This window comes from Centroberyx affinis, unplaced genomic scaffold (genome assembly GCF_046629955.1).
Source record: "Centroberyx affinis isolate AG114_WGS23_722 - 3 ecotype Tasmania unplaced genomic scaffold, CSIRO-AGI_Caff_v1 ptg002929l_1, whole genome shotgun sequence".
Taxonomy (NCBI): Eukaryota; Metazoa; Chordata; class Actinopteri; order Beryciformes; family Berycidae; genus Centroberyx; species Centroberyx affinis.
Genome location: NW_027281048.1, coordinates 146,458 through 215,650, shown reverse-complemented (window position 1 = coordinate 215,650; position 69,193 = coordinate 146,458). Strand labels below are relative to the sequence as shown.

The 69,193-nt window shown below is 42.3% G+C and overlaps 7 protein-coding genes and 1 pseudogene across 11 annotated transcripts; 6 read left to right on the top strand and 2 right to left on the bottom strand.

Moving 5' to 3' along the window:
• Nucleotides 1–12,954: 12,954 nt before the first annotated feature.
• Nucleotides 12,955–19,106, top strand: LOC139658556 (TRIO and F-actin-binding protein-like). Its single transcript, XM_071536681.1, has 11 exons — nt 12,955–13,062; nt 13,310–13,378; nt 13,598–13,687; nt 13,835–13,929; nt 14,350–14,995; nt 15,226–15,460; nt 17,074–17,185; nt 17,357–17,516; nt 17,841–17,954; nt 18,629–18,715; nt 18,889–19,106. Exons 1-11 carry the CDS (start codon nt 13,036–13,038, stop codon nt 19,033–19,035), a joined length of 1,782 nt encoding a protein of 593 aa, XP_071392782.1. The 5' UTR covers nt 12,955–13,035; the 3' UTR covers nt 19,036–19,106.
• A 196-nt stretch (nt 19,107–19,302) lies between these two features.
• smdt1b (single-pass membrane protein with aspartate-rich tail 1b) lies at nt 19,303–21,191 on the bottom strand. The gene is made up of 3 exons (XM_071536684.1): nt 21,000–21,191; nt 19,767–19,925; nt 19,303–19,557 (listed from the first exon to the last, which is right to left on the bottom strand). The coding sequence occupies exons 1-2, from the start codon at nt 21,159–21,161 to the stop codon at nt 19,788–19,790; spliced, it is 300 nt and encodes a 99-aa protein (XP_071392785.1). The 5' UTR covers nt 21,162–21,191; the 3' UTR covers nt 19,303–19,557; nt 19,767–19,787.
• Nucleotides 21,192–21,533: 342 nt separating this feature from the next.
• On the top strand, nt 21,534–27,527 carry LOC139658557 (putative RNA-binding protein Luc7-like 1). Of its 2 annotated transcripts, none has more exons than XM_071536683.1 (10): nt 21,534–22,132; nt 22,659–22,753; nt 23,379–23,477; nt 23,698–23,808; nt 24,013–24,156; nt 24,587–24,763; nt 25,032–25,222; nt 25,324–25,353; nt 26,083–26,238; nt 27,293–27,527. In XM_071536683.1, the coding sequence occupies exons 1-10, from the start codon at nt 22,072–22,074 to the stop codon at nt 27,525–27,527; spliced, it is 1,299 nt and encodes a 432-aa protein (XP_071392784.1). In that variant the 5' UTR covers nt 21,534–22,071. The 2 variants fall into 2 exon arrangements, with proteins under 2 accessions (XP_071392784.1, XP_071392783.1); XM_071536682.1 differs by having other exon boundaries at nt 21,539–22,132; nt 27,278–27,527.
• Nucleotides 27,528–29,024: 1,497 nt separating this feature from the next.
• On the top strand, nt 29,025–33,603 carry pane1 (proliferation associated nuclear element). The gene is made up of 6 exons (XM_071536704.1): nt 29,025–29,176; nt 29,655–29,731; nt 30,207–30,305; nt 30,926–31,005; nt 31,281–31,372; nt 32,532–33,603. Exons 1-6 carry the CDS (start codon nt 29,120–29,122, stop codon nt 32,679–32,681), a joined length of 555 nt encoding a protein of 184 aa, XP_071392805.1. The 5' UTR covers nt 29,025–29,119; the 3' UTR covers nt 32,682–33,603.
• A 1,801-nt stretch (nt 33,604–35,404) lies between these two features.
• Nucleotides 35,405–38,018, bottom strand: mb (myoglobin). Its single transcript, XM_071536689.1, has 4 exons — nt 37,909–38,018; nt 36,232–36,317; nt 35,845–36,064; nt 35,405–35,545 (listed from the first exon to the last, which is right to left on the bottom strand). The coding sequence occupies exons 2-4, from the start codon at nt 36,312–36,314 to the stop codon at nt 35,405–35,407; spliced, it is 444 nt and encodes a 147-aa protein (XP_071392790.1). The 5' UTR covers nt 36,315–36,317; nt 37,909–38,018.
• Nucleotides 38,019–39,307: 1,289 nt separating this feature from the next.
• Nucleotides 39,308–44,062, top strand: LOC139658573 (serine hydrolase-like protein). 2 transcript variants are annotated; one of them, XM_071536701.1, is made up of 13 exons: nt 39,308–39,326; nt 39,436–39,526; nt 40,156–40,299; nt 40,424–40,537; nt 40,771–40,812; nt 40,908–40,927; nt 41,055–41,129; nt 41,662–41,771; nt 41,878–41,957; nt 42,076–42,110; nt 42,203–42,279; nt 42,393–42,480; nt 43,009–44,062. In XM_071536701.1, exons 2-13 carry the CDS (start codon nt 39,466–39,468, stop codon nt 43,150–43,152), a joined length of 990 nt encoding a protein of 329 aa, XP_071392802.1. In that variant the 5' UTR covers nt 39,308–39,326; nt 39,436–39,465; the 3' UTR covers nt 43,153–44,062. The 2 variants fall into 2 exon arrangements, with proteins under 2 accessions (XP_071392802.1, XP_071392803.1); XM_071536702.1 differs by having other exon boundaries at nt 39,311–39,526; nt 40,424–40,559.
• A 1,334-nt stretch (nt 44,063–45,396) lies between these two features.
• Nucleotides 45,397–49,522, top strand: LOC139658575 (serine hydrolase-like protein; annotated as a pseudogene).
• Nucleotides 49,523–55,560: 6,038 nt separating this feature from the next.
• Nucleotides 55,561–65,068, top strand: septin3 (septin 3). Of its 3 annotated transcripts, XM_071536695.1 has the most exons (11): nt 55,561–55,693; nt 57,305–57,670; nt 57,919–58,047; nt 59,814–59,895; nt 60,091–60,228; nt 60,932–61,049; nt 61,367–61,462; nt 61,789–61,885; nt 62,048–62,099; nt 62,240–62,322; nt 62,573–65,068. In XM_071536695.1, the coding sequence occupies exons 2-11, from the start codon at nt 57,307–57,309 to the stop codon at nt 62,653–62,655; spliced, it is 1,242 nt and encodes a 413-aa protein (XP_071392796.1). In that variant the 5' UTR covers nt 55,561–55,693; nt 57,305–57,306; the 3' UTR covers nt 62,656–65,068. The 3 variants fall into 3 exon arrangements, with proteins under 3 accessions (XP_071392796.1, XP_071392797.1, XP_071392798.1); XM_071536696.1 differs by lacking the exon at nt 55,561–55,693 and having other exon boundaries at nt 57,307–57,383; nt 57,513–57,670; nt 62,240–65,068; XM_071536697.1 differs by lacking the exon at nt 55,561–55,693 and having other exon boundaries at nt 57,307–57,427; nt 57,560–57,670; nt 62,240–65,068.
• The last annotated feature ends 4,125 nt before the right edge of the window (nt 65,069–69,193 follow it).

Genomic DNA, 69,193 nt, shown 5'->3' with positions numbered 1-69,193 from the left:
CAACGTCCTTCATCTAACAAGTCTGAATGGAATGAAAGTTGTTACTGTTTTGTTGTACAGTAACTTTCCTTGGATGATTCAACTCCAGAAAGTTTTATAATCAGTTAGTTAAATAATTAAATAATTGAATGTGGGTTGCCCATAGATATAGTGCACCAATAATAAAACATAACATAGCAATAAATTCTAATTCTAGCAGCATGAGCAGCATTTCAGCAGATCCCCCTTGCAACAACACTGTGAATGCAAACGACTGTGTCTCATAGTAGAGCCTCTGATTGGTGAATACCAAGTCATGAAGTGTGACATGAAATTCGATGAGGTGAAGGAAAGGCCGTCCTCACTGCCAACACGGCCATCTGTGTGTAGAAATAGCACTAATCTAGGTGGCAGTCAGATATTAATGCTTCATAGGAGCATATCTTGCTGAGGGCAGTTCTGTATTTCTGTCTCCATCATGATCATCCATCACTTCTCTTTATCACCCCCCACATGCACATACAAATGCATCACAAAGCACACAGGGCCACGTACACACACACACACACACACACACACGGGACACACATGACTTTTCCCAGTGCAAAACTGATTTAAGAGAGGTCATTGACAAAAATCAACACCAAAAGCCCTAACCACCATTATAACAGCTCTTCCCATCAAAGCTTTTTTTTCCCATTTTGATAAGCAGATGATGGGAGCTATTTTCTGTAGTGCCGAGTGTCTCTGTGGCCCTGCTTGATGACTCTCCCTCGTACGCCATGAGAGCCAATTTACTTGGAAGCAGGCAGCCGCCTCATTTCTCACTTTGAAAGCAGATCCAGGTCAACATGTTTTTAGAAAAGCAGGCCGAGGGGGGTGGGAGGGAGCGAGAGGCCAATCACTCCCGGCGGATGAATAAATGTACTCCAAATAAGTACTGTATACAGTGGGGTTTCTAACACTGGAACCACCAACATGTCCTTTTTACCTTTGTTTTTGAAAAAATATAACTTCAATTGACTCCTAATCCATGACTTTTATTCTGCATTTCTTAAGATACAAAAAAAACCCTGAGACAAAAAAGAACACACCTGCAAGAATTCATACTTACTTTTGCCAATTTTTTTGTCCAGTTCAGTGTTGCAGCTGTTGCTTTAATTTCTTTCAAGTAAGGCTTATATAACAAAAAAATTATTCAAAACAAAAGTGTCCAGGTTGAACATAAGTGTTAATCTTAGAGATACTGTAAGAGCAATATCTGTACTGCTCCTTTTGGCCATTGAATTTTCCAGTTCCCAGATTTATCAAGTTGACGAATAGTTTTTAAGTTATAAATTAGGGGTCTGCCAAAACAAATATTGGAGATTGTTTAGATTTTTGTATGAAATCATTTAAAAAAAATGTGAGGGATGAAACTGCTCTGTCAGCAGTTTTAGGAGGTACAATATTGATTGCTCTGGTGTTAGTGGTGATGTAACGGCATTGCATGTAAACTGCCATCTCAGCTTTGAAGTTGTCAGTCAACATGAATGGACAGAGGAAACATTAGAACCAGTAGATGAAGAGTATGTAAATAACATTGATATAGGATACTGATAATATCTTTTTTTTAATCTTTGAAACTATGTCGACTGATATAGCAGCAATGATGGTTTCTAATGGTCAATGATGCAAAAGCGACCTGAACTGCTTTTCTCCTATTTGTGAAGCAGGACTTGACATGATAAACAGCTGCCTTTCATAAAACATAGAGCATGGATGGATAAATTATGAGCGCTTGTTCATCTGACAGTGAGAAAGAGGGTGAAGGTTGTTGAGTTCAGGAGGCAGCTCTGGGTATCTAAGAGTAGGAGTGCTGGTCAGGATCAATACTTGCCTTGGGTTAGGGTTAGGATTAGGGTTAGGAGTGCTGGATCAATCTTTGTCCTCCATGTTGTGATGAGAGAGATGGGGATTGAATCAGCAATCTGTGAGCAGTCCTCCTATGTTGAGACACCTTGTTATAGAGACCTGTTTCTTTGTTTTGTTAACAAGTGTTTTCAAATTATTTCTGCTCCAGTAGACCGTACAGAGAGACAGTGCAGAGAGAGAAAGAATTGGTGATACAGGTTGAAACTCCGACCTGTACCCACAATGCCGCAAGGCGAGCACACAGCATGTGCTGCACAGTTTGTCTTAGCTACCTTTTTTAGGCAACTAAAAAAGTAAAAAAAAAAATAAAAAGCATAAACTTCAAAAGGCAGGTACACAGGTGAGTCATAGTAAGCTGAATGCCAGTTAGCAGCATGTGTCATCTTTGCTGACGATCAAAACAGCATGAAGCAACTAACAGAGTACCAAAGTAGTCAGAGCTTGTTGGCCTTAAAAACTGCAGAATTATTTAACATGGAAAGGGAAGCAGTCTTGAATAATCATGACAACATATGCCAAACACGGACAAACTGCATCAGCAAAGAGGAACCACTCAACTCACACCGTAGCCAACAGGGATAAACAGACATTTCACACGATAGTTGCTGAACACAACAAAACTATGGCATTGAATATTACAACAGAATTTAATCAACGCCACAGTTTCAACAAAAACTGTACATCATAAGCTTCACAAAGCTGGTATTTTTGGCAGGGCTTCTATTTGGAAACCGAACGTATCCAAGACTGACACACAAAGATGCATAACCTGGTGTAAGCAGCACAAAACCTGGAGCTCTGAGCCAAGGAAACAAGTGAAAACTAGCTTAGTGCTAGTTAAATGCTTGTCGGCGGTGAACGTGAAACGTGAAAATATATATTGAAAAATAAAATAAAATCACCAACAATAGCTTGCTACCGCAACTCAACAAAAGTTAACATACACTTACCAAGGCTTACTACAGTAGACCTAACGTTACATCCTCAATGAGCCCAGAAAGAAGAAGTCCAACTAACAATGTGCAAAACCTATGTCAAACAATCTACTGCTGTAAAATTCCATGACGTATCAGGAAACCACCACAGCAGGAGCAGTAACTTACAGACCATCAGCTGGTTTATAAATGTTACTACCACAGGCATTCAGACATGGCAGTTCAACAAGGACCTAATGAAAACACAACAGCCTCTTAGCCACATCAGCAAACACGAGAAGTAATATGGCTGATGAGTCATGTTTCCCCCTTTTTCCTACATCCAGATGGGTTTATATTTCGACAAAATCAAATAAAATGTTCTCAAATGTTCTCAACCCACAATGGTTGCTAGCAACTGTTAAACATGTTGTTGGATCTGTGATGCTAAGGGCAGCCATCTTGTGGGAGTTAGATCAGATTGCTCTGCATTGTCGTATAACTGCCAAGGACTATGAGGTCATTTTACAGGACCAGGAGCACTCTGTGGTGTAAACAGTGTTTTCTCATCATGCTCCTATATTCCTATATATCCTATATTTATACAAATTGCACACAGAGTTGCTTCATGAACACCAGGATGCAGTCAAACATCTTCCATGGCCTCCGAAATTACCAGATCTAAACATCACTGAACCTTTATGGAAAGTTTTGGGGCTCAGATTTCCACCTCCTTCATCCCTGAAAGAACTAGAATCTTTCCTTCTTCAAGAATAATCCAGTATCCCACAGCACACAGTTCAAGACTTCTACGACAGTATTTCACGGATTGATGCTGTTCTGAAGGCAATTAGTCGGCCTTGCTCCTGATTAGGTACTTATTAGGTGTGTCTGTTACTTTGTCCAACCCCTGCAACCCCTGCAAGTGATATTGCAGCTCTAATACAATTAAAATGAGGATTCTCGTGACGTAAGAGGACATTACCACCTATTTTACTTGTATTGCAACATTGGGTGCAATGCACTGAGACAAGGGGGGAGGGCAGGGGGTGAAACCTGCAGGAGGACTGTCTGTCTCTGAAATGTCACCAACGCTTCAGTAAACCAAACTAATGAGGCATGATGTCCCCTTGAGTCTGATAAGGAGGAGCACTGGCCACGGGCGAAGCACTCTTCTCTTGATTCTCAGAGTTGAACCATTTTTGTAAGTTGATAGGCAAAACATCCAGCAGAGATGGACTCTTCAGTAGTCGTGCAGTTCAGTAGTTCAGTGGTAGTTTTGGTGATACTCCTGATGAGGTGAGTGGGCTGTAGCAACATACAGACTATACCCAATGTGTCCAGAGAAAGAGGGTACTTTGCCTTGTTAAATGCTCTTGTGTCCAACTTACCTTTCATCTCTCCACTGTTTTCTGTGTGCTAATGAAAAAGAGATGAATAGATGAAGTAGCAAAAAAAAGTAGAGCATTGATGATATTGTTATTGAAAACAAACCATGAATAACAAAAAAACTTGTATCACCCTTATGAACTTGGACTAAGTTTAGCACACTCATTAAAATGTGTTTACCTCCCTGCTAGTCTAAAGTTGTCCGGGTTGAACTTTTCCAACTGCATTTCCATGGATACTGGATCTCCTCTCTCATTATGGCAACTGTTGCCAGAGCAACTGAGTGTAGCTATGCAACTGTGACACAAAAGTAAAGGTAGAAATAACTCTTCTTAATTCTCATTTCACTTGCCAAAAATGTATAATTGTATCATCTGAAGGAGTTTTATTTGACCATGTTATGAAATGAAATGGCTGGAAAGAGATGATAGAATAACAGAGATAGATCTACAAAAGATAAGCTTTCAAAACTGCAATTACTGAGGCTACAATTAATCATCACAAACTTTGCCTTAAGTTTACATTCAGGCAGGTTCACTTGGGAAACTGGGCCTCAGCTCTCAATTCTCACCTATTTTCTTAAACGAGCTACAGAGTAAAGAACATCTATAAATACTCACCATCTCTGTGAATCTCTGATGAGCAGACTAGGATCTACAAGCAGACAGTGTGCAGGTTTTTTTTCTTAACTCTGTGTTTGTGTGAGTGTGTGCACAGGTGTGTGTGTGTGTGTGCGTGTGCATGTGCTTCAGAAGGGAGAGAGAGACTGAGAATGAGAGACAATAGAGAATATAGAATATGAGCGTGTATATGTCCTTACTCGTGATTATTGGTCCTCAGTGTGCAAGTATGCATGCCTCTATGTAGGTTTGTGCATACACACACACACACGACTGGTTCTGTCAAGATAAAAGGCCCCCTCTGGTGGCTTGTTCAAACACTAAGTTTCAACTTAACACTTTGTCATCCAATGGGAATTGTTTGACTAATGAAGCAAACAGCCTTCAGATACATACTTACTCTTAGGAGTTATACAGAAAATAAAGTTGTGCTGTTGTTTTTTGTTCTGCCACAAATAACTGACAGTGCCCAATGGGAGCCAACTTGGCAATGTTTTTTAACCACACCTGCCTACAAACTGTACAGCTTCAAATTCCTCTGAGGGTAAAAAACATGAGATACATAAATTACCTCACCTCCTTTCAGGTTTCACAGATGTGGTAAAAGTTAATTTGTTATTAATTTATAGCTTATATTATGTTCTATTATTCTTCATTTTATTAGCATTCTATAATTCCTATGAGCGTTTCTTTTGACTTTGTAATTCCCACACCAAGACACTATAACTCTATTATATTGTTCTAAAGGTGATCTCTCCTCCATGTGGCTGCATTGTCAGAGCAGCCATCTGTATAACAAGCCCACCACCATAGGACATCTGTCGAGAGGAGTAAGTAGCCTGTTTCACTCTCTAAAGACAATGATATTTGATAGGACACAGTCTCCGTATTGGGCCCAAGTGAGAACCAATGAATGTTTCTTTTCTGACAAAAGACCCCAGCCTCCAAGGCCCTCATGCTCACACCAGGCCAGTTTCATCCTCACCTGAAGAAGCTGAGCTTTGAATGAAGGATCTTCTCTTGGAGCTAATATATAAAACATTATTTCAACGGTTTCTCCTCAAAAATGAAGAATTTGGAATAAGTTAATAAGGTAGATATTTTATTTTTCTTATTTAGAACAAGATTTTTCAATGCATGTGTACCATGACAGGTTAATTATGCTGTAGGAGGTTTCCCTCCTGAGTTACCGTGTAATGGTTACACTATACAATGTCACCATTTTTCTGTTCAGACATGTAAAGGTATCCCATCAATAGTGGTGTGTGTTTCACTCAACAAGCTATCTGGGTAATTGTGCTTCAGCTTAAGGAATGCTCACTAACTGTCCTGAGGAGATATTACATGGTTAGAGGCATGGAGACATGGGTCATTGAGTTCTATTTATAGGAAAAACAGCACAAAATTATATTTTTTAAATATATGCCTCTGATACCAAATGCCGAGCTACTGTTCTGCTTAAATACACAATTCTAAAATGAATGTCCAAACAGTCAACTTTTAATGTAATTTGTTATAGCCTGGCTAACCATGACTAACAAGAACCCAACACATTTTGTGATAGTGGGTTATTGAACTGTGTGTTGTTACCAAGAATCTCCTTAGGACTAAGACCATAATTGTTCCATTGAAAATCAATCAGACAATCTTAGTGCTAAGATGCCCCAGAGACATGCAGCCATGGACTGTACCACTGGGCGATAGCAGGGGAGATCCAGCAGGAGCGTCATGGCCCTCTCTGGTGAGGACTATTACTGCCACCAGTTCCAGCCCAACACCTTTGACCCCGCCCGCTGCAGCTGCTGCCTGCGGCCGGGTCACATGCACCTCAGCTGCACCACTGCTGCGCAACAGGTGGGTTCACATGGATAGTTACTTACATTTCAGTGGTTTAGTGAAACAATCTGTCCCAGTATACTTCAACATTCTTAAAATAAAATGCTTACCTGATGCTGCCACTTAAGCAATAGCAAAGTTTACATAATCATGTGATCGTGACCAGTGATCGCAATTCATTGCTCCCATTCTTTAGAAGCTTTTGAATATAGATGCAAGATCACCAAGTCAAATGCGGAGGTGGGAGGGGGATGATAAAACTACAAGGTGGCGTTTGATTCTGTATCATTAATTAATGAAAGCTCATTACAATCCTAGGGGAATGAGTTGTAATCTAATATGCTCATATGACACATGCACACACGTACCCTCCCACAGCCCCGGCCCACTTCGGCTAAATTATCTCTATGGAGCATCCTGAGTTAAGTTCTTTTAATTCATGTTACGAAAATAAAGCTTTTATTTTGATATAAACACAAAGTGATGGCACTGTGTATTCTTTAAGCCTGCATGCACCCAAGAGATCAAAAGCTAAAATAACAAGTAAAACTTTGTCTATTGTCTGTTAATGAGGGTAAGAGCTGAAGGAGGGATCAAGATAAGGGTGAGAAAGAAGAGGGTGGGCGGTTCTGGTAATGCAAAAGCACTAGAGCAATGAAATAATGATGAGCATGGCCAGAGACTAGGTTGAGTTACGTTCTGTGCAGTCTAAATGTATTGGCTGAGCTGGACGAATGGAGAGAGGGAAAGAGAGAAGGAGGAAAGTTATTGAGAGACTTGACAGCAGATTTGGCTGAAGGAAGTTGAAGGACAGCAAGCAGCTACAGTAAGTAAAATATGTCTTAATGCTTAGACTTCTGATATTAGTTGACTAGGCTTATGTCAGCGTATGCAATATAGAAGTATATTTGTGTTGCATTGTGTTGTTTGTCCTTTAAACTTAACGGGTTGACAGGCAAAAGCAATCAAGTAATTGATGTGCTAAGCTTTTGTCAGTTATAATTGTAATAATTTTCATTTTTAAGATGTTGTCAGTCATAATCTAATGTATTAATGATTTTGTTACTGCATAATATGAAAATATTATCAAACATGCAGCTGCATCCAAATGTGCTCTTTTGAAAACAGGACGAAAGGTCATGATACAGATCCACTTTCTAAAAATAATCTAATTAAATTATGCCACAAATACCAAAGCATGTTTCTATGAACAGCTAAACTTGGCAGTTCTGACTCTCCGAACTTTCCGTTAGATCTAATTTCAATCATTCTTCATTTGAAATGCTCCGACATTCCCTGAGGTCCTGAAGTCACTGACCAGTTTGACCTTCACTGAATTATTCAGAACTGGTTGAAATGCGTGACGTGTTTGTGTGTTCCACAAATCAGGCTGCCGCTGATGATGATCGAGCCTTGTCTGACGTGACCACAAGTGCCGCCAGTGATGACATCAGCAGTGGCTGGACGTACGAGTGGAGCCCGGTCCACGGTCTGAGTCCTGACTGGGAACTCAATATCTGTGACACTGACACACAATCCAGGTGACTGTATCCTGTGGCCTGCTTTTGGAAACCACTTTTTACCAAGAATAGGCCGACTGAGCACAGCTCCTTTTCAACAATCCCCTGCTACAGCACACACTCACACAGATACACACTTTCACCGCTGTGAGCCTGGAGGGTTTGTCTCTTCATGTTACTGTATGAGCTCAACCTTACTGTAGCTGTCAAGGACTTAACTTTGTTTGGTTATACATCATGACTCACTTTTACAATGCAAAAGATAGAGAAAATGCATTAGTGACCTAAAAAGTGGAACTATTGGGACATTGAGCGTATGTAGGTCCATATTGCTGGTCTCATTGCTTTAATACGGTTTGAATACGGTTTTTGAATAATACTCACCTTTTAACTTGAAGTCATTCTTATGGTGTAGTAAGTCACCAGCATTAAAGCTGCACTACGTAACTTCACATCTGAATTTTGTGCAGTTCAATACCCAGAAATGATGTGACATCACATCAGAAAACTGCCCAAAGCACGCTCATGTTTATACCAAAGGAAAGAAAAGGGACAAGAGAAGCAAAAGAATGTTTTTTTCTGGACAGAGTGCGGCTCAGTGCTGTTTAGGAGACACTGTGTAATTCTGAAGTTTTGATTCATCACTTCATGTGGAGAAGTCCACACCAGAATTGTATTTGGGCAAGAGGGTGAATCTACAGTGTCTCAATTAGGGGTGATGGGATGCTCTTCTCTGTTGCAGCCCCACTTTGTGATTTAGGCTGAAGACAGCTGTAAAATCTTGCCAAGTGCAGCTTTAGAATACTAATTTCCCAAAACATACACTTTAGAAGTGTTAACATCTCATCCTAATAACTACTGGCTCTTTATCATCACATCATCTCTCTAACTCCATATAACCTTCTTGGGCCGACTGCTCACTGGTCACCAAGCCCAGTGGCTGTCCAGCAAATGTATCTTCCTTAAAGCCCCAGTCACACACAGTGTTCATACAGTGTGGCCTTGCCAACTACTGTGATGACCTTGTATTACCCTCCTCCAGCTCTCCAAATCAGTCAAACTATCCAGAGAGCAGCGGGTCCCTCAGCCCAGAGAGGCACTGTGTGGCCCAGAGAGATATGACTCGGTTGGACCCTTCTCCCCACAGAGCCAGCGAAAGCTCCTGGATGGATGAGAGGAGGGGCAGAGACCAGTCCCGACGGACATCAGGTCAGACACACGAATACAAACCTCATGTCAAAACTACTGTGTTTCCTTAAATGTGCAGAAAAACATCTTGACCCTGACGTTGGAGAACATTATGCCTCTTAAGATCTCTTGTGTACAAGCAAGAGAAATCCTGTCCATGATGTTTTTGGTTCATGCACCCATACAGGGTACAACACTGACCATAGCTTTGTATTATTTTCAGAGACCAGAGGAGACAGGGAACAAGAGAGTGGCTACTTCTCTCCAGACAGAAGGGGCGATGGTGGGCGGCAGGCGGAAGAGAACAAACGTCCTTTTCGTTACTATGAGAGGGGCCACCCCCTCCCCAGTACCCACAGTCCTGAGCCCAAAGCCTGTGTACCCTACCGGAATGTCAACCTCGGTATACCCTCCCAGAGGAGGAGCACAGAGACATTTCTGCAGGAAACGTGGAGAAGTGAATCCCCACAGAGGTACACGTACCACTCCAACTTCAGACGGAGAACCGAGTCCCAGGAGAACTCTCCGACCCGTCACCAGTCCCAGAGCCCGGACCGCTACAAGTTGACCGAATCTCCTGTGGGGTCCCAGCGAAGGAGCTCCCACTCCAGGAGTCAAACACGGTCTCACGCCTCATCTCACGGTCCCTCTCAGGTTCCATCTCATACTCCGTCCCGTCATACATCAGGCAGGTCCAGTCCATCTCGCAGGAGGGCCTCCATTACCTCTCGGCCTGCCTCGCCCTCCAGGTCCAGCCCCTCCCACAAGCGTACAGACTCCCGCCATTTACAGAATGGTGAATTTGAGGACGCACATAGGGGACGCAGCCGACAGTCGAGGCGTCCATCGCAAGCTTCAAACAGCCACAGTTTGGACTCTGAGAAACTGTACAGGAACCTGGAATCAATTTCCCGCCGCGGCTCCTCAGCCATTCAGCCAAACTCCTACGAGGGATCTCAAGCATCTCCTCGAACCAGAACGGCTGTCAACAGTTCTGCCACCACTCGCACTCGTAACAGCCATGAAGGCTCCCCATCCAGGAGTGGCCGCAGTAGCACACACAGCCGCACTACGCAAAGAGAACCCCATTCTAGAGATAGCAGACCTGATACAACACAGACATATTCAAAGACACCCAGTGAGATGCAGGATCAGAGTGTCTCCAACCCTCCTCAAGGCACCTGGCAGGGGTCGTCCCACTCCTTGCTCAGCCTCGCCCCCTCCTGTGGCTCTTCCCCATCAAGGCGGGGCGTGGACTCCCAGCTCCTTGCCCATTCGCTGAACTCCCATGCTGCAACCATGGAGACTGATAAGGGCAATGAGGGAAATGGTACAGTCAGTGGTGATAGAAGCAGGAGCAACATGAGGCGGGGCTTGGACTCCTTGCTGACCTCTGAACCCAAGAAGGCTCCAGCAGAGGTGGAAGAGGTACATCGGTTTTTACCTATGAGTTTGTTTATATGTTTTGTATTTTTATTGATGAGCTTATGTCAGAGACAACTCTCTGTCCCAGATAGAGTATTATGTAAAATGTTTGTAACAATAAAGTTTTCTGAATCTGTATCTGAGGTGGGGATGACCATAGATGACTACATCATCCTGGCTAATATCCCAAAGATCCAGATGGAGTCTGAGGAGGAGTCTTCAGGCCTGAGGAGGCGGAACCAGAGTCCCAGCCCACGCAGGGACCAGAGGCTCAGGACTCCCAGGTTGGTGGTACTGTGTGGTATTGCGTGGTATAGTGCATGTTCCACCACCCTGCATCTATTCTGCATTACTACTGTATCATCTTTCAAGCACTTCCTCTTGGACCTGTAACTAACTAACTAATAATTGTTTTTACTTATTTTCTGCTATTCTACAGCGGCCAGTAGAAAAAAAAAAGTTTTTTACGGTTTGGTAATTAAAAATATAATTAAATCAATAGATGTTAAAACAAAACTTCTATTTCTTTATTATTTTATAAAATGTATGTTAAAGTTGCAGGAAATTAGTTTTGAGAACATTTTTCAGGGGGAGGAATGTCAGACCCTCTGGCATTTAGTTCTCCCCAATGTAAAATACGTGATTATGGCCTATACCTGATGATTCACTGTTGCAAAACTAATTGCCTTAATACACGGGGGGGGGACTAAATGTGATCTTGAGACATGAAGCTTATGCAGAGGTATGTGAAAGTTCAGTGAGAAGAAAAGGATAGTGCTATCAGTGTGGGGTTTTTTTGCGTGCGTCAGTCTTTAAGCTTACATTTTCCTTTATGCAGTTTCTCTGTACCATTGTAATTTCTTTTTCAAGGGATCAAGATGAAGTAGATGTCTACAGTTCAAGGCTAGAGTCGGACGAGAGAGGGAGAGGCAGGGAGAGAGGGAGAGATAGACGAGAGAAATGTCGGGACTCAGAGGATGGAAGATCGTCTCGAAGACAGTCAGCAACATCTGTTCATACACAGGTACAGTGGGATAACTGCTAAGAAACATTCGCCATAAATGTTAATTGAAATACAACACTTTTTATAATAACAAAGAACCATAAATGACTGTACATCCCATCAAAGAGTTCAGATGGTCAAAGTGAAAAGCACAGATCTTCAAAGGCGAAGGAGCGAGCTCTTCCTGAACAGACTCAAACACAGGTGAGAACCATCCCATGACTCTTGGCGTCTGTATAAATCACAGCCAGGGAGAAACTGGGTCATTCATACATTCATTCTAAAGTAGCTCCTTGATATTTATTTCAGCTCTTTTACCTCAGGCGCCCCTGTATAGAAGCACCTTGCAGAAAAAGCCATTAGTTAGCACTGCAAGTTTTAGGGCAGCATGTTCATTTTGATTTATCTTCTTTATTAATAGATTCTAGGGTGGTTGGAGCTGATGTACCCTGCAGTCTCAGCATTGCAATGTCATGTCTAGAACTGCTGAGCCAACATGCAGAGAACGATGGATGACCACAAAATGAAACTACTCAAATTAATGTAATTTCAGGAAGTGTAGTGCGACGAATCACATGCAACGGTGGTACGCAAAAGCCTGCAGCAGTTTGAAAACCGTCAGAAAACATTTCCATCGAAAAACAACGGGACCTGCAGGTGTGCTCTGACATGTGACTTCCTACTTGCATTTGGGACAAACCATAACATGCATTTTCTTCTCTCTCTCTCATGGCATACATATTGGACCCAATGTCATACATGGTAAGTATTTTCTGTTATATTGTGCTGACAAGTTCTAACTGGCTGTCACACAACCCTGAGAAACAGGAAACTGTCACAACACCAACATGTTACACGCAAAATCAGAGTTTCTGTTGTCTAATTCAACTGCCGTTTAAGTGTCACGACACCAGTCCACATTTTAGTGTTAAACTCAGCAGTATGTATCTCTCTCGCTCTCTCTCTCTCACCCTCTCTCCCATGTTTTCAAGTGATTCTGATAATAATGTTTCATCAGTTCCTCTGTCGCTTCCCGTTTCACTTTCAACCATACTTTTTAGAATGAGGAGCATGTTCTGTACATTTTTTTTTTTACAGAAAAAAAATGCCAGCAGTTATTGTCTGGTTTTGACAGTTTCCGTTTCCTCTAAGTCTCACACTTAGCTGTGAGACAGAAACCACTACTGAATGCAGAATGCTGAAACATCTTGTTCTCTCCTTGCAGATGTTGTTACTTCAAGGGGTGGATGTCCAGACTGGATGATAATGGCAAGGTAAGACGTTTTTCTCATTTTCTGCTCTAACTCCTGTTATAACCATAATCACATACATACTACTGACACTAAACAGCACCAAGGTAGAGACTCTACTTTTAAACTATTCATAAATAAATCCACATATAGTAATTATTGTGATTCTTTATCAGTAGATGTATTTTACCTCTACACCACAAATTCTCTTAATGTTGCCCACGAAATTAAACGATTCAGCCTGGCCTAATTTTTCCTGTGTTTTGCTCAGTGGAGGAAACACTGGTTTGTTTTGGGTGATGCTTCACTGAGGTTCTACAGAGACTCAGAAGCTGAGGAGGTAAGGCCAGATATGCTTTTCATGATTTCTAAGAATATTACCCAGTTTTTAACCTGCAGTACTTCATTCAGTAAAACACAATATAATACACAGTAAAATATTAGAATACAGTAGAGAATACAGTAGAGACAGAAGAAAAGCAGTGCTGCTGCTGCTCCAGTGATACAGATTGTATCTGTGCCTGTGTAATTAACTGTATCTCTTCCTGTTGTGTTGCAGTCAGATAATCTGGACGGAGAGATCGATCTGACATCCTGTGTGAATGTGTCAGACTGTGATGTAGAGAAGAACTATGGGTTCCAAATACATGTATGTATTTACACACACACACACACACGAGGGCAGACAGAAATCCCCCTCCATGCACCTATACATACCATTTACATGCTTTGGCTGTTTGCTTCCTTCCTGATTAACAGTATGTGTGTCTTCCTGCTCTCTTTTGATCTCCTCCAGACAAAGAGAGCAGTGTTCACTCTCTCTGCCATGACCTCCAGAGTACGACGGAACTGGGTGAAGTTACTAAAGCAGGCGATCCAGGATAACACACCGTGAGTCTGTCTTTATCCTTGTGGCCTAGTGTGTGCTAGATATGCGTATATTTTGTCTTTTGACAACAATGCTTCCATGAAGCAAAGTCTGCATATGGGCTGAACTCAGAGCACATTGGGGGTAAACTGCTTGGTTGTTGTGTCTAAAGATATACCAGAGGGAATCTTGTGGGAAATCAAGCCAAAGAACTCTGTTCTCATGCTGTTTGTTCCTTTTTACGACTTATTGTTATATATACTAAAACTTTCAATCTAATTCAAAGAAGAGATGTGAATTCAGGAGAGAGACTTGAATTCCTGAACATGGTGAAGAAATGCAGACAATGTGATTCAGGAGTCTGTCTGTACTAACAATAATCTATTATCTTTCTTCTGATGTGTAACACTATCCTCTTGCCTTTCCCTTGATTCTGACCTCAGCCAATCAGATACCGGTAGCGAGAAAGAGGACCCCCTCTCCCGGAGACCGTCGCCATGCCAACCTCCCGCTCGGCTCACCTGCAAGGACTCCAGCTATGTAACTACGCCTACCAACTCCACCACATCTGCTGCTAACTCTCATCCACTTGACCGCCACCAAACTGGGTCTGTAGACGGGGATCTGGATGCAGACTTATCTCCAGCCAGTCAGAGAGAAGCGGGGGAGGGCTGGGACAGGGAGCAGGCCAAGCGATTGGAGGAGAGGAACAAGTGGTTCGAGGAGGGCATCCCCTTCAGCGAGATGGGCAGCAGGTGGGACTCCATGGAGCTGAAGAAGGGGAGCGTACCCGTGCCTGTAATTGAAACCATGGACTCAGAGGTCAACAGAAAGTGGGCAGAGTTCGAGCGGATGTCCTTTAGTGAGTTGAGCGTGCAATCTCTCATTGGAGCCCAGACTCACCAGTCGAGCCCCCCAGAGGCTTTACAGTCTCTGGTTGGTTCCCAGACTTATCAGTCAATCCCTGAAGAGGCCTTCCAACCTGTCATTGGTGCCCAAACTAATAAAGCAAGCTCCACAGTGGATGCTCCGACTGTGAATGGCGCCCAAACCATTCAGTCAAATACAGCTGAAGCCCTTCAAAGGGAGGTAAGAAAACCAAAACATTCACACAGAAAAGCACACACAGAAATCGTGTTATGTACAGAAGTAGAGTCATGTTCCCATCCTCCAAACTGGATATCAAATCTCTCCACCCCTTCCTCCCCCTTTCTTCCCTCTCCGTCTCTTCTGTCTCATTCCTCCTCCCCATTCCTGCCTTCTCCCTCTCATTCTCGTTTTGTCCTCCTCCCCTCTCGGTCCACTAATCCCTCTCCCAGGCCCTCTCTCTTAGACAGCAGGTGGAGAGCATTAAGAGGGAGCGTGTGGCCATGGGGATGGAGGTGGACAGCCCGTGCGGCCCCGGGGCCCCCTGTCGGGCCAGACTGGAAGCCATGGAAGCAGCTCATCGGAAAGAACTGCAGGAGCTGCAGGAGGAACACGGCATGCGGATCAGGGAGCTGGAGAGACAGAGGGACGGCATGCTGCAGGAAGAGAGCCAGGCCGCTGCTAAAGGTGAGGAAGACTGTGTGCTCAGTGGGCAGAGTATGACACAAACACATTAGGATTAGGTTAGGGGTTTGTTTCGTATAGCACCACCCAAATGTATGCTCTCAGTAAGGTGCATTTGATAGATATGTACACTAAATGGTATTATTATTATTCATATTAGTAGTAGTAGTAGTTTTAGTGTTAGTATTAGCATTATTATTAAGACATCTTGTATTGAGGGGGCTTCATCTCCTTATACATGGGTCATAATAGTGACGTGGCACTATGTACTGAGTGTAGCAATATGAATGTAAGCAAAAAGCATTGTACTTATATTAGTGGGCTATCACAAGTTATGCTTCTCTGTAAAACTGACTACACCATGAGACAAAGTTTGGTGGGAGTTCTGGTTCCAAATTCAGAAATATATAAGATGGGGTGAATAGAAATAAAAATGGAAATGTATAAAATAATATCCAATAAATATGCATTATTATATTGGAATCCATCACTGGGTGCACTCCTTTTGGATCAGCCAATCAGTGAGTTCATCACTGGGTACACTCCTTTTCATACAGCCAGGGCACAATTTGGCAAGATGCTATGACGAGTGGCAAAGGAGTTTGTCATATCATGCCTATCATATGGCAACAAACACAGGCCACGTGAGCCTTGATGACAGTCACGCCGCTCTCGCTCAGAGATTTCAGCGCAGCAGGCGCCAGCATGCTGAAGGTCTGGACCCACAGGCCAGCCGACAAGCCCAGTTTTTATGATTTGTATTTGTATACTTTATTATCCCCGGGGGGAAATTTGTCCTCTGCATTTGACCCATCCTATACACACACTAGGAGCAGTGGGCCCGGGGACCAACTCCAGTTCTTCTGCCAGTGCCTTGGTCAGGGGCACTGACAGGAGTATTAACCCTAACATACATGTCTTTGATGGTGGGAGGAAACCGGAGCACCCGGCAGAAAGGCAACAGTACTAACCACTGAGCCACCGTGCCGTCCGTGATGATGTCATTGTAAATTTCTGCATCTGATTGGCTGATCCACTGCAAAGCACAAGGCAGGATTCAGCCTGTTTGGGAAGCAAGTGAAACAACAGTCTCAAAAATCCCAAAACAAATACAAACCACACAGATTCACCAATTTCTATAATTTTTTTGGCTCTGAAAATATGTTTGTTTGTTTTTTAAGCTTGGTAACTTTGGTGAAAACCAGTTGGACTTTTCAATGATAAAATACATAGATTCACAAATATGCATGTTTGTGAAAATGATTTTACATTCATTTATATGATTGTTTACAAAACACAAGAACCAAAGTATTTGTTGTTTTTCTTCTTATGTTTTTCTTGGTTTGTGTATTTAAATACCATAATACATATTGAATATAATATTCATTTTTTAATTTCCATTTCTGAATTTTGAACCAGAAACCCCTCCATAATCAAACTACTCTCTTCTTCAGTTGGCATACTTGCACATTACACTGTCATATGCAATACAATCAAAATATTTGGTTCCTGCACCCATTAGCTGGTTGCAGAATGACTCTGCTATACATTCCCCACCTTCTAGCTGTCCGAACACCACACAGTTTCTCTGCTACTACCGTCTCTGTTCATTACAGCTATGGAGGCACTGCGAGCGGCTCACAGGGAGGAGCTGGAGAGAGAGGTGGAGAAGGCCAGGAGGCTGGCTGGAGGAGCTGCACATGTGGAGACTGTGCACAGAGGACAGACGTAAGTTTATTATAGGCATATTATTATCAACGACATGGTCAGACTGTTCTCCATCTCACAGGCTCTCGCTGCAGGCTTCAAATGTTCTACACAAGACCATGACCTCTTGCATGATGGGGCATAATAATTTACTCCATAATGTGTGTGTGTGTGTGTGTGTGTGTGTGTCAGGCCCCAGGCTGACGTCTTACACAGCGAGTTGGATGTGCTGTCAGAGCGCTACTCTCAGAAGTGCCTGGAGCTGAGCCGCACTGAGCAGAGCAGCAGAGGCAGAGAGACAGAGCTGGGCCGCAAGGAGAGAGAGATGGAGCAGCTCCGAAGAGAGAACCAGGTTGGAGGGAGGGAGAGAGAGAGAGAGAGAGAGAGAGAGAGAGAGAGAGAGAGAGAGAGAGAGAGAGAGAGAGAGAGAGAGAGAGAGAGAGAGAGAGAGAGAGAGAGAGAGAGAGAGAGAGAGAGAGAGAGAGAGAGAGAGAGAGAGAGGTTCCTGATTTCATTCTGTGATTCTCTAACAAACACATTACACATTACAAGAGTGGTTTACAGTTCAAGATAGTTCTCATCAAATTCCATGCCTTTTTTTTCTTATGAAGTTAATTTAATAAAAACAAAACAATCATTATAATAAAAATGTCTGTTCTCCTTTTGTTTCTTTCAGGAGCTAAAGGCCAAGCTGGCTGAGGAGATCAGCCGCATGCGTTATTTCATCACAGGGCAGATGTCAGAGGACGCATCCCATGGCAACACTGGGCGCAGTCCGTCAGAAGTAGAGGTATTGATAATCATATGTAAAATGGTTGACTGAATTAGATTCTACACTCTCTCAGTTCACATGAAAACAGGTGATGCTCTGTTTAGGCAGAGGAGCGTACAGGTACATTCACGATGTAACCTCAGCCTCTTGCTGCGCAACCAACCCAGTTTCAGTTAACACACCCTTGGCTGTGCCTGTGCTGTGACAAACTGATTAGCTTGGGCCACAGCTAGGAGGAAAAGGATTGGGCCACAGCTAGAAGGAAGAGGATTGGGCAATAGTGTCATGAGAGCCGGGAAGCAGGATCCGTATGTGCAGTGGAATTCTGAACCCACTTGTACTGAAACAGATTGACCAGATCATGCTCACTGCGTGTGTTGTATCCCCATTCCTGGCTCCCTGTTACAATATTGCCATCCTTTTTTTTTTTGCCTCCTAGTGTCCTCATTTGTGTTGTCCATCTGTGGTTGGTCACATTCTGGTGCAGGACATACTGCCATCTACTGCCTGGATTACATATTTCTCAACACATATAAATCACATTACTAGTGTGTAGCAGCAGAAAGGTCTAAATTCAACCACATTGCTGGACTTGATGAAATCCCAACAGACATAACTTTCCATCTGTATGTGAAAACTGAAACCTTTTAATCAACTAGTCATAGTAAGAGGTCATGTTTTGTGTGTTTCAGACGCTGTTAAGAGCAAAAGAAAACCAGGTGCAGTATCTTCATAAAGAAATCAGCTGCCTACAGAGCGAAGTACAATCTCTTACCAAGGTATCTTTGATGCTCTGACCCACTACATTATTGTAACCGCTCAAAATATTGTACACCAAAAAAAATCCATCCATTATCACACATTTTTATAGCTTTGCTTTACACCGGTCCGGTGATCCTTCCCTTCTTTGACTTTGACACACCAACCACCTTTGTCATGTCCCAACCTGTAGGAGAAGGAGGCGGCTTACGAGCGTTATAAGGAGGCGTATGTAGAGCTGAGTGAGATGAAGGGCCGCACCCAATTGGAGATGGGCTCCCTCAAAGAACACCTGAGACTGACCAATGCCGCACTGCAGGAGGGGGCGAGAGAAACCTGATTGGTGGGGAAAACTGTAAAAAAGTGACCTTATAAGAACAAAGCCAGGAAGCCAACAGAAAACCAGATACACAATGTAATAAGACGTCGGTACACTATAATAATACGATTTGGTGTTACGGCTCTGCCTGGCTGTGATGTGGAGCTGTCAGAGTAATATTTTATTGTGACTATTACTTCCGGAAACCACTATGCATCCACTGCCTCTGTTGAGATTAAACAAGAATACCAAAGAAAGAAAACTAACAAGTGTTTTTTCCATGTGTATCGACTTAATTTATTGAGTTGTAAGACAAAAAACATGCAAACAAGAGTGAAGGCATGACTGGTAGCCTTGATAGCCTCACATGAATATGATATGAAATCTCTTTTTAAAATATTTTAGAGCAAATGAGCTCAAAGGGAGAAGATAGGAGGAGGGAGGTGGATGGAGGCAGATACAGGGATGGATCTGGAAGTCACAGTGCTCTTTCCGTCTTCCTTGTACTGGCTGGCATGCTTTCAGTCATTATTGCAAAGCACCCTGTGGAAGGAAATAAAGCTTTTTTGAACTGTCATTTGTTATCAACTGTCATCAATGCAAACTGCCAAAAACTGCATCTTTTTGGTTGATTTACTTCTTAAGTGCAGCTGGCACACCCTTCACACTCAGATAACATAGTGAGTAAAAGGTCCGTTTAGATTATGTTTAAAGGTGAAATAAGGTGTGGCCGCTGTACACTTTGACTTTACCATTTGTTTACTGGCGTTAGCTCAGTCGTCATCATCGTCATCTTCTGGCACAAAGATGTCATGCTCCTCCAAGAGAGCAGCAAAGTTTTTGCTGATCAGAGTTCCCACATACAGGAAAGGCACCACCACTATGGTCATGCGGATAAGACCGAATGACGTCTGGAAAACATAAGTGACATCAACATTCAGCAATCAGGGTTGATTGAAGGGGGGAGACAACAAGGAACTGGTTAGTTACTTACCATGAATTTATCTCCAGTTCAGTTTAAAGGGTTCGAGATATTATTCTGCTCTAGGACAGCTCAGTTTAGATTTGTAAACATGGACAATCGCCTCCCAAAACAAGAAACAAGAGCCTAATCTCTTAAATCATGAACAAAGCCTGGAGCTGCTCAAAAATGACATTGAATGGGAGAATAACTTTGTGGACAGTAGCCTACACAACATACATTCCATGCTTTTTCAGGTTCAGATCTGTGAGCATCAATTATGAAGTGAAGCTCATTTCAATCACAGAGTCAGTCTAATAATGATCAAACTGCTCATACAAACAGGACTACATTTCTTTAAATGACATTGGAGATTAATGATTTGGCTCTTGTCTTCGGCTTTAAGGGGGATTTTCTGTTCTGTTCTATTAACTGTGCTAACTAGACTGAACTGCCCAACATCAGGTAAACTGGAGGCTAGACTGTCCTTTTAAAACAGGGGCACAATATTGTTAACTCGACACTCGACCCAAATAATATTGCAAAAGACTTATACTGTGTCTGTGGTACTAAATGGTCAGTTTATATCAACAGTAGTGGCCTTTATGGCACATTTGTATCTCCTATGGTATCAATATATTTCCTAAGAGATAGTTTTGCTGTGGCATTCCTTTTCCTTTAACGGCAGTCGTAACCGACCTTTCTTGCCTTAACACTGCACAGTATTGTGTATAGTGGCAAGTTCAAATTGTATTACTATTAAACAAACAAGGCTTCAGTGTTTATATTCCAATATATGCGACACTTCCATTATATACAGACTTTCCACAGAACAGACAAAATATGAGTACTTCCTGAAAGTACCTTTGCGTAAAATAAACACCGGTTCATTGGCTGACTTGAACGTTCGAACACGTTTCCTGCTTTTCTATTCGCCACAGCTGCTGTCAATTTTGACCCAAGTCCCGCCTACGTTGTCAATATCATTTTATGCTCGTCAGGTTTTCCAGGCAAAAATACTTACTTTATCCGGTTTCGGCAGGATTGCTCCCGATGTTGTTGACACTGCAGTTCGGCAAGGAGTCGCCTTAGATAGGTTTGATGTTTTCAAGCCGGTGTTACGGCTCATTATTCCTACATTTTTGTTAGCAAACTGCCGAGAGAGCCGCAGTATCGCCGTCGCCATTTTTTCCAGTTTGTGGTAGGGGTGGGACAGCTGGGACTGGGATGACTTTATGGGCGTGTCTTGTTCTCGGACGAAAAAAAACAACCACAAAAATAATAAATAATTCAAAGACTTAATATATTTATGGTTCATAAACTTCGTGTATCGACCATGTAGTGCACACTCAACACTGTTTCAGCGTCGTCCGTCTAAGACATATCTGACAGCTCTACTTCACTGACTCAATTCTGATTAAAAATAGATATTTTAGATCACATATTATCATGTGTTTTATTTTATATTTCAAAAAGAATTATTCATAATACTTGGATAAATGAGGCGTATGACGTTGATCTGCCAATCATCCAGCCGACCAGCGCGCGAGGACTGCAGCACTTCCTCGAGGCGGAGAGCGCGACTCCGCGGCGGCGCGCACGGAGAGATAGGAAGTCGAGAGGGAAGAAAGGACGTTGAATAAACTTGCCAACTTCTAGCTGACCGGCTAGAAATACAGCTAGATGCTATGGTCGATCTTACAGTTACAGAAGAACTGGCGATTTCTTTCGATACAAATCTAGTTAGCTAACAAAACACCCCGTCTACATTCAGTCACCGCTTTCTCAACTCGTCACACGACCAGCTCTAGTTCAGAGGAACAGGAGGGACTCCAGCAGTTTTCAAATTGACGTTAGACTTGCTCAACCTACCCGGTGCCATCCACGTTATATAGCCATATATAGCAGATTATGTGGTGTAATAACCAGTAAAATAGTACTGTATACAGCCAGTTTGTTGTTTCAAGGGAACTTGGGCTTCCTCTCTTCGGGAAAAGTTGTCCGTGGTGCTGGAGGAGCCGTCACCGAGGCCTGCGGTGGAGGCTGCATGTGTGGAGACTGTCGGCGTGGAGTGACTAACATAAACACCCAGAAACATGTCGGCCCAGGCGCAAATGCGAGCGATGCTGGACCAGCTAATGGGGACAGGGAGAGATGGTGAGTCGGGCTAATGACAGACTGTGTTTGAGATCGCTGTCTGACAAAATCAAGAGTTTGTGTTGCTGTTAGCGGGCTAGGCTTATTAGCCAACAAGCTAACGAGCCAGATAGTGCCAGTGAGGCATGCTTTGCTAACCTAGCCGGCTAGCAGCCGCCGGCTAGCTACCTGTTGTCTTTGAGTTGAAGTGAACTTGGTAAAGGTGTTTAACTTGTAGTGAACATCACTTGCAGGTCTAGAACGATCTTGATGCATTTTATTGTTTTACTTAGTTACAGTTATAATCCTGTTATTTTGTTCATGGCCCAGTTTCTCACCACCAGATGTTGTCATTTTGTACGACTCTATACGAGCAGCTAACCTTAGGCTTTACTGGAACAGATGAGTGACTCATTCATTGCAAATATGCTCCAGAATCACTTGGTATGTTTTGATTAGGGGCTTGGCACACTGGCGAAGTTATCGTAGATAATACAGTTATGTACTAACCCGTGTATGTCTGCTTTTCTGTGCTTTCTCTTTAAAGGAGACACCATGCGGCAGAGAATCAAATTCACAGATGAGCGGGTCTGCAAGAGTCACCTTTTGGATTCTTGTCCTCACGACATACTGTCAGGCACCGTGAGTGTCCCGTTTCCAACACACACACACACCACTGGAATAAGTGTACTTACAGCCATTGTATGTTTGTCTTAGTGTCTCTGTCTGTATATGTCAACAAATATTTTAGATGTGATTGGGTAATGCAAAGGACATGCATAAATCAAACTTACAGGTCTTGATGTGATGCAGATGAAATTGGACCAGAGCAGGATGGCATTTTACTTTATGGAATTTATGGGCTCGATCACAGGACAAATGTCAAGGCTGGTGAAATAATGAAGCCTCTAGGCTTTCATCAATAATTGAGTGAAACATCCTCACAAGGGAAAGTAAAAGTCATTGCTTGAGGGGACCACAAATGGACATCCATTTGTTTTCACAGCCCATAAGCCAAAAAGTGAACACCGCTAGATCAGTTTACAGGTTCAAGGCTAGAGTGATCAGTGGGTGGTTAGATGGAAACTAATGTATCGTTTCAAAAGCAAGTATGCTGTTCTGCTCATGTTGACATGCTGTCTGATAACTGGACTAATGTTTTCTTGTCAAGCCAGTGGTTCAGCCGTTATATGCTGGGATTTGGTAAATAATCAAGTTTCAGTCAGCATGTAAAAGTAATGCATTGATGTCATTCTGATTCCTGCAGAGAATGGACCTGGGAGAGTGTGTGAAAGTCCATGACCTGGCCCTCAGAGCGGACTACGAGATTGCCTCAAAGCAGCAGGAGTACTTCTTTGAGCTGGATGTGAGTTATGGTATTGTCATCCACACACGCACAACCATGTATACCTCATTTGATATATTTATTTGTTGTCTCTCTATGATTTCACTGGAGCCACTCACTCAGCCACACACATGTACAGGAATGTCATAATAGTAACATACTTGCCTGTGGGAAATACGAGGGTGTGAGGTTTCCCACACATAGGTATAGACACCCACTCATCCCTCTTGTTTTGTTGCAGGCTGCTGAGCACCTTCAGTCTTTCATTGCTGACTGTGACCGCAGGACCGAGCTGGCCAAGAAGAGACTGGCTGAGACACAGGATGAGATCAGCGCTGAAGTCGCTGCAAAGGTGAGCGACTCACTGTTCACGTTGTTAGTGGGATTAGTATCGGGTCTTCATTTATCGTAGAGAGTAGCTAATCTCTTGGGCAAACTGCTAAAACCACAGAAGCTGAATGTCAAGGATCTGACGTAGAGCAAAGAAAAGCATTTATTGTCTTTGTTTACTTTTTTTTTCACCTATTTTATCTCTGTTTCTCTCTGTTGCGATAAGGCTGAGCGTGTCCATGAGCTGAACGAGGAGATTGGGAAGCTGCTGGCCCGGGCCGAGCAGTTGGGGGGCGAGGGGAACGTGGACGAGGCCCAGCAAGTACTGGAAAAGGTGGAAAAGACCCGGGCCATGAAGAAAGAGGCAGAGGTAAGAGATTGCGTCATGTTATGAGATGTTTATTATGTTAGAACAGTTTCACTTACATCTTACTTACCAGACTAGAGGTATTCAAATTCTGTGAATAAAGGCTTTATGTGTGGTTTACTAACGAGGTTGAATCTACACCAATGCCTCATGTTCACATTGTGTGAGTAAATGTGATGGTAAGCTACGTTTTACCATACGAATACTTCCCTGATGCAGGTAACCAAAGGCATTTCAAAGTAAGCATACAGAATCGCCTCTTGATATGGAAAGTGACAGAAATCAGATAGGGAACTAAATCTCCTTCTCTGACTGTGTATTTGGAGTTAACAGAGTGCCTTGAACCTGAAGCAGCAAGATATCCTCTACCCTTAGTTCATACTCATATTTAATGTGTGCCTGGATCTTAGTGCTACCATCTGCATTCTTACAGGATGTGTACAGGAACTCCATGCCAGCCTCCAGTTTCCAGCAACAAAAACTAAGAGTGTGTGAGGTGTGCTCCGCCTACTTGGGTCTCCACGACAATGATCGCCGGCTGGCCGACCACTTTGGGGGCAAACTGCACCTTGGCTTCATCGAAATCCGAGAGAAGCTTGACAGACTAAGGGTAAGTGGTATATTTGAACTAACATGCTGCTCTAATTGATATGATTATTGATCAACAAGATCCATGAGAAGCTACACAGTCTAAATCTAAGACTTGTTTCTATCCACTTTGTGAAACATACTGTGGTTATGTCTGAAAGCGTTTTTTGTACAAAAGTACAGAGCCATTTGTTCTGAACATAGATGGTCATTTTTTGGTAACTTTTTCAGTTATGGTTTCAGTTATGTTTTACATTTTTCAGTTATGTTTTACATTTTTTTGCACCCAGAAAGCAGTTGTTGAGAAACAAGAAAGGATGCGAATGAGAAGACGAGAGGAACGCGACCGAGAGGAGGAAAGAGAGAGAGAGTGGGAGTTGGAGCGGGAACGAGAGAGAGAGCGGGAACGGGAGCGGGAACGAGAGCGAGAACGGGAGAGAGAATGGGAGAGAGAACGAGAAAGGGAGAGGGACCGAAGGAGGTAAGAAACAACCTTACTTACATTGTTATCTTGTACAAAGACAAGGTTTGTGTCATCGGGATACTGCAACTGACACGCTCTTGTCTGTGTTCCCATCTCAGGTCAAGATCTAGAAGCGGAGACCGATACAGGTAGGCCTGCTTTGCTCAGAATCACTTTAAACATTCAGAATCCGTCTTGGTGGCATTGGTGCAGAGACGTATTAACAACTTACTGTTTCAGAAAACATACCGAGGCATGGTACAACACAACCTTGCATACAGTGCAAAGGGACAGTGTTGGGTATACGATAGACACAGAGTGTACATTCCACCCTTCATATTTACATACATTTTCTGTGTACATTATTCAATAACAGCATGGCATACAGTGTTCTTACAGTTCCAGTGGGATTTAGTGGACATTTTATTATGAATACAGTGAAGCGAATTAAGTAGTTTGAGCATTATAGAACATAGACATAAAGGTGTAGAGTGGAATAGTGTAAAAAACCTGATGTGATACAGCAGTGTGTAGCTTGGGTAGAAGCTGTTGAGGTGAAAGGTTTCCTCTCTGTTTCCCCAGAGAAAGATGTTTTGACAGATGGTTGCCTGCATTTGCAGGGTCACTGGCAGACCCACTCTAAATTGCCTTTATTTAATGCTTATAGCATTTAATTAAAACTAGTGGTATATGTGGCATAATTTAATGGTTTATAACACAGGCTTTTTAATGTAAATGTAGTCTTGTGGAGCTCATTAAAACATCCCATTACGGCAATGTGGGGACCTGAAAGAAACAGGCCTATGCCCCTTTTTTGTTGCAACCTACCCATTTGTCACATTTTTACCTTAGAATCTATCTGTATCTGTCCATCTTAGGGACGGGGGCAGTTCGTCCTCCCATCGTTCAAGACGGCACCGCTCGTCTCGTTCCAGAGAAGAGGGTGGAGATCGGGACCGGGAGAGAGAGAGGAAGCATCGACACAAGGACAGGCACCGCTCACGCTCCCACTCTCACAGGAGCAAGAGGAAGAGGTGAGGCTTTTGTCCAACCGCTGTCTAGTTGGTGTCTAGTTGGTGTCCTGTAGCTGAAGGCACGGGCCTGTGTGCAGAAAACATCTTGGAACAGGCACACTTGTTTGAGACCAGTTTACCTCATTAAATCACCAAACCACATACAATAACAAATTTAGAGGCGGTCTGAATACATGGAAAGACAATGGAAGGAGGCAACCAAAGCAAGATAGATGCAACTTTACTCTTGGCAGCTTGAATTGAGGTAAAGAGGCTTTAGCTCAAATTTGAATTTTTCATCTTCAGCCAGAAATTCACCTGACACACAAAAGCAAAAGCCAATCAGCTTCACACAGGTGCTTGTAAATGAGCGTACAGTTGGAAGTTCTCTGCTTGGGCAACTAGATAATTACATTGGGGATCACAGTGGAATACATGCCACTGCTTACTGAAAGGGAGCTGCCAATGCCTAGACAATTTAAACGCAACTCTATATTTAATTTAAATGCTGTCTTGAAGGCTAGTGTAATTTATAGCCTGTTATTATAATAGTCGTAATTATTACTACCAGTTTGTTTTTCAACAAACAAAAAGCCTGCAGATCCATAGCCAAGTAATGTTTGTTTCTGTCAGAAGTTTTTACCTTCCTCAGATGTTGTATTGGGCCTAAATGACAGAGAATAAGGCAAGACCTGAAAGTTAAATTATATATTTAACGCTGTCAGCCAAGATGGCTCTGAGCGCTGGGGGGAGCTTTGATGTTCTTAGCTCCATGTTTCTCTGAAATGCTTCTCATTTTAACTGCTGTACTTAAAATGGCAGCTATTATCTGAATTTGGTGAGCTCAAGAATATTTTTTCCACTGAGGGGAAACCAAAGCTACTTTATTCTTTATCAGGCAGGTCTTTTTTTTAGTTCTAAGATGTAATGCGTGTTCAACAAACAGCCATGTTGGAAACACGTGAAAAACGTGCTGGAACGACTGAACTGGATTTCCTACTAAAGTTTTGTCTTTTCATGGCCAATTGTGTCCCCCCACCCCCACCCACCCCACCCACAGGTCCTCCAGAGACAGATCATCTCACACCGAAAGAGAAAGAGAGCGCTCCCCATCCCAGGAGAGATGGAGAGAGGGCGCAGTAGGAGAGGCGCGGCGCGAAGACAGGCCCGAGTTCGCAGACAGGGAGGAGAGGGAGAGGGAGAGGTCCACCTCCCCGGAGACGGCCCGGGGCCGGGAGCGAGAGAGATCCTTGTCGTACGAGCGGGACAGACGCTCCAGCTCCGAAGAGAGAGAGTCGGGGGAGATATGAGGGGGGGGGGGACGCCTCCAGAGTCAGATTTGGATATATTGTTTAGTTAACGGCGCAGGGAGAGCTGAGAGCGTTCGGGTGTGGATGCGTGTGTCAGTACTGTATGTGTGTTCATGTTAAAAATGGGACATGCATATACATTGGGGGGGGGGGGGGGACTGAACATAGGGGTAATGGAACAGCCTCGAGGGTGGCAGTCAAGGTCACACAGAGCCAGTTTTCTATGTAAGATAGTGACTTTCAAGTGTGGTGAATGGATGGGAAAGACCTAGGAAAGGCTTGAGTGACCAGGAAGCAGTACTTTAATTTTTTTTATGCCATCTTGTCGATCTCATGTACAATTGATTGGACAACGATGAGGGATGGGGGAGTGAAGAAACGGAAGACCTACCTTAAGTCTGTTTTATTTCACTTAAGGGACGTGTTGTTCTTTTTTTTATCATTAGTATGAACTTCAATGTTGTTAATACTGTTGTTTTTCCTGCGTTCCATTAGGAATCTGGTGTCTGTTTCATATGAGGTTAAGTAGCTATGGATTTATTTACATTGGTTAAAGGTAGACTTGTGGATGTGGCATAACGTCCGCAGAAATGAGTTGTGAATGATTGAAGGCACTTTTTGATGTTTGTGTTTTTGTTATCTGCCTTCAGACCATAACAGTCTCATTTTGAGTGGGAGGTTTGCCCCGGAAATCTGCGACACATCCTTGAGTCTGCCTTTAAATTCAAGACGTGGTGATGAACTCATACTTTGAAAATAAACATACTTGTCCCCTGGAAGAAGTCATCCAAGTCTTTCCACTCAATTCCAGACATGTAAATGCATGTAGATGACATGCATTTTTAAGTACTGGTACTTAAGTTGAGACCCAGTGAACAGACTTGTGTCCTTTTTGCTGTGATACAACTTGGATGTATTGGGGTGGGGTGGGGGGGATCTGTACTTTGCTGTGCCATCTACTATAAAGTGAATAAAATTTTCTGCTTCCACTCAAATGCAAGGGATTCCTTATACAGATGTGTCTCTTTCCCTTTGTCTTTTGTTTATGCATTGATTTTTGTCAAATGGGTTTTCTAGTATTGAAAACATACATTTATGTTTGGGAACCAGAGTAGTCCAGTGGTTGGAGAGAAAGTCCTTCAACCAGACCTGGGATCAAGAACTCATGTCCACAATCACCCATCCTGCTGAATTGTCATTGAGCAGGAATTGCAATCCATGCCAGCTGCAGAGACTTTCTGTAGCATGCTTTGTATTCTGTCCTCCCTGTTGACGTGAAAGCAAAAAGAGATTTATGTGAAAGTATTACATCAAATAATAGCAGTTTGTTCAGAGGTGTGTTTTGAAATGGTAAAATATCAGTGGACTGCGCTGCAAGACACATTGTGGGCTGTAGGTGGCAGAAAAGAACCACGTTTGGGAGGAAAAAAAAAATAAGCGTCATGACGTCAGACGCACGTTCGGAAAAGAACCGCGCAGCAGCAACACATGAGATGACAACCAGGAAAGGGCTAACTCCACTGTGGAGTTGTTCACCAAATCTCTGAAATTGAGAGCCTGTGGACTGTATTTGTCTCTATGTTTATGTGAACATGTCGTTACTGAAGCCCTTTAGTAAATTACCTGGTCTGAACGCAGCGAATATACTGGTAAGTTTATTTTTGATAGCTTTAGCTAACGTCGGCTAAAGAGCAAAGCCTGTGTGTTGCCCGAGTTGGTGCTAAAAACAAAGCAGCTGATACCGCAAAAATACATGATTTCACATATACTTGAGAATATATTTGAGATATGTTTAAAAAATGGAAATGAAAATGAACGTATTTGTATGTGTAGATGGTATATACACATATATATGCATAACTTCATTTTGTGTGGCGAAAATGCATTTTGGATTTACTTGCATATAGATTATGTTGTCCACAGCTCATAGGAAGAAAATGTATTGCTGTAGTATTTCTGTAGTCTAAAATATATGTTGAATAAATGTCATCTATATATATAAATACATATTGGGCCAGTTTATGTACATTTTTAAATATATCCCAGCATATTGCAGTATATGTATTTTGCAGCGTGGAATAGCACGGAGTGTCTCAGTTGTGGTGATTTGTCATGTTTGTCTCCCAGCTGGTGGAGAATGAAGAGCAGTTCCAGCAGAGTTTAGCAGACTCGTTGGTGGAGGAGACAGCTGTCACTGTGAATGTGTGAGTACAGACTGAAAGTTAACTCAAAGAAGTGCCTATGCAAGTGGATGCGCACAACTTAACTGGAAACACCGCCCACCACCTTATGCTTGAATGTAGCATTGCTTTTTTCAGAGGGTAAAGACCTCCCACGGCCATTGGTTATTTTCCTTTAGTTTATCATGCATAATCTAGCTCTGAATCAAGCCTGTACTAAGTGACTGCTTTTAAAACATTGACACCTTATTCTAATGCCCTTTTTAACTAGTTTATTCACTAATAATTGGAGCATGATTTGTCACAATCTAACAAGGGGCGTTTGGTGAACAAATTATTGTCACCCAACGTCTTTCCCTTCAAATCTAGACTTAACAAAGAGGATGCAATACTTACTTTGGGAAAACAAGAGGGTTTAGTTCCCCTCGCGTCTCCCCTCTCGCCCCTTCTGATAAATCCTGTTCAACATGACATGTTGTGTGTTTGTTGTACCGATCAGGAGACTTGCCAAGAGTCTGCCACTGCCAATGAAGAATGAGGAGAGTCGTCCAAGGATAGACCTGGTGGTGTTCATCATCCACCTGACCTCAGAGCTCAGGTAAGTTTAAAATCCTTACATATTAAATTTTTACGATCCTCACCTGTGTGTTTTCTCTGGCCACCTGAATAAAAATGTGAACTATATACTGTATTTCATATTATTTGTTTGTTCGTTTCTTTAAACAGGGCTCCAATAGCTGTATGCTTTGCACCTACAGTAATTATACTTGTTTATTCTTGGACCACCCATAAGAGCGTAAAATTCACCTCACCAGTGATTTTACCACTTAATCCAGAGAAACACTGAACTCAATAGCGTGGCATCCACCGATTTGCCAACAAGAACTGGCCAAATTAAAATTCTGTTTTTGTGTAGGGCTTTTTTGTATCTTGTTACCAAACAATAATTGATTGGAAACCTGGCCATAGTTTCACATAAATTTATATTTTTTTAATTTCTGGTTATCACAGTATTTAATATTTCATCATGTTGTGGAAAGAGACTATTGATTTCTCTAAAGTGCTTCGGCCTGTGTGTGTCTATGGTTCACATGTTGCAGCTCTCTCCAAATATAGTCCAAGAAATTAATATGAGAGTTTGACTTTTTTTATCCAGACCTAGTCTACTCTCAATTCATGGTGGTTGATGGTGACACATACTGTTTGTTTTTTCCGTAGTTTTCAGTCAGCAGAAGCTTCCCTGAAGTATTTGGACCCTGGATATTTCCTTGGAAAAGTCTGCTTCGTGGTCACTAATGGTATGGAAATGGGTTGAATCCCCCAAATATTTGCTTGCTTTACTATTTTCAATCCTCAACTCTCCACAGCACATGGAGGACAAAAGACGGAGCAAATGGGATGAAATTTAGCAAAGACGTTCTAACATGGATCATTTTCCAAAGTTTATCTGTGTTGTCCCTCTCACCATGTGGGGAATTGACCATCCCTTAGCTCAGCTTTTTATCCCTTAGCTCAGCTTTTTCTGTGTCCCTGTCTGACTGCCTGTCCTGCCCTCTGCATCTGTCTCTTCCAGCTCGTAATGCCTCAGTCCCTGCAGAGCGGCTGGACGCTGTCAGAAAGCTGGCCGCCTCACTGCACTGCCCCCTGCTGTGTGCAGAGGATCAGGTCAGTGTCAACTCTTTTCAGAAAGAACCGTGGAGGAGCGTCTTTCAAAAACGAGCGTATGCCAATGCGTGGACATGTGTGTGTATCCCTAATAGGGCTGGGTATCGCCACTGATTTCCCGAATCGATTTGATTCCGATTCACAAGGTCTCGATTCGATTTCCGATGTGATTCGATTCGATTCAATATCAATTAGGTTAGGGATATTTCAGTTACAATATTACAATATAAATTTTGCTTGGATATGAAAGAGATTCTCAGAGAACTAATGCTGTAAATTGTACAACCCTAACCCTAACCCTGCATTATTAAAAATATTAATGTTTACATTAAGAATTGACCCCAAAGCAGTTACGTTAATGTACTTTTTATTTAACATGACCAACAAACTACAGCAGCCAACACAATATAGTGCAAGTTGTGCAACTCTACAGTACAGACTCTACAGGCATATATTGAGCATATATTAAAAGATCGATCTTGGGATTTTATGAATCGATATCGGATAATTCAAATGAAGATCGATTTGAATCGGAAAATCAATTTTTTTTAACCCAGCCCTAATCCCTAACCTTGACAGAGTTAGTGCCATGTTCTAGGTTCTACCCAGTGAGCTACTGGTGCATCTTGCATAGGTGGCTGGGTGCCCCACCACCCATACCTAGGCATATGAATGAGGATTTGTGAGATGTATCATGAATTCTTCCCAAGTAAGGCTGCAACTAAATATTAGTTTCATCGATCGATCTATCAATTGTTATTTCGATTAACCATTTAGTCTATAAATGTCAGCAATAATGACAAATTCCCATCACAAGTTACCAGAGCCCAAAGTGATTCTTAAAATTTCTTACTTAGTCTGAACAGCAGCCAAAAAAAATAAAGTATTGATTGTATAATGATATGAAATGGAGAAAAGCAGCAAATCTTAGCATTTGTGAAGCTGTAAGGAAATGTTTTGTATTTTTACTTGATAAATGACTAAATGCCAGAGGTGAATATGTAGCGACCCAGTCCTCCTACAATCAGAGTCCGTCTTGACCTTACAAACTTCTAATTTGGGTCTACTTGTTGTTAACTGGCAATGTGACACCGGATCACTTTCTTGTGTGTTTTTCTGATGCTTAAAAGGCGTCTTGTGTAATTTTCTCCCTCTCCAGACTCCAGACGGTGTGACCAACGCGGCAGAGAGGCTGTTGACCGTTCTGAAGGTGGCGGCCGGCCTTGTTCCCATGGCTACTGCACTCTACCTGTCCAACTTGACTCGCTGCAGCGTGCCCTCAGACATCGACCAGCAGAGCTTTGATTAATTCGTAAAGCCCCATACGTTTGAAGTGGTGTGTGCTCAGACTTTCTCATACATAGATTTATTTGTAGTGGTCCACCTCAACAGCACACAGACCCACCACAGCTAGGTTTCCCAAACTGATAATACATTAGCAGGACATCTTGTCTTGCATGTACAGTCATTTCCATTGGTCCATTCTCCACCATGAATAACCTGCTGCTTTCTGTTTCTGGGATATTGCAGTGTGTTTTTTCGCAATTGCTGTACAGCTGAAGACATTGTTGTGTTTGTGCTTTGGCTTTTAGCTGCTGCAGTTTTTGTGGAGCTGTAGCCTTGGTCCTTTTTTGCCCTAAAGTGCTTGTCAGTATCACTATTTACACACATTTCTTCAACATTTTCAGCACGGAGCTCAGATCAGGAATTTAGTTTCTTATACTAGGACTCAAGCCCATAAAAATATGTTGTTACTCTCGTCAAGTGGGAACTCACCAGAAACAGGCCAATTCTGACTCCCAACACATAAGACAAACACAAAAAATAACCATAATTTACAATTTACATCAAACCACAAGTACTGAACTATGTGTTCGCTCCGCTGTCTGACAAGAACCAGGAATCATAACGTTTGACAAAATGCTATCTAATGGAGGGGTCGAAAGCTGTGCTAAAATTTGTGACAGAAGTGTTTCTGTGCATAATTAATCAGCTGACCTTGGGATAGTTGGGGCATGTGGGATCTAATTGGACTTAGTGTTGATACCTATTATCACAACTTCATTCGCAGCTACAGAGTGTTTGGGTTTTGTATAGTGTATATAATATAGTCTCATCTCATCATTCATTACCTACTCTGCATTACAGTGTGTTAGTATGCAGTTCACAAACATTTGAGCTATTGACGGGGCGCTTTTAACAGGCATATGTAATGTTTATACATGTAAATAAAGTTGTATTCATTTTGAATATTTGAATTAACTTGAGTTATTTCATTAGCCTTTCGGTAAATATAAATATTGCATACTGGTATCAGCTATGATCAATAAAAAAAAACTTTGAGATTGACCATTTGTTGTGTGCAGACACTTGGGATTGAGGAAGTAGGCATTCAGTTGCCCCCAGTGATTCAAATATTGTATGTGTCAATAATTAATAGTTTGATGGGCAGGTGTACAGTATAGATGCCTGGAAATGGCAATGTGTATCTGATGCATACCCTCAGTTAAAATACCAGTGGAGAACCTGGTTACAGAAACTAGATTGAATTCAAAAAATGACAACAAAACTGCCACATGATTTGAGAAAGGCCATCCAGGATAAGGAAGCAATGTATTTCACAAAATGCTTGAAGACCATCGGCTGCCACTCCTTAAACAAGAATGTATTGTTTATCACAGAGTGGACAAATATCTTCCACCTCTCCTGACCTTTAAATGTCAATTATTAGTAACCTGGACCTCACTGAGCAGTGGGCCAGCCGGTGACACCGTCTGCTCGTACACTTCCTAATAATAGTTTTGTTATCATCATGGCAATTATCCACCATCACGTACCCAATCGCAACCACTGACCGCAGCAGAGCACCACTTCTCACTGGGATGCCGACAACTAGGATTGTTGGAAGTCCAACATGGAACAAATGCTGAGTCACAGGGCTTGAGGAATGTGTATAAGAACAGGTGGTGAAAAGGTGGTGAAGATTCAGGGTGCCACATCGCCTAAGATGGCCCCCCAAAATCTTTGGTCCTTGGTTCAATAGACTTATGTTCCCATTGTCACGTTGTGTCACGGGACTCATAGAGGCCATGCGAAGGCTCAGAGGGGGCTAGAGGTGAGGGAGTGAGCTCAGCCTGGCCTGCCAGAGATGCTGCGCTGTGGAGAGTCACGTCCACATTGATAAGACAGAAGCAGAGTGGAGCCGAGAGGGCGGAAAGAGAGATGTCCAAAAGAAACACGTGTGAGGGTCGGTGGTGACGGTGCTTGGGGTGTAGTAGTGAAGTGGGTTTTTATGATGTACTTGTGTATGTGCATGAATCTGTTTGTGTGTGCAGATTTGAGTTCAAGATTTTTAGTAATGACCCGATGCCTTCCTGGACTGTTTAAGTGATTGGGTCAGTAATAATGGGCTGTACTAGCCTTCAGACTGCACATTTTAGCAAAGACATCCATTCTCTAATGCTTTATCATTCGTAATGACCAGCAATTAGTTTAACAACACTGATTTATAACCCTATTACCTTAGTCATTTAGTACAGAGGACACAGGAGTAGGAGACTACCAAAATAGACTCCCTGTAGTGTAATCAGCAAGCAGTGTGTGTGTGTGTGTGTGTGTGTGTGTGTGTGTGTGTGTGTCTTTGTCTGTGTAAAGCATTAGTATCAGGGTATTCATGAAATGATGTACCCAAGTCATTAAAAGACACTTGGAGAGATGACTAGCACTGCAGTTCAACAGATGGTTTATTGGTGATATCTGACTTTGGTGTACAGTTGAAGTTTAAATCCTGTCATCCAAGCAAGCTAAACAATGCCAATTTCATTAAACTGATAAAAAAAAAAAGACAAGAATCGTATTTAATTTCCATAATTGCAATAGCAGAGCAATTTGTTTATTACTGAGCAGAGTTATATACAATTTGACACCTTATAATTCTCATAGATATGCTTGCAGCTGATAGGATTTCTTCTGACTGTTGTCTGTCCACTTCTACTTTGGCATGATTTATGTGACTTTTGGGTGTTGACAGGTTTAACCAGAGAAGCCCAGCTCTTTGTAGGCGGCCTCCATATCAGCAATGACAACGTCCATCACCTTCCTCAGGGCGTCCTGCCCGGCCGCATCAAGCCCCGCCTTCTCCCCCATCACCTTCGCAATGACCTCAGTGATCAGCTGAGAAGAGGAAAAGGAGCAAATTATACCATCTGCTTTTGCACCTTTTACACCATCACTGGCCTAGGTCTCACCAAGAATAAACTCTGTTGCCATGACATCTTTAGGTAGTATTTGAATAAACTTTGGATGCAGCCGTTTCAAGAGACTCCAAAGAAAATACAAAGAAAAGCTACTAGATAAGAGGGAAAGTAAGATTAAAGGAAGATTGACAAATAGTGAAAGACAAAATGAGGAATATACTGCGGCAAGGTTGAGATGCTTCAGGCTTAGGTGAGGATCAAGTAAATGAACCTCACCCTGAAGTTTTTGATGGGAATCTTGTGTATGTTGGCGTGGCTGGTGGCCAGCGGCTTGAGGATGGCAGCGTGGTCGCCTTTGGCCTTCAGCAGCTCGCCCAGTTTCTTCAGGACCGTGGCGCCGTGGGCTGAAACGGCCGCGCTGCCGGCCAGCTCGCCCTGGGCTATGCCGGTAAACTTGGGGAACAGCTTCTGGGTGTCAGGGTGCTCTGTGAATAAACTGAAGGGAGAGGAGAGGACAGGTGAAGAGGGAGAGGTGTAAGGGTGTCGGAGGTGTGGAGAGAGAGAGAGACAGGCAGCAAAGTGAAAGCAATATGGGTGGAAATCTATGATGCACAATTAAAACAGCCTGTATTGGTCAAAGCAGTCTTCTCATATTCCACTGACCGGGTCAACACCAGGCCTCCATGTGCGGTGTAGTCGGCCTCCACCGGACCCCAGCACTTCAGCACCAAGTCATAGTTGGCCATGATCTGAGGAAGGAGGAGAAAGCATGATAGATACGACTAACATTACAGAACATTGATTTGAGGAATATAAAACAAAGATACTGAAGTGAAACAATGGGATCACGGCATGCCGTTTCTCATGTTTGATTTTTCATATTCTAAATTTAACCCTCCCCAATATGACCTTTGCAAGTTTGTAATACATGAGGCAGGCCGCAACTTTTGAATGCATGCCATGGTTTAAGGAGGGAGATGTTTAAAGGGAAGCAGGGAACAGCAGTGAGTCAGCAGCCAAGCGCCACGCATCTGAGGGCAAAATATTACTAGAAAAAGGCGGAAACATCGCATTAGCTGCCCTCGCTGAGTTTGTAATGCGGTGAGAGGACCTCAAGGTAGAGCTGCAGAATGTGTGAGAACTGAATCCATACGGCTGTTTCTGAATATGCACTGCTGATTTTGATGCTGTTAAATTTGTCAGATGGTAATTGGTAGTGAGTACAGTATCAATAATATCAGTCCAAGTGAAGCAAAATAGATATCTTCCTTATCAAGGACAGTGACAATGGTCCATATTTAAATTAACTTGACTCTTTGAAAAGGTTATCTGCCTTTCCTCTCTGCTCCTAATAAGCTTTTCTCCCAGCAGTGAATAGTCTGTTTTATCTCAATGACACTTTGAAAAGGCTTTCTTTCTTTCAACTTTACCCAGCAGAACATTCTCTAGTAGTTATGTCTGCATCCTAAATGGGAGATAGTGGACTGATATCTTATTATTCTGAATTCCTAAATACCTTATAATCAGTTTTCATTTGGGCCCACTATTACGTTTTATTTCTCAAATTCAGTCATCAATACAAGTAAAAAGATAAAACTACTAAACAATCAAAAGGTCAGTACCTACCAGCAAAGCAGTAAAATATCCTGTGTGACAATACCAAACTCCTATGCTATAGGCTGCTTTAAGGCCTGACCTGTCCCCAAAGCTAACTTTTATACCCCCTCCCTCCCTCCCTCCATCATGTCATATTCATTAAAACCCACCCATCACTCTTTCTCTCTCACCCCACATCTCTTCAAATGTTGACCACACCTCTAAGTTTAACCCGTCCGTCCTCTCTAATGTCAGATACAACCTTTCGATAAGATTCCATAACACCATTTGTTGGGCTGGTTTGAGGCAGAGCAATAGTATAAAGGAGCTGAAAACTTGGGACAAAATAAGGAATGTATTCATGGTTAGAATAACTAAAGCAAAATATTGATTCGCATTAGTGACTTGTCTGAAGGTCACATTTATATATTCTCTGTGGCCACGCCTGCAATGGAGTGGAATGCTTTAGTTTTTTAGAGGTGCATATTTTTGTCAAGGAAGGTGGTGAGTAATATTAAGCAATAAGCCACTGAACTGCAGTTTTTAGAAAACAGCAGTAACACACCATTGCATTATAAGAGAAAGGTTGCAAATGTTCAACAAATCTCTGATTTTCAATCAATAGCCTAGTAATTAAATAATGTAAAATGTTATTCTGCTGCCAATAAAAGTTCTTGAACAGTAGCTAAACAACATGGTTGCTAAGTGACACATACATGAGGTGGAAATAACGGAAACACCTACCAATATATGACGATCAAGTGCCTAATAAGCACTAGAGTAGGTCCTCCTTGTCTTGAACTGTGTGTTGTGGGATACTGGATTATTCTTCACGAAGGGAGTCTACGCTTCAGAAGCCATGGAGGGAGTTCAGCTTCATCCTGGTGTTCATAAAACCACCAAGTTCTTCAGCAACCTGGTCCTGTATAATGGCCTCATAGTTCTTGGCCATTATACGACCAAGCAGAGCAATCATCGGACCTGGCGACTCCCACTAGATCAGTTCAATTTAGTTTAAACTTTATTATCTCAAATCAATTAGATACAGATACATAGATACAGTACAAGAGAAACATACCATAGGTTAATAACACTGACAGACACCTAAAATGTAAACATTCAGACAGTTTAATAAGGCAGCAACATATTGCATAGACCCTAGAAGTGCTGCCCTTTGGATTTAAGGTCTTCATTGACACAGGCACAACTTTCTCCAAATAGAACCCCATCTGGAAAGAAACCAGGTGAAAGACGACTCGGGTGTTGTGCGCCTTACACCAGGTTATGAGCTGTTGGAGTTGGATTCAAGCCGATTTCAAATCGAAGCCCTGCCACAGTTACTACAGTGAAGCTCACAACATAGTTTTTGTTCAGACTGTCACCGAGGTGCTAATGATGTTTGAAGCCTTAGTTTAGTGGTGTTTAGCAACTACCACTGAGTTCCCATCAGTCGCTGTCACTGCACTTCAGCTTGTGACCATTGTTCCTCTTTGCCAATGCAGTTTGTCAGTGCTTGGCATATGTTATGACTTTTGAGAATGCTGCCTTTGTAACATTAAATCATTTCGTAGTTTTTGTGACTGATGCATTCTGTTTGAACTGTTAGCTTTCTATGTTGCCTTTATTGAAAACTGACATTTATAAAAGTGGTGACTGTCAGACTCTATAAAAGCTGCCACATGCTGATAATTGGTATTCAACTGAATGACTTCCCTACGAAGTAGCTTTTGTAACTGTTTTAGTTACATCACATTTAAGGTCCTTTTTCATGTGGTGTCTCCATTTTTTTTACCCCTTGTAAGGGTATGAGTGTTGATATTCGGTTTTAGGGGATTATTATTTTAATTGTCATGTGGTCACAGGTGTGCGCTTCACGGGTATTTCACAACAGTTTCAACCGTGACTCAGCCAACACGGACCCATCTGTTACACAACATTAGTTAACGCATTGCATTCCAGCTGGGAACACTGGCCACAGCAAAACGGCCTGAGCCCTCTAGTGGCGAAGTCAAGGAGGTTCTATCATGACTGGGTGAGAGGTAAGTAAGGCCCGCCCCCTTTTTCGGCGATTGGTCCAGACTGTAGCCCCACACATCAGCTCATCCAATGACATCTTCAGGTTACAGCACGTGGCAATACCCGGAAAAACAGGAGTGACAAAGGTTAGAAGAATATCTTTGTTTGTCTTCAAGTTTCATTGTTGTTTTTTGCGATCAAACTATTTTCTGAGGTCCATCATATTCACGTTGCGTGATTACGGTGGCTGTTTAGCAGACTGTCCAGCCCCGCAGAGGTTTCAGGATGATGCAAACTTTGAAAGGCGTCAGACAGTTGGCGACATCCAGTACAATCAAACAAGCAGGTAAGATCTCTGTCTGTCTGTCTGTCTGTCTGTCTGTCTGTCAGCCTGTCTGTCTGTCAGTGTTGGGGCCATTCATGAATTGAATTGAACAGTTCAGTTCCTGGAGTTGGAATTGGAATTGGAATCTTTACCCAGCTTCAAGGAAACAGAACTGGAATTGAATTGGAGTGACAAGAAACAAATTCTATTAGATTCCATGAAATTCCACTTCCAAGAGAGGTTGTCCTGACTTACTAAACATTATAGATCAAACATTAGGAATCAAATAAAAGACAGTTAAACAAGTCAAATACATTCAATCATAATGAATGTATTATGATTACATGTTATGCATCAAATCCCAGCTGAAAGGTCCCTTTAACATTTTATGATATTCAGTGTTGATAATATATAACACTATGTGGAATCTCAGGTAAGTGTAAGAAAAAACATGGGATTTCACTGAATTCCACTGAATTAAATGAAGTTCCAATACACTTCCAATTCTGTTTCCTGTAGGTTTTTTTTTTTTTTTTTTTCAAATACCAATTCCAATTCCTCAGTTGAATTTGACAGCTGGTTTACAGAAGACAGTTGAATTGTTGATCTTCTTCATGGTGTTCAGTCTGATAACTGCTTCTGACCTGCAGTTTCAGAGCTGATTGTGCCAGTTCCATGGGGAGAGATGAGAGGTCAGGTCTGGGGTCCTGATCATGGTCGTCCGGTGCTCTGCCTGCACGGCTGGGCTGACAACTGCGGTACATTCAAGACCCTCATCCCCCTGCTACCCAAAGGTAATTTAATATTGATAAGTGTTTTCTAAGAGAGTAATGTGACGGTTAATAAGCAAAACTGAGATGTGTCTGAGCGTTGTCCTTACGTCTCTCTCTCTCTCTCTCTCTCTCTCCCTCCATACAGAGTGTAGGTATGTGGCAGTGGACTTGGCAGGTCACGGTCTGTCGTCTCATCGTCCACCTGGAGTCTTCTACTCCTTTCCTGCGTATGTGGCCGATGTTCGCAGAGTCATCGACGGTGTGTGAATTCAAGAATAAGGGTATATATATACAGTATAAGGGTCTAGGTCTATACACAAGGTTAAATCTCCAGGTGTAAAGCAGCTGGTCATCACTTGTGAATTCTCTCTCTCTGTGGCAGTTAAACCACAGCTTGTCTTCTCTTTATAACCAGACACTAGCAGATATGTTCAGTGATTTGATATTGAACCTGCCTGCTTGATGATTTGTGAAATTAAATGACTCCCACAGCTCTCCAGTGGACCAAGTTCTCCATCATAGGCCACAGTATGGGTGAGTGGCAGGCTATGCAGTGTTACAGCAGAATTAGAGTGATCATAATGTTTGTGGAATATTATTTTAATGTGTCCACTCTCTGTTTTTTTCAGGTGGTAACATTGCTGGAATGGTAATTGTTTTAACAGTGACATAAAATGCGTTTTTATCACGCATTAACACAATATACAGAGTTTTTCCTTTATTTTATCAGGTGATATTACAGTTTGGTCCTTTTCATCCCATTGTGTTCTCCACAGTTCAGTGCTTTGTATCCTGAGATGGTGGATGCAGTCGTTCTGCTGGACTCCTACGGATTCTTACCTACAGATGCGGTACTACAGCAGTTTTTACACCCCTTTTATTACTGCAGGGCTGTAAAGGGAAAGTAGTGCTGTACCATAATATTGTGATGCTTTCCCCCGAGACGCTGATGCCAAACATCAGTACATTTATTTACACTGAAAGGCCATAAATAGAAGACATTCAGACAATGTTTGATCCCATGTTGTAGAAAATGGAGAACATTTGTTTTAAGTTAGCTTGACATTCTGAAAGGCGTTACATTTCAAAACGTAATGGATTCATTGCTTTTATTCATCAGTGTAATTGATTTTTACATTGTATTGCCCTGAGGGATTGTGTTGAGCTTCTTTCTGCAGTCGAATGAAAGAAACATGGACTAATAAATCACAAGATGTCAAAGAGTTTAATCACAAAATCTAGTGTAGCGGAAAATGTTCAGAATTGCAATATTATTGCATTATGCCTTAAGTATCTTCATCATATTGCAGAGTTCTGCAGTGCTTGCCACCCCTGTGAACAGTTCTGACTCGTTCCCCTCATCGTTTCTCTCTTCACTCATAGAAAGAAATACCCAAAGTGATGAGGCAGGGGATGGAAGAGCTGCTGCAGTTTGAAAAAAAGACAGAAGAGAAGAAGGAGAGAGTTTACTCTTATGAGAAGGCCGTCGAGAGGTATTGCTGCATTCCAGCTGACGGCCTCTTCAGACTGTCGGCCATCCAGTAACTTTATTTCTGTTTAGACGACTGTCGGCTGAAGAGTGCATTTCGTTTCTTGCAGGTTGCTGGCTGCGAACCCCACTCTGTCTGAACAGTCAGCGCACATCCTTTTAGAGCGAGGTCTGACTCCAGTTGAAGGAGGTACTTCTTAATCCCCCTGCTCTCCTCGGCTTTTATGTCTCTCTCCTCTAGGAAAAACAGTTCACTCACTGAATAATCTCAGTCTGCTTTTCCTCCTGAATGTGTTTCTCTTTTGCAGGAGTTGTATTCTCCAGAGACTTTCGAATCAATCTAGTAAGTTATCGTCATCTCTGTTTACCTCGTATTATTTCTCAGTGTTGTATTCAGTCCATACAAACATGTATGTTTTCTATTCATGTTTCCAGAAAAACATAGTGCGCATCAGCCTGGAGCAGAGCATGGAGTTCCAGTCGAGGATACAAGCCTGCATGCTGGTTGTGCTGTAAGTCATTCCTCACATTACTATGCTGCACCTGTACAGTAAAACACAGCGCCACACCACAATGCATCACACCATACTAAATGTGAACACCATCTGTCTTTATGTCTTTCCAGAGCAGAAGAAGGCTTTGAGAAAATATTTGCCGAACAACAGCAAAAGAAATTGACCTCAGCACTTCTCCAGGCCTATAGGGACCGAAATGTGAGTGTGTTCTCAGCCTGTGTGTGTGTGTGTGTGTGTGTGTGGCAAGGACGTGCATACACACAAATATGTGTGTGTACACGCAGGTACACTTCATATCTGTGTATGTTTGCTTTTGTGTGTTTTTTTTTAGCATGTGTAGCTGTGCCTGGTAGACAGACAACTGCAGAGATGCCAGCTAAGCAAACGTAGCTCTGTAGTACAAGCTGAACATCACAGAGGCAGCAGAAATATTTATAACTGTGAACCTCAACACTGACCTACATACTGGCACTTGGTCAAAAGCAGCTGATGGAGGAGAACAGAGGATCTGTGTCAGCTAGATGTTTCTGTTTAGGATCTTTCTCAATCCATTAAAACACAGTGAATGTGTGAACTTTGGTGAAGAATGAAAAGAGAAACTTGAGACGACAGAATACTAAAGATGTGTTCATTCAATCTCTCTCCCTCTCTCTCCCTCTCTCTCTCTCTCTCTCTCTCTCTCTCTCTCTCTCTCTCTCTCTCTCTCTCTCTCTCTCTCTCTCTCAGCACACGGTGGTGACAGTACCAGGCGATCATCACGTCCACCTGAACAGTCCGGAGGTCGTCGCTCCCTTCGTCTCTGACTTCCTGCAGACCAAAGTGTTCTCACAGTCGCCCGGCCCTGCTGACACTCAGACAGCCAAGTTATAACACACACACACACACACACACACACACACACGCCAACAGTGCCAGCACCTTAATACTCATAATGACATTTTCTCATTCTACATACTGTATAAGCCATAGTGCAAACAAACTGAACTTAACTACCTAACTTATTAAGTAAAGATCCACTCAAGTTATTGGGATGAGTGCAGTAGTTGTTTGTACAGATGCTGACAAGCTTCTGATTTTAATAACTAAAAGTGCTATTGACAGTTTTGAACTTCTGTATTTATACTGTACTGTATACACTCACCTCTGTGCTTTAACAGTATTCACAAACCAGTTGCTTCATGTTATTTGTGGCAGACTCTTGTCAGCATTGTGGAAATTTTACAAAAAACTCTCCCTCTGGTTGTCAACAGAATCAAAGACATTTAGAATGTTTGATTCTGTGTGAATGATGTCACCTACACCCAGGTTTTAATGAATGCTTACTGGATGTATTCTGATATTTGAGAGATCCAGTGGATAGGTGTCATTCACAACCAGGTCTACACAGTTCACTGGGCCAGCATCAAGTCTGTATGGGTCTAACTAGTCTTGTCTTCTCATATCGACTGGCCACAGCACTTCAGAACCATATGTTATAGTCAGCTGTTGGGGATAAACTATTTATCTTAACAATGTGTTGTAGTTTAATAATAGGCACACACTTGAAGAGTCTAAGTATGAAAATGACTAAATCATTGATCTGCAGAGAGGAATAGTGGTCTTCAACAGATGTATACAATGTATAGAGAGATAGTGTGTCTGTGATTGGCCAGCTTAGACCAGCATGTGCATTATCTTGACATGTACATTGTGACATGAGTTATTAAAAGTGTCATGACATTGTGTACATGAACTGTCTCAGTGTTATCTTAGTTCAAGCTGAGGCAAACGCAGTGTTTCTCAAGAGAAAAGAATGATGTTATTATGTACATATACAATTTTTCTGTGAATTTGTCACTTTTGTAGCCTGATGTAGTTTCTGCCTTTCTGTACATTTGTGTCTAGATGGATTATAGTTACAGGCGATATACTCTTCTACCCCAACACAGCTATGATCTGAGGAAGGAGGGTGGAGGATGGTAAACAGCACTAACTCCATAGAGAAACATGGTGTGACTGATACTGCATTACTTACTAACTTATTAGTTGTACTTGAAGGGTGGGGACACTTATTAACTTGAGGAATACAACACAAGATAGCTGTGACTGTTAAAAATGCAACAGCAAAGGAACAGTTTGAGAAGGTATCATGAGAATATGAAAATTGCAGAGTCTCAGTCTAAAGTCATATCACAAAACAATGGGATAATGGCATGTCATTACTTTCCCCGCTTAGATCTGCTCAGCTCAGGGATTTGAACAGTAACCTTCCTGTCACAAGCTCACTTCTCTAACATCAAGGCCGCTTCAGCTCAGTGCATCCTTATATTTTCTATTTTATTTCATTAAACCTATATTTACCCTGCGTAATCTTGTTTGAATAATGGAGATCTCATTTACCAGAGAGATGTGCAAACAGTGAAAGTGACTCCCCCTAATAGTAAACCATCTTCCTGAATCACAATGAAACCTCCCAGTCATTATCAGTTACGGGTTCAAACTAACATTAAAAATCAGAAGTTTAAAAGAGTTTAAAAGTTTTCCTTAAGCTTTGATTAATGCATATAGTTTCTTGGACCAAACATTGGGAACCAACAGGGTCTTATGGCATGTCATTTTGCCCTTTGAGAATTAGTTTAATTCACTTTTTCATTCAGTTACAGTTAGCATTAGAGGACTTATGATTTGTTTCCCACTTCTCACTGTTTTCTCCCCAATTATAAGAGAGACAGACAACAAAATTGCTTCAAATGGGGGACAAAAGCTTTACAGATGGGGGTTTGTGGCCTAAAGTGGCTCCACTTGTCCTTGACATGAAAAAGTCTGTGAACCCCTGAGTTATACAGTAGCATTTATTATTGGGGGTAAGCACGGCAGCATAGGAACAACTGGTCCAGGCCATCTTGTCCCCTGCGCCCCCTGGTGGAGAAGAGCCTTCATACCGGCTTTGTGAAAGGTAAGGCCCGCCCCTTTACACGATTATGATTGGCCGCGACTGCAGCTCTTTATTCAATTATCCAATGAAATGTTTAGGTTGCAGCACGCGGACATCAAGAAAAGTTTTGTTTTTGTTCCAAGTTTCAAGGGTCAGAAGCAGAAGTTGTCAATGCGTAACGTTGGTTTTGTCAGCAGGAGATGTCGAGATTTATTAGGGTAGCCACACCGCAGGCTTCTGCTAGCTGTTTAGCTAACTGTTCAGCTTTGCAGGTGGTTTTTCAGGGTATTGTCAACTTAGAGGAGCGTCAGACACTTAATAACGTCAACTACAATGAAAAAAGCAGGTATTACCTCTCTACATGGGCTACTACCAACAGGATGAAGCTAGACAGTCAGTGGGTGATTTCAGCAAACACAAACACAAACATTTCTCCAGTAGTTTTTAGGAGGAAAGGGCAAGAGAACACCATTAGTTACACATTAGTTAACTGTTATTAAACATTAACTAACCCTTAACTTAGTGTACCCTTATTGTAAAGTGTGTTACCATTATGGTATATTCTATTATATTATCAGAGCTGATTGTGCCAGTTCCATGGGAGAGATGAGAGGTCAGGTCTGGGGTCCTGATCATGGTCGTCCGGTGCTCTGCCTGCACGGCTGGGCTGACAACTGCGGTACATTCAACACCCTCATCCCCCTGCTACCCAAAGGTAATTCATTATTGTCTAGGGGGTTGTCTGGGAGAGTAATGAAACTTTCAGTAAACAAATTGTGATGTATAGGGGATTGGCTTGGTTCTCAACCCCTCTGAGTGTTGAGAACCAACATCTCACACCTCACACACAGCACATACTCCTCATGATCCTAGAAGATCTAAACGTGATTTACTTCATTATAATGAGTTAATGAGACTCTGCATAAATATTACCTCTTAATTAACTGTTACATGCTATTGATGATCTGATGTGTAATGTGTCTGATGATTTCCCCTGGGTGTGTAGGTTTTAAGTTCCAGATCACAACAGCTGTTCTGTACATTTGAGTGATTTAGATTTATCCCTCATGGGAAAAAAAGAGGGAATGTAGAAGAATATTGAAAATAAGCTCATGTGCATACTGACCTTGTTACTCTCAGTAGTTTCCACTCCTGTGCCTCTCTTACTTTTCCTACCAAACTAAACTTATCAGTTCCAGGTAAGGAGTGTCATGTTCCGGTAACCTTGAACATTGCACTGTTGCCTTGTATTAGTTGTCTGCCAAATCCCAAAACTGGTTCTGACTAGTTTTTCTGTCTTATCCTCACACTCTCAAAACTATTCCGCATTCCCATAAGTTCAGTTCAGTAATCGTTGCTCCGCACAATGTTATCAAAACTCAGAAATCATTCAGAAAACGAACTGTCCAATAAACAGAGGCCCTTAAGCTTCAATATCTGTTGCTGTTGCTCGCTCCCTCTCTCTCTCTCTCTCTCTCTCCTCCATACAGAGTGTAGGTATGTAGCAGTGGACTTGGCAGGTCACGGTCTGTCGTCTCATCGTCCACCTGGAGTCTTCTACTCCTTTCCTGCGTATGTGGCTGATGTTCGCAGAGTCATCGACGGTGTGTGAATTCAAGAATAAGGGTATATATATACAGTATAAGGGTCTAGGTCTATACACAAGGTTAAATCTCCAGGTGTAAAGCAGCTGGTCATCACTTGTGAATTATCTCTCTCTGTGGCAGTTAAACCACAGCTTGTCTTCTCTTTATAACCAGACACTAGCAGATATGTTCAGTGATTTGATATTGAACCTGCCTGCTTGATGATTTGTGAAATTGAATGACTCCCACAGCTCTCCAGTGGACCAAGTTCTCCATCATAGGCCACAGTATGGGTGAGTGGGAGGCTATGCAGTGTTACAGCAGAATCACAGTTATATGTTATTCTGTATATTTCAAAATATAATCATATCAAATGTTTGTGCACTTTGTGAAAATGATTGCACTTTAAATTTCTTCATTGACTACCAAAGGAAAAATTTGACATGAAAATATCACTATAGTGTACCTTGTACACTATAGTATTTGTATTTTCACATATACTAATAGGAGGGTGATGCTTAATTCTATCTACAAAACCTCAGAACTGGATCCCTAAGTTTTCCACACACTCTGTACAATGGCTTATGGTTTTTCCCATCCTATATCATAAGATTTCACTGAGATTTAAGGGACCTGATATTTCCTTTGTGGCAAAAAAAACCCATATATAAATTTTTAAGTACCAATAGTATAAATTATTTTAGGATTAATTATTTATATACATTTCTAAAAGAGTACTTTCTTTAGTTCTTGGACAAAAATATCCCCAAATTTGATTTGAAATGATTTTGCTGCACAACAAAAATGTGAAAAAATCACAACCTTCTTATTGAATGTCCACTCCCTTTATTTACAGGTGGAGACATTGCTGGAATGGTAATTGACCGTCTCTTGTGTGTTTCATCTTTTTCCAGCATTAACACAATAAACAGAGAGTATGTTCCCTTTATTTTATCAGGTGATATTACAGTACGGTCCATTTCATCCCATTGTGTTCTCCACAGTTCAGTGCTTTTGTATCCTGAGATGGTGGATGCAGTCGTTCTGCTGGACTCCTACGGATTCTTACCTACAGATGTGGTACTACAGCAGTTTTTACACCACATGCTTTGATTACTGTTTTTATGTGTTGTGTAATTAAATGTAAGGGAACATATTGATGTTGTGTAATATTGTGAAACTTTAGCCATTATATTGCATCAGTAGGTTGATGCCAGTGTCACTATTTTAAAATATATGCCAACGCTATAAAGGAAACACGTTCTAATGATGTTCTCATAAATAATGTTCAAGGAAATGGGGAGAAAATGGTTATTGCGTTATGCCTCACTCATCTTCATATTATTCTACACAGAGTTCTGCAGTGCTTGCCACCCCTGTGAACAGTTCTGACTCGTTCCCCTCATCGTTTCTCTCTTCACTCGTAGAAAGAAATACCCAAAGTGATGAGGCAGGGGATGGAAGAGCTGCTGCAGTTTGAAAAAAAGACAGAAGAGAAGAAGGAGAGAGTTTACTCTTATGAGAAGGCCGTCGAGAGGTATTGCTGCATTCCAGCTGACGGCCTCTTCAGACTGTCGGCCATCCAGTAACTTTATTTCTGTTTAGACGACTGTCGGCTGAAGAGTGCATTTCGTTTCTTGCAGGTTGCTGGCTGCGAACCCCACTCTGTCTGAACAGTCAGCGCACATCCTTTTAGAGCGAGGTCTGACTCCAGTTGAAGGAGGTACTTCTTAATCCCCCTGCTCTCCTCGGCTTTTATGTCTCTGACTTCTCTCCTGTAGGAAAAACAGATAACTCGCTGAATAATCTCAGTCTGCTTTTCCTCTCATGCTGGGAACTGAATGTGTTTCTCTTTTGCAGGAGTTGTATTCTCCAGAGACTTGCGAATCAATTTTGTAAGTCACTTTTAACCTCCTCCTCCACCACATCCACCCTGTCATCTCTGTTTTGCTTATTATTTCCTCTAAAGGACACAATTTTGTTCTTCAGTCTATACAATCCATCCATGTATGCTTTCTATTCATGTTTTCAGAAAAACATAGTGTGTATGGAGCAGAGTGTGGAGATGCAGTGGAAGATACAAGCCTGCATGCTGGTTGTGCTGTAAGACATTCCTCACATTGAACACTACACTGCACTAATTCAGTATAGATACAGCCTGCAACTTGCAGAGTACTCTCCCTTAACGGATGTTTGCATTACAAGGTTATCACTTGTTACTGTTTTACAGTCTCTTGACAGCAGAGACTGAGACATTTTTAAAAGTTGACTTAGCTAACATCATAACAGGCTACCAAAAGTGCCAGATAAATGTTTACATTCAGCTAAAATTGTGGTTTGGATGGAATTGACAAGCCATGTAGGAGTTTGTGCCCCTCTGGTGTGTCTTTCATACATGTTAGCCCCATGTCTCTGTGTGCATCTCATACCATACTCTATGATACCATCATATCACATCGTACTAAAAAAATCTCTCTGTTTTTCCAGAGTAGAGGAAAGCTTCAACAGAATATTTTCTGAACCAGATCAAAAGAAATTTGCCTCAACACTTCTCCAGGGCTTTCGGCACGGAAACGTGAGTGTGCACCTAGGACAGAATAGAAATGGAAGTTATAAATAGTGTTTGCTTTAACCTTATTAGGTGGGTTTGGTCAAAAGCAGCTGATGGAGGAGAACAGAGGATTCTGTGTCAGCTAGATGTTTCTGTTTAGGATCTTTCTCAACCCATTAAAACACAGTGAATGTGTGAACTTTGGTGAAGAATGAAAAGAGAAACTTGAGACGACAGAATACTAAAGATGTGTTCATTCAATCTCTCTCTCTCTCTCTCTCTCTCTCTCTCTCTCTCTCTCTTCTCTCTCTCTCTCTCTCTCTCTCTCTCTCTCTCTCTCTCTCTCTCTCTCTCTCTCTCTCTCTCTCTCTCTGCTGATTTTAACTTTCACGATTTACTAAAAATGTAATTTACAGTCAAATACCCACAAATACACAGCGGTATGTTTTGTCTGTAGTTAGTAAGGCCTGCTGGCAATAATCTGTTGTTTCATGTCATATTTGGTGCATTCTTTAATTATTTAAATAATTTCACAAAGATTTCTTTGTACATTCAAGACTACATAACAGCGCAGCTCACCCTGTTTCAAATCAGCGCTTTGCCTCAGGACAGGACCAATGTAAATGCTCCAGTATTTATTAAATCATTCACTGTTTAAAGAATGTGTTATACATTTATGTAAATCCTACAAACGGGAAGTCACATGCCTCTTTCTGGTGGCTCTTCATTTGCAGCTGATCTGTTTAATTCAGCTGCTTTTCATGAATCCGAAGCTCATAGGGAAAGAACTACAAATGGCAATCATTAAAAGAGATTGCATCCTCTGACAACTTTGCATTATGTAGGCCATCCTTTCTGTATTCAGCCATTGTCTTGGAAACAGCCAAAGACAAAAAAACATCTTATTTTCCCTTTACGCTGGGGAGTGAGTCCATAAAACATTGCAGCTGCAGTCAGTCAGAGCTGATATGAGAGGTGCTGCTCACACAAAAATGGCCCCCTTCTCTCTCAATGTCACATAACTGTGTGATGGCCTCCGTGTTAAATGGAGTGGAATTGATTTTACGCAGCGAGCGGCAAGGCGGCGAGCATCCAGAGACATCTGAAGGGCTTGCACCCCCTCCGCACCCCGATCCCCCTCCAAAAAAAAAAAAAGATTATAGTTATATAAGTTTCCCTCCCACTCCCTCCATCCTCTCAGCCATCAGCAGGGATGTTGTCATAGCAACCCCCACCCCTCCTTTGAACGTCAGAGCCAGGAGCTGGAGGATGAAGCCGCATGCAGCTCCTGTCTCTTGTGCCTCTCCGAGAGCACCTGTGATTTTGTTATCTCGCATGCAACAGCCAGCAGGAGCAGCAGCACTGCATCGGCTCTGGAAATAATTGAATGCGCGATTTGACTCCCGGCCGCTGCATATCACACACCGTCAAACATCACATCTAGAGACCGACTGATCCAGCAGCGTCTACAGGTATGTACTACATTAGGATGCCTTTATTTACTACTCTGCACTATTGTTAGCATGGCCATGCAACGACTACATCTGCAAATGAAATGTAAAAAAATGTGCATCTCAGTCTGGCAAAAATACTTGTTCGGTAACATCCTAGCTGCTGACAGCTGATTGTGTAATGCCTTGATTTCTGTACCTCATCACAATTTTCTAAGCAAGCGTAGTACAGCAAGGAAGCTTTCTAAGGAATGAGTGAAAATAATGATGATGCTGCAGCTAAAGTGTTGCGTGACGTTTTACTCTGTAGAGAGTAAGTGTTTGAGAGGAACACTTTCAGATGGCCTTGAACAAGTACTGAGTAACTCAAAAGCTCCTCCACCCTCCCCATTCTCTCATCCCTCCTGCCTTCCTTCCCTGTCCCCTCTTCCCCTTTCCTCCCGTGCTCCTTTCCTTCTCCCACCCCTCTCTCCTCGCTCCTCCCGTTCCTTGACAGCAGCATGTCTTGGTTGTTCCTGGACTGGTTCGTGCCCCTCTACCTGCTGGTGTCGGTTTTGGTGCTGGCGGGGTTCGGAGCCTGCCTCTACTTCCTCGAGCCCGGGCTGCAGGATGCCCACAAGTGGAGCAACAAAACAGTCCGGCATCACCCGCTGGTGGCCAGCGTGAACTGCAGAGATGACGATAGCAATGCCCTGATATGACCAGGAGGGCGAGGAGGAGCGGACGACAGGCCATCTGGACGGGGGTGCAGCCAGGACACCGGTGGGATGGGAGCCAGCACCTTAAGAGGGAGAAAGAGAGGCTCTGTGTTGATTATCTAATAATGCAAGCTCTGTCCTACCATTCCAACTTTTCTCTGACCTCTTGCATAGACATTTGCTGTAGAGATCAGGCAAAAGTGACCAGAAGGGTTTTAAATTTGAACCAAGCCAAAGGCAAGAGGGAGAGGACTGTATCAAAATGGATGTGAGGTGCATGGAGGACGTGTCGCCCTTTAGAAATGTGTAATGCCAGTTTGATAGATGAACAAAAATGTGCTTATATTTGATGTAAATTTCATGCCATCTTATACTTGTGCCAACTTTTGCATACGTTTTGTAACTTGACAATCACTTTACATACATCACAATGTTTACTTACATAGTGCATTTGACAAGTGAAGTGAATGACATAAGTGCAATGAATTAGTTGCCAGTGGGGGAGAAGCAAAACCTCATCCTGGCAATGACAGCATGGCAGCTGCTATCAAGCATGTGGATTGTTAGTGCCACTGTGCCAAAATGGTGTACGTGTTAGAAATAGGGACTTTGTTAAAATAATATGTGCCGAATAAATGCAATGAATTTGCTCAAGGTGCCAAGTTTATCCTAGATGGACCAAGATTTCATAAAAAGAGTAATTGGTAATGCTCAAAGTGTATTATTTTTTTCCTCATTGTTTTTACTGGACAGCATGGTGAGGAGATTGTGGGTGTGTGCGCCCCTCTTTTAATGACCAAATGCTTCCTGTATTCATATAAAAATAAAATTGTTTTATCCTCAACTTCTTAATTGCTTTCTGCGTGTTATTTTGCAACTATCATAGCTGACTAAAATAGTATAAAATAGTATTTGAGATTAAGTTTTAAGCTTATCTAAACTGTAATCAATCCACAAAAAAGCATCAAAATCTCTCCACATGCAAATTTCATATTCCCAGACAGAGTGTCCCAAGAACACAACAAAATAAGAGGCGAGAGTGGGTGAGCGAAACAGTGCAGCCTTAGTGCAGAGGAATGGAGAGAATGCCACTTCTGTACCCACTACTTCCTACTGATCCATTCCCTGTCTCGCACTCACTTTGTCTCTCTCACACACTCCCTGCATCTACAACAGAGACACAGCTGGAAATAGCTGCAGGTTAGTTGTCTTTTTCCACATTTGTGACTTAATGAAAACTACTTTTCTTGCAAATATTTGTAATGCAGTTGAATTTGAAGTTTGCAATCTTTTCTACTGCATGCTATTCATGCAACTATATGTCAGATTGAGTATACTTGATAAGAATGTGCACATAGGTAATGTTTGACATATGCATCTAACAGTTTGATTTCCCCTCATTTTTCCCCTCCCTCAATTTACTCACCAGGCTGTCTTTTCACCTCTTTCTCTCCAACTTATGTAAAACACAATGAGTGTTTCTGACCATCTTGCACCTTTGATCCCTCAAGTATCTGCATCCCCAAGACAACCCAAGAAACATTTACCAGTCCGTTTGCCACCTCCTCTCTCTCTCTCTTCTCCTGTCATCAAAAAGAAAGTCATCCAAATCCCATCCTTTGATGAGCAGGGACTTGTCTTTGAAAAACACAACTCAAAACAGTTCACCGCTGACAGGTATATTTGGCTTGTAGCTCCATTTTCTGTGTTATGTCTTTGTAATGCATTAAACACTTTGAAATACATAGTATCCATGAATTAATTTTGCTATTAACAGTTTTGCCTTTTTCCCTTTGTTTTTTCATTCCCCTTTTAGCCCCAGATGTTTTCTTCCAATTTGTTCTCCTGAATCATCCACATCTGCTTCAGTCAAGACACTGAGTCGGCCCTCTTCGTGTGAACGCTGTCCACATTCACAGAGAAACCATGGAGACAGAGCAGCAACCCTTCCCAGGACCAAGCCCAAAACATACATCTCTCCATCTCTAACTACCAAGCCCAGCATCTCCATTTTTCCTGCTCCCGAGCCAAATTCTTCCCCCACTCTCTCCACCCTGCAGCCAAAGCCAAGCAACTCTCCAGATCTCCCCGTCTCACAGGCAAGTGTTTCTTCTTCATTGCTCCACATGCCAGAGGCGAAGCCAAGCATATCTCCAACTCTGACTATCCCCACGCCCAGATTAAGTCCATCTCCGACATCCCTGTGCCAAGGGGCCAAACAGACTTCTCCTGTTGCCAAAGAAAGAAGAGCTAAATCAATTCCCATCTCTAATACCAAAGGTGAGCCTGAGCCCGGTGAACAGAGGCCCTCAAAAGAGGCAAGGCATAACATTCTTGATCAAGATGTTTTATTGGACTTCACTCATTCTGAGTTGAGAAGAGGTTGTTCCAGGGCTAAAATGAGCAGAGCATCTGGAAATCAGACTCCTCCTTATTCGGAGTCCCACAGACCAAGAATCGTGTCTCGGAATCCCTGCCTGTTGCAAGGCAAGCTTGGTTTAAGGAAAACTGGGAATATTGTTAAAGATAAACCAATGCCTCCTCTTGGGAATGTAGAAAGTACCGCAATCCCTAAGCCAAAGTCAAACATCAAACAGCAACAGGACACTGAAATTCGGCCGAGTGGAGTGACAGGTAAACAAAGCTCTCTGTCAGAGTCTGAAGGGATTACGTCTGCTAATGTTGTTCGGAGAGAATTTCAATCAAGGACTGATGGACCAGCTACTCAGTCAAACCTCAACCCTCTGAAGAAATATATAGACGGCCCTCAGAGTAAGCATTACACTCAGACTGCAAGCACTGCTTCTAATCACCTGTCATATGAGCAAAGGCCGCCCAGCAGAAGTGCATCTGTACCTGTAAGTCCCAAAATATCACATTCCGCAGAGCATCTCTTGGGTCAGTCAACTCTCTCATCCACTATAGAAGCCAGGAGAAGGCGTTTTGACTTGTACAACGAAACAAGGAAAGAATCAACATTTACATCAGGCACTAACCTCAGGAGGTCTCAGGTGGAAGAGAGTACAATGACAACCTCAACAAATCCTTCATCTAAACTCTTTCAACAAGCTGGTGCATCTAGCAACATCAAGGCCCTTCAGAAACCCAGATTCTGGTCTAGAACCCAGTGTCAAAACACCCAGACGGATACGCAGATCACAATGAGTCAATCAGACTGCATTTCAAAAGATGGGAGCTGCCAGTCAGAAGATGCTGATCCGAAACTGGAAGCACGACAGAGTGAGTCACACAGATTAAACAGACTTAAGACCTGTCTGGTGGTACCTCAAACACAAAAGGCCTCACACACTCCCTCCCCACCTGCTTCTGTTGAATGCAGCACACCACTAACTGGAACGGCTTCAAAACTGCACACCAGATCACAGAAACATCACTTATATCTCGAGCAATCTCCCGGGCAAAATGCAAACCACAAAACCGTGGATCCCAGCGACCTGGAACTGCATCAAACAGATTCATTCAGACCACCTGACCACAGGGGACCCACAAAGCTGCCAGAATGTTCCTCAGAAAAGTGCGCTGTAAGCTGGCTACCGGCCATGGAGCGCTACCCATTCAGCACGACCGGGGTTGGCACCGGTTCAAAGGGGGTCTTTGAACTGCCATCCCAGCCACAATCCATACACTGCCAGAGACCAGATGAGACAACAACACCTACCCTTCCACCACACCAACTGAATCACCCTCTGCCAGACAGGGCATCTATCGCCGAGGAGCCAGAGGACCCGTACTACGTCACCATGTACTACCCGGGTTCAGTGTATGTGTCAATGGGTGAGTACAGAGATATCTAAACTACTTGGAAGACTTTAACTGACTCTGTGAACAAAGTCAACTAATTCCTCTGAGCGTACACGATTAGGGATTCTCTCCTCTCTCTTACTTGGCTTGTTTTGTTTTTCCCCAAATCTATTCTGCAGGGGAAGAGATAGGGGAGAAAAGACAGGGACTCAGATGAGGGGGGGGGGGTGGTCAAAGAGGATAGCAGAGGGATTTAAGACGTCACTCCTTATCAGTAGAGTAACAGACACGCTGAAGAGAGATACGACAACGTTGGTTAGAACACTGTGTAAAAGTGACTGGTCCGGGAAGACAACTCAACACAGCGCTCCGCAGAGACAAACAAACGCAAAGAAAACATGCACAAAAGAAAGCGAGGGAAGGACAGAAGAACAACAAAGACATAACATGTGAGTGCTGTATCACCAATGGACCAGAGTTATTCAGCTGTGTTTACCTGCACTGTGCTTATTATATCTGGCAAGACTTTAGTAGTCTAAGAAGGATACTCTACAGATATCACACTTTAAAATACTGTATAAAGTAGCTATTTTGGTCAAAATTGTGCCACAAAAAAGACCTAGAGTATTAGCATAGGATATAAAAAACATACCATTAACTACAGAAAGGTCTAACCTGACTATGGAGGATCACAGACACACTATGCGGCCCTGTATGAATGTTATAGCGATTTTTCGTTACATAAGTCACTCACTAACTTATGTTTAACAATATAGGAAGTTTGCTTCAGTTCAAAAAAAGTTTGTACACATTTGATTCTGATCAAATGAGATGCGTTTCAAGTTTTTTGCGTAAGTAACATATGATCCACGCCCCAAAATTGTTCCCTAAAAATAGGGCACTAACAGAAGACACGATGCCAAAAATGTCCCTTTGAGGTAGATCTACTGAGCATGCGCGCTGCATCTCCCCACTCCCTCTCCTCTTGTCGCCTTGGTAACGGGAAAGGGGGGTTCTCGGCCAGAGGGAAGGAGCGGAGAGGTACCCAGACTAATCACATGACCGCTCTCTACATCTTATTATCTCTCTCTGTTGGATATCCATCGTTTGTTCTTGGAGCCCGCACGATAATATCAGCCGCGGAAAAGGGTTTCTTCGCCGTAGGTCAATTAAACGGGAATTGGTAAGTCGTGTATCCAACATCACTGCTGCCGAGTCTTACCGTTAGCGCACTACTAGCTAGCAGCCGTTGGCTAGCACAGAGCCGCCGCTAGCAGCACCGTCCAGCATGGATGGAGGGAGACAATAGGGTCGGTCGGCTCTGGATGGAGCTAATCAGCCCTCATGTGTTGTATGAGAGCAGATAGACGGCGGACTGGAAGCTGTGTTCGGCTCAAATAGCGACCGGCAATGGGTTACTTTAACTTGCTTGGCGACCCAGGCCAGAGATAAAGGTTTTTATTAGGGGGGCGGGGGGGGACGCGGCTTTCATGCCACCAGAGGATAGTGAGCTATTTTGCAACCTTTCAGTCAAGGACAGTGTGTGATTTGCCTGCAGAATTCAGCTCATGATTAATGCTGAAATAATCTGTGATTTGCAGCTCTGCAAATCTGGTGACTTATGCTTTGTGTGTGTATGTGTGTGAAAACAGGGATGGGGGGAGAGAGAGAGAGAGAGAGAGAGAGAGAGAGCAGGGCTTTATGGCCATTGAGTGTTGTTGTGAATCAAACTGACAGTCAGTGACCTGTGTGATCTGTATCAAGGAGTGTGGCTCCGCTGACTTCAAGCGTAGCGGCAGCCTGTTCCATGTGTACACCCTGGAGGGTTTAGGTTATGCACATCATGGCCCGACCTTATGCCTGTTACTATTACCATCTGCCCGCACTGTTTTCTTCACCTGAGCCTTCTGTGAGAGCCTCCTTCCTGAATGTAGAACAAGTGATGAGACAAGAGGCCTCAAACTTGGCCTACTTCCTGTGGGTATCCATGATTTTATTGGACTGTGTTTTGGGTTTTTTTGTCGATGAATTCATGTGACTCTTCCTCTCCTCTCCTATAGACATGTCAGACGTAGTTCCCCCAGAAGTGAGACCCAAACCGGCCGTCCCAGCCAAGCCCCCTCATGTGGGGGCTCCTTCCCCCTCCAGCCCCTTCCCGCCCCAGGGCCTGGGGGTCGGGGGTGGTGTCTCTGTTACTCCTCCCAGTGGCATTCCGGTTCCCATTGGGAGTCATGGCCCAGGCCACGGCACGGGCCACGGCGCGGGCCACAGCGTGGGTCATGCTGCAGCACATGGTGGGGGCCACGGTCATGGAGGCTCCGGAGGTGGATCCACACTGCTGGGATACATTGGTATTGACACCATCATTGAGCAGATGAGGAAGAAGACCATGAAAACTGGCTTTGACTTTAACATAATGGTAGTGGGTAAGTCAAAGAGGTCAAGTACACCTGAAAAAGATCCTCAAATACTATGCGTTACTCTTATCCTTTGTTTCTTGGTTTTGTTTTTCTTTTTTGTCAGTTTTACTGTCTACTCCCTCCTTCACACATGCCCACTTTCTCTCTGCTTCTGTCTCCCTTTCACTCTCGCCTGCTTCCTTCCTCTTCCATGCCCTTATTCTCTTTCTCCATCACTCTCTTTCTCCATTCTTCCATCCCTCTCTTGGTCCCAGGTCACAGTGGGCTTGGAAAATCGACTCTCGTGAACACACTGTTCAAGTCCCAGGTGAGCAGGAGGAGTGCAGGGTGGGCCCGTGATGAGAAGATCCCCAAGACTGTGGAGATCAAAGCAGTGTCCCACTGTGAGTATAGGAAGAGGCCAGACATTTGTTTTAGCAAAGCAAACAAATGATCTTTGACATCCTACATAGCCTGCTAACATCAGTGCACCCTGATAGTTGCCAAGTGAGCTTGCCATTTTTTTCCAGCTGAGCTACAAACATGCTGGCCAACTGCTGCCTTACCTACAGGCATTTTGTGCGAAAAGGCTTTTATCGTCCATTTACTGTGACCGTCCATTTACTGGCCATAGCCTATGGTCCCTTCAAAAACTTAAGAGGTTTGTGGGACTGGTCAGTTGTTAAATGTCCCTTTACTGGTCTACATAGCCTATGGTTCCTTCAAATATTATAGGCTAAGCTTTAAAGCTTTGTTTAATCTAATAATTATCTCTTCAAAAGTTACAGCTTAATTTTAAAAAGCTAATTCGTCCATTTTAACATCAGTTTAATTTCCCATTTCAGTAGAATGCTTGGAATGTGCTTTTATGCACATGCTCAGTATGGCCTTGCTCTAATCTTGTTGCGCTTCAAGCTGTTGTTCCTACACTTATTCACTTGACATGTGAAATCAGTGTGAGAATATTATGTGAAGGCAGTAAACATTTGCATGGTGCCGGTCTATGATCAGGCCTATCTTATCATCTCGGTACTCAATTCCAGCCCTCGAGGTCTGGTGTCCTGCAGGTTTTTGTTCTTCCAATTACAACTGTCTACAATTGTCTATCAGACGCTTTTATCCAAAGCTACGTACACATGGGTTTTAATACAACACAAGCAAGGATCTAGTCAGGACAAGCAAGGATCTATCTTCCCTGATACTTAAAGGGAAAATCCGCCCTAAAACACGTTAACACTGTTGTGAAACTGGTACCTTGCATTCCTGGGTCTGTTTGTTGTTTTGTGGTGTATTTTTCTTACAAGTTACTGAAGGTGGAAAAATGAATATGCACAGAATATCCAATATCAAGCTAACTTTACTCCTGTCACAGCTAAATGGAACAAGTTCACGCCTGTTCTCTTGGGCTTGTCCAAAGGCATTCTGGGAAATGTAGCAAATCCCTACCTGAAGTAGAAGTAGATGAGAGAGGTTGAGGGAAAGTGGGTACAACAAAATGAGTAGTTTACTAGGAAATATTAAAAAAAAACAAAAAAAGCAGATTAAATCAATAACAGATATAAGTTATCCCTGTAATATTTATAATGTCATGGTTTCATTCAACATAGGCGAAAAATAAAAGGAACCAGACATGTTCTGGGAGCCCCAAAATACTGGTTAATCCAGCAACACTTTGCTGGTCTATGGTCATTAGACAATTGTCATTTACATATATCCTCGATGATTTAACAGCAGTGAGGGCAAATTGCGATGATATTTCAAACCCTTGGATTGAGCTCAGTGGTTGGTCGGTACCGTTTTTCATGGTCATATGCACAGTGCCTGTGGCTGAGAATGACCTGACATTATTATGCCCTAGCCAGCAGTGTCAGAGACTGGAACAGCAGAAGCGTGGCATCTCATGCATGTCCAGACGGCCCAATCACATCATTTCTACTTTATGTCCTTGGCGATCATATTGTGTCTGTCTAGAAAGCTCATACTCTCATTATACTTGCTTCAGTGCTAAGACTCTTTTTCTCATAAACGCTTAGTCAATACATCAATTCATTCAGACATTCATACATCAAATATACATCGGATACAGATCCATTACATTGCATTTATAGCGCTTCCACAGACATTAAAACACTTTAGGTTTATTTAGTTTATTTCTTTGTCTTTTTTCCAGTCATCGAGGAGGGTGGCGTCAAGATGAAGTTGACCGTCATTGACACTCCAGGCTTTGGGGACCAGATTAACAATGACAACTGGTGGGTTTTGCAACTCATTAATAGTTAAAACCTCATAAATTGCATCATTACTGCCTTATCATATCAAAAACAATGTCATCTTACACATGGTATTGTTAGATTAGGACGCAAACAGCACGCAAACGATTACGATTCAACTCAATGTTATTTTCATTTGTTTTATTCTCAAACTGACCTCTTCCTGTCTGTCCACAGCTGGGAGCCCATTGCCAAGTATATCAATGAGCAGTATGAGAAGTTCCTAAAGGAGGAGGTCAACATTACCAGGAAGAAGCGCATCCCCGACACCAGGGTGCACTGCTGTCTGTATTTTATCTCCCCCACTGGACACTCGTGAGTTAAACTGGGAGATTAGTTGAGTAATCAGTCAGAGCATCTTCAAGTATCTGATCTTACAAGGGGCATGTTCTTAGTAATCTGTTGCCGTTGGCATTCAAACCGGGTGAGCACAGGATGGCAGGCTGTCAGGCGCACATACACACACACAAACACACACACACACACACACACACAGAGTTTCCATGACCTTTCATCCAAACAAATTTCAATTCGGATTCTTAACAAAGCCCTGAGCCAGTGTGCTACTTTCTGCTGCAGACAACACAAAGTCTATCCTCTGAACAGCTCACAATTAGCTCATGCTGACAACTGTGAAATTGCTCTTTAACGGATAAACGGATACAGTCCTTTGTGTATTACAGCTTGTGCATCCCATCCTTTTTAACCAGGATAATTGTGATCAGCGAGATGTTTCGATCCTTTCACTATCTGCAATGATTTCAAACAGAAATTAGGACGCAACCTTTGTCCAATGATAAGCCCAGTTTTCAAAACCATCACACTGTCTAACACTCCGCTATTGTTATCCTCATCGTATTTTCACAATCGCAAACTAGCCTTGTTTGAGATTCACAGCTCCTGATTCAACCAACTTAATCACTTTCTGTCTTTGTCTTCCTACCTCTCTCTCTCTCCCTCTCCCTCTCTCTCTCCCCCTCTCTCTCTCTCTCTCTGTCTGTCTGTCGCTCTCTCCCAGTCTTCGGCAGCTAGATGTCGAGTTCATGAAGCACTTGAGCCACTCGGTCAACATCATCCCTGTTATTGCCAAGGCTGACACAATGACCATCGATGAGAGGCAGGAGTTCAAACAAAGGGTGAGAGTTTCACCTTTGCCCCCACAACCTTACCACGCTGTCAGTCGCATTGGGTTCTGCCAGAACTTTATTTGTGTTCTTTCATTTAGATCAATTCAATTCCATTGTGTTTGATTAAATAAAAAAAACTTCATAAACATCGCTAAGACTGTACACACTCAAAAAGCATGGTCAATTCAAGACATCCATGTAGAATTTATAGGCAGATATATTTCAGTTCAGCGTTGGGTAAAAGTACTATTAAAGACATTGCTCAGATGAAGGTGTGTTACATAACTAATTTTCTGTGTTCCTCCTGACTTTGTTTTGTCCTGCAGGTCAGGAAGGAGCTGGAGATGGGTGGGATAGAGTTCTACCCACAGAAAGAGTTTGATGAGGACATGGAGGACAAGAGCGACAACGACAAGATCAGGGTAAGTGGCTCCGCTCTCTCTTGTGCATGCACGACTTTACATTCTATCCATCACTCAGTCCAGCGGATAATGTACGAATGACACTCTCCCTCTTAAAGATAATGAGTCTTGAAACATCCTTTCCTATCCCTCCTTTTCCTCATGACCAACATGAAACCAAAAAGGCATGAAACTAATTTTTATTGATTTACCTTTGATATGTTGATGCATTCTGCCTTCCCTCCCTAACTGAAATATGTCTGGGCACTCTGTATTTGTTCCCTCTCATAAACCTTGTACAGTCTCCTTCGGTACGTTGAACCTTGTTTAAATGTCTCTATCCATAGGAGGCGATGCCCTTTGCTGTGGTGGGCAGTGACAAAGAGTATCAAGTGAATGGCAAACGGGTTCTGGGGAGGAAGACAGCGTGGGGAGTGGTAGAAGGTGGGTTTATGGCCTCCGTTATTAATAACAGTGACCTTTCTCTCCCTTCACCACAAAGATGATGTCGATGGCCTCGGTTAAAGTGCTCAAAACTCAAGATATGGGAGACATTTGACATTTTGACTGGGGCCAGCTCCTCATCCTGATTCTCTTTTGTTGCAGTTGAAAACCCCAACCATTGTGAATTTGCCCAGCTGAGAGATTTCCTGATCAGGTAAAAATCGTCTTTTCAGTTAAACCCAAAACATAATAACCATTAAGCTGTATTAAAATACAGTAATAAAGAGCTTGATGCGTCCTGTACTAAATACGTAGATATGAACGTCCTCTCTCTCTCTGTCTGTTTCTCTTCAGGTCTCACCTCCAGGACTTGAAGGAGGTCACCCATAATATACATTATGAAACCTACCGTGCCAAGAGACTCAACGAGAACGGAGGTCTGCACCCCATATCCTCCAATGACACCCAAGAAAGCAACCTGTAATCAGTCAGTTAGAGAAATATTAGAAAGAGACAGAGAGTGAGAACCAAAACAGTGCAATGAAGCTGATAGATGAATCAATATTATGTCATCGTGGCATCACTGCATGCTTGGAGAACATTTATATCTGTGTAAATCAGTGTCATTTAATCATTTCACTTCTAATCCCAAACTCCCACCATCTTCCTCTCCACTGCCCTCCCCAGGTCATCATCCCCCCATCCACATCCACATCCTCACCCCTTCCAGCAAGTTTCATTTCAAGTCATTCCCGAGAATAGTTGGATAGAAGGACAGTTCCAGTTTCTCTACTGCCCATGCCTTGACATTTTCTCATTGCCCAGGTAGTGTAAGCTTAAGAAGTGCCATCAGTAGGGTTTTTTTTTTTGTTTGTTTGTTTATGAGGCCAATTTTTAAGTATATCATTAAATCTGTTTGAGTATTGTGTAGCACCTGTTGTCTGAATTCAGGCAAACAATGATTTGTTCTGATTATTAAAAACTTAATTGCTGTGTAGTAGTGATGCAAAGGCCAGCTCTGCAGTCAACTTACAGCAGGCTGCTTTTTTAATTCTCTCAGCAGCAACTGCTCATTTGGGAGAAAAAAAAAAAAAAAAGAAGCCCCGTGGCTTTGCTGTCAGGAGTACTTTACAAACATCACAAGCTGTGCTTTTATAGCCACCCTCACCATAAACACAAACTAAACTCCTCTCCTCTCCCTCTCTCTATTTATGTTTGATTTTCCATTTGAAAATAGTCTCTGTGCGCTGACTTGCATACTAAGATGAGAGATAGCTGAGACATCAGTCACATGAAATACAGTTGTGTGGGCGTCGGTGTGCGTGTAATTGGAGAGTCCACAGGATGCACGACTGCACATGCTGCAGACTCCATGATGACTCCATGATTCACCATAGTGGCACAAACACAAACTGAAATGCTTGAGACAATACAACTTAGCAGGCTTTGTCACACAGCATTGTTGTGCTCATTTCCATTGGCTGACTAGGCTCTTGCAATCTTGGAGAGGAATTACAAAACAGATTGCCTGTAGCAGTGGTTTTCTAACTTTTCCTTCAGGGGCCTACTTTCTGAATCTTTTTCCCTCTGGATTCAGACTTTGCAGTCTATTGTGCAGGCTAACTGGACAAAATGTACCCACTTTTTTAGGTTAATCCAGGCCTGCAGGATTTAATTCAATCTATTTTACATTGCATAAACTGTGGAATGCTATGACAGTGCAGCATAGCCAATAACCTCATATAAAATCAGACTCAAAACTTTGCAGTCAAAAACAATCAGCTGTTTCTCAAAAGTAATTTGGAGACTAATATTGATTTTCCTCTGGCCTAAACCAGCCTTTTAAAAACAGTGGTCTTTGCACAAAGTTTCTTCTTTATTAGGCTAGGGTGATCTAATGCATTTTCTCTCCATCTTACGTGGATAAGATGGAGTAAGATGGCCATTCATGAAAAGGATATTTTCTGACCCAAAACCTACCTGACCTGCAAGTGTAACCAGGTCGACCTTTGCATCACTACTGCATAGAAGATGACAACTGAAGTGAAAACCCACATATTGTCATTTTCTTTTGTCAGTTTGAAGTCTTGTGCCATGTAAAGCATTTGAGAGCATTTGAGAGCTCTGACTCTTCACCGCTTGGAGACCAGTTATTTTGTGCCAATGCAATTTTGAGGTGGAGTTCCTCCTCTCCACCACTTGGTGGCAGTGCTCTGCCATGTACAAACTCTGTAGAACCAGACAGAGGCACTTCGTCCAACCTTGTTCCCTCCTCAGACATTCCGATTGGCCAGATGGATTTTTAGGTCATTTTTGCTCACATCCATCCAAGCCGGTCTTATTTCCTGATGAGGTTTGCAGAGTTTGGGTCCTCCATTGCCATCAGTACTAACTACACTGGTCATATCTATCCAGATCAGGTTTACAAAAATAGTATATACTCAGAGCACTGGTGTCGTCATTCCAAATGAACCAATTTATTACTTAACATGTTTACCAAGTTTTCTTCAGGAAATCAACATTTATAGTGTTCTGTCATGCACTGTTTTCAATAGAGCACAATATCCCAAGATTACAAGCAATTTAATCTTTCAATTTTATCAGTCTTTTTGATTTAAATTGTATCTTTAATGGGTTTCTATGACCCCCCCAAAACATTTTATACAATCATACGTATGCGCGTGAGTTTGATATGACATGGTGTCTGCAAAACACATTGTAGTCGTCTGTGGTTTTAGTGCAGTCATTGGGTTTCAAGGAGCAATTGAAAAAATATTACAAAAAAAAACAAACTTTCTCACTGTTTTTACTCAGTGTTTATGTGTGCATGCTTGTAGCCATGTAGCCTGTTTGCTCCAGACCTACAGCCAATCAGTTCACATATCACATCAAGTATTTCTGAATGTGTGATGTGTGTACAGTGAATTGCTAAATCATCAGACAAAGCGCTGCTGTCTAACTCCTGTAACTAAACTCTCAGCCCGCTCTCCACAGATCACTCATCTCTTTGAATATCAGTAGTACTTCACAATGTGAATATTTTTTTTTCATTTAATACCCACTTTTCTCAAAGTTGTTGTGATACATTGAGATGTAATTCCAGTGTTATATTGAGTTATTTATACATTTATGTATTATTTATTGTAATTTATTCTTTATTTAATAAAGGTACATTTCCATGTTTTTCTTGAATGAGTAGAACTTTTGGGCTTGTCTGAACGATCTACAAATCAGTTTCGATTTTAGCTCCTATTTGCCCAATTATTCTAGCTCTGCTCCTGCTAGTTATCCGATTCATTTGCTTTTCAAATGAAAAACTCACAACATACCTTGATTCAGCAATCAAAAAGAAACAACCATTGTATCAAATATTTGATTTGAAATAATGATACAATATATACCGTGGCAATAAAAAGTTAATATGATTTGTATAATATGAATGATATTTGTATCATAACACCCCCAAAAATGCTTAAAATATTATTTGTAATATATTATTACCATTGTTCCACACCTCGCATTATACCATATGCTACACAGAAGAGTCTCAGTTTTGGAATTGGGTTAGGTGTTGGGACAATTTCAAGAGAATTGCTAATTTTTTGTGTTTTGTCTTAGAAGTTTTATCGTTTCATTGATCCAAAATACATGGTTGCTCCAACAATTAATTTACATCAAAAATGTTTTGAAATACTGAATTTACTGAAAATCAGCAAATAAAAAAAAAGAGAAAATACAGAAAATACAGTGCTGAATACCAGGAGTCAAGCTTTGACACAAGTCAGTTTCCTCTGCACCAGTGTCATTTCTTTGTCGAAGACCTACAATTTTGCATGAGTTTACCACCACGTGACAGTATATGGGGACACATGTCAGAATGCACAATATTTAAAACATCAACATGGATTGTTTTCAGGACTGTGCCTCCCATCAGGCCAGATATGGATGATGTGACAGTCACTACAACAGGACCTTGTAGAAAACGGCTGCTTGGCAAACTAAACAACCTAAAGTGGGGCAGGATGAAAGCCATGCAAATCAAGAAGAAGCTCTATTATTAAGGGGAAACTCTCTGACAAAAGATTTTACATGGATGAAGGAGGAATTCCCACAATATTTTAGATGCCTGTCAAAAGTTTAGAATGATGGTATAACACAAGCATTGAAGATGAGGAAATTCAAGTCGATTTCAGGTAGTATGTGATGTAGTGTGCAGAGAGGTTAGAGTTACTGGTTGGTGCCTGCAGTTGCTGATGCACCAGCTGATTTGGCCTGGGACAGTAAATTAAACATTCTTAATACTTCTAATTATCCTGTCTGTCTTGTTCTTCTCAGGCTGGTACATATGGCACTGCCTACAACCAAGTGCCTGGTAGCACCAAATTAGAGTAGGAGACAGCTATCAGTTCTTTGCCTGTCAGAAGAAAGAATCTGAGACATAATGTTTGAGGAAAAACAAAGCAGAAAGAAAATCTCTTTGGAAGACAAATGAGAGCAAGGGGAGGCCAGGGATGAGAACATCAGAAAGGACAAAGCTTCAAAACACGGAAGTAGCAGCTGAGTCTGTGCAGTGAGACATGAAAGACGTGATACATCTTGTCAAAGGAGGGTTTGTGGATTTGTGGCAACTTCCTCTACCGGTTACTCAGGGAGTTATGGATTTTTTCTCTTACGTCACATCATGGCACCAGAAGCAGCCGAAAACAAGGCTAAAGGGAATATACCCAAAGCAATCCCTTTGATAAATACACTAGTCGCCATATTCTGGAAGATGGTTATGGTGGTAGAATTTGGTTGATGGGAGTTATTCTCCACCTACAGTTCTTAGTAGTTTGTTTTCTGTGTTTGCTAAAATGTTGTGCTCTGTTTGCAGCTGAGCAGCCTGTTTGGAGAGAAAGGAGTGACTGCCCTTTTAGCCCTTGATTCTTGATACAATTCAGTTGGGTCAGCTGTCCCATTAGCCTCTGATTATTGGTATAATGCCATTTCTGAACTGCTGAACAGGATGTTGCAAGCCATTCAAGAATTTAGAATTTTTAGAATTGAATTTATTTATATGTCACTTCCCATGACCATCCAATAAATAAACAAGTTACAAACTTGATTCAATCTTAACCACAGGGACAAGTCAGTTATGAGTTATGAAACACAATACACAGTTAAAAATAGTAAAAGGTAAATACAAAAAAGAAAAGGGTACATATAACAATATTAACAATACATTATAAAAAAGTATAGGCTAGTAGGCAAAATCACAGAGGATATACAATCAGACATTCATAAAGAACTGTTTCCTACTAAGAATATAACATTTTTTTATGTCATCAATGTCATTAAAACTATATGACAGGACAACTGAGAGAACAATGTGTGCTGAAAATTGCAACAAGGGCAACGCCACATCTGAACGTAGCCCGGGAACTTCTATGCTGCCTTGACAAAATACATTTCACATAATTCTCAGTGCCAGGAGACCTTTTAAAACGACGGTATGTTCTCAGTTTATTACTTTCTGGCTTGTTGATCTGCTCATACCATTTCTGCTCTTGATGTTGGGCTTATTCAAAATCTCTATAATCACTCAGGCAGTACATCCTGCCAGTGCAAGTTAAGTAGGGTATATACATGTCAGCTGTCCTTTTAGCTCTGATTATTGATTCAGTTTAGTTTCTAAGAGAGGGGGTGTCTATTTTGGTAAACTCAATGACATACCGCATTCTAGATGTTTGTTTGAGAATCAAGCAAGATTTCTAAATTAGTGTTTATAATGTGGCATAAGTAATAATTATACTACATCATATGAATTGCTGATTTTTAATAAATACTGAATGAGCTGTTTTATGCAACATGAATAACGTGTGACTTCTCAAAGCAGTATTCACCCTCAGGAGTAAAACATAGATGCTTTCAAACTGTATAGCTGTTACAGGTGTTACATTTCAAAATCTTCAAAAATAGCAATAGAATTCTTGCAGGCTAAATTACACCATCATAATTAAAGTAGCACCTATTCACATGCTTACCACCAGAAGCAGTGTTTTTTATTATATCAAGATGGACTCCATTAAGGCCCACTCCATTAACATTGGGATAATATTGTCATAATGTAAATTTATATTAAATAGTAATGCTTTAGGCTTGAAAGTCCAGTCAACACTTCATAGAACGCTAACTACACAATCAAACTGACTACTCTTGACAGACAGAGTTTTCAGTTGTGTTGTAATAGAAGATAAAGGCAAGTTGTTGCTGTAAAAGTAGTCAACACAATCTTAAAATGGATTCTAAAACCAACTGGAAGCTGATGTAAGGTGGCTAAAAAGAGAGTTATATCATCTTGCCTCTGAGTTGTATTTAAAAACTTTGCTGCTACATTTTGAATTGTATGCAGATGAGAGTGCTACAGTTGAGTCAATACAGACTAGTAGGCAGTCTCTCAAATAGGCACTATCTATTATGTAGGACTGGGTGATATGTCCAAAAATATTAGCATAATATTGCTATTAATCACAATACACATTTAATATTTACATGCATTACAGTTTAAAATATTACATTATTTATTATCAGAGCCAACTGGTCAACATGTACAGTATATGTAAACATTTAACAGTACCAAAGTGGTTTTACATCCAAATTGCCTCAACAAAGCAATACTATCACAGTGTCAGCTGCAGCGTCACCTCTCTCTCCATCCCAGTCCATACCCCTTCCCTTTCTCTTTCTGTCTCTCCCTCTGTCTCTCCTTCTCCTCCCGCCTAGTCTTCTGTGTGTGTGTGTGTGTGTGTGTGCGTGTGTCTCGTTTCAGGTCCCGCCCAAGTGGGTAAAAAGGTCAATAAGGAAGGTGGGAGGCGGCAATTCCTCTAACGTCCACTAGGGGCTGGCTCCAAAAAGACTCCAAACCCGGCCCAACTCCATGTAAGTCCACAACCGGTTACCATTCGGTTAGTCTCTGGCTCCACGCACCTTCTCCAAGTGTATGGAAACGGCGCTGGAGTCATTACGCAGAAAAGGGATCAGGTTTTGTTCTACCTAGATGACCTAATCCTTATGGCTCACTCCCAGGAAAAGGCTGCACTCCACACAGTGGAAATTGTGCAGCATCTGCAAACACTGGGTTTCGCCATGAACTGGCAAAAGAGCTCTCCGCTCCCCAGCCAGTCGTTAATTTACCTGGGTGTGGACTTGAACTCCGCCACCATGAGAGCAAAGCTGTCCCCACGCACTGTCACAGCTGGACGGTGCGATCCTCCACCTCCCGGTAATAGGCCAACAACTGTGGGCCTGGCCGCTGAATGGGAGCGCTTG

Coding starts and splice junctions, on each gene's coding strand:
- LOC139658556 (XM_071536681.1), top strand. CDS start 13,036: ATGTCCAGACTGGATGATAATGGCAAG. Junction 14,996..15,225: donor CTGAAGCCCTTCAAAGGGAG/GTAAGAAAACCA, acceptor TCCCTCTCCCAG/GCCCTCTCTCTTAGACAGCA. Junction 17,186..17,356: donor ACTGTGCACAGAGGACAGAC/GTAAGTTTATTA, acceptor TGTGTGTGTCAG/GCCCCAGGCTGACGTCTTAC.
- smdt1b (XM_071536684.1), bottom strand. CDS start 21,161: ATGGCGACGGCGATACTGCGGCTCTCTCGGCAGTTTGCTAACAAAAAT. Junction 19,926..20,999: donor TCCTGCCGAAACCGGATAAA/GTAAGTATTTTT, acceptor TATGTTTTCCAG/ACGTCATTCGGTCTTATCCG.
- LOC139658557 (XM_071536682.1), top strand. CDS start 22,072: ATGTCGGCCCAGGCGCAAATGCGAGCGATGCTGGACCAGCTAATGGGG. Junction 22,133..22,658: donor AATGGGGACAGGGAGAGATG/GTGAGTCGGGCT, acceptor TTCTCTTTAAAG/GAGACACCATGCGGCAGAGA. Junction 24,764..25,031: donor AGAAGCTTGACAGACTAAGG/GTAAGTGGTATA, acceptor TTTTGCACCCAG/AAAGCAGTTGTTGAGAAACA.
- pane1 (XM_071536704.1), top strand. CDS start 29,120: ATGTCGTTACTGAAGCCCTTTAGTAAATTACCTGGTCTGAACGCAGCG. Junction 29,732..30,206: donor ACAGCTGTCACTGTGAATGT/GTGAGTACAGAC, acceptor TGTACCGATCAG/GAGACTTGCCAAGAGTCTGC. Junction 31,373..32,531: donor TGCTGTGTGCAGAGGATCAG/GTCAGTGTCAAC, acceptor CTCCCTCTCCAG/ACTCCAGACGGTGTGACCAA.
- mb (XM_071536689.1), bottom strand. CDS start 36,314: ATGGCCAACTATGACTTGGTGCTGAAGTGCTGGGGTCCGGTGGAGGCC. Junction 36,065..36,231: donor GGAGGCCTGGTGTTGACCCG/GTCAGTGGAATA, acceptor CTCTCCCTTCAG/TTTATTCACAGAGCACCCTG. Junction 35,546..35,844: donor TTCCCATCAAAAACTTCAGG/GTGAGGTTCATT, acceptor TCCTCTTCTCAG/CTGATCACTGAGGTCATTGC.
- LOC139658573 (XM_071536701.1), top strand. CDS start 39,466: ATGATGCAAACTTTGAAAGGCGTCAGACAGTTGGCGACATCCAGTACA. Junction 41,130..41,661: donor GATTCTTACCTACAGATGCG/GTACTACAGCAG, acceptor CTTCACTCATAG/AAAGAAATACCCAAAGTGAT. Junction 42,481..43,008: donor AGGCCTATAGGGACCGAAAT/GTGAGTGTGTTC, acceptor TCTCTCTCTCAG/CACACGGTGGTGACAGTACC.
- septin3 (XM_071536695.1), top strand. CDS start 57,307: ATGTCAGACGTAGTTCCCCCAGAAGTGAGACCCAAACCGGCCGTCCCA. Junction 61,050..61,366: donor GGCAGGAGTTCAAACAAAGG/GTGAGAGTTTCA, acceptor TTTGTCCTGCAG/GTCAGGAAGGAGCTGGAGAT. Junction 62,323..62,572: donor GAGACTCAACGAGAACGGAG/GTCTGCACCCCA, acceptor TGCCCTCCCCAG/GTCATCATCCCCCCATCCAC.